The 72,089-nt window shown below is 45.9% G+C and overlaps 3 protein-coding genes across 3 annotated transcripts; 2 read left to right on the forward strand and 1 right to left on the reverse strand.

The window, feature by feature from the left end:
• The first annotated feature begins 41,054 nt into the window (after positions 1-41,054).
• LOC109745710 (GDP-fucose transporter 1) lies at positions 41,055-43,946 on the forward strand. Its single transcript, XM_045230908.2, has 2 exons — positions 41,055-41,291; positions 42,642-43,946. The coding sequence occupies exon 2, from the start codon at positions 42,656-42,658 to the stop codon at positions 43,682-43,684; it is 1,029 nt and encodes a 342-aa protein (XP_045086843.1). The 5' UTR covers positions 41,055-41,291; positions 42,642-42,655; the 3' UTR covers positions 43,685-43,946.
• Positions 43,947-45,321: 1,375 nt separating this feature from the next.
• On the forward strand, positions 45,322-49,696 carry LOC109745711 (cystathionine beta-lyase, chloroplastic). The gene is made up of 12 exons (XM_020304828.4): positions 45,322-46,220; positions 46,319-46,431; positions 47,219-47,289; positions 47,384-47,475; positions 47,572-47,659; positions 47,748-47,859; positions 47,966-48,062; positions 48,161-48,242; positions 48,585-48,702; positions 48,869-48,976; positions 49,086-49,188; positions 49,393-49,696. Exons 1-12 carry the CDS (start codon positions 45,974-45,976, stop codon positions 49,566-49,568), a joined length of 1,407 nt encoding a protein of 468 aa, XP_020160417.1. The 5' UTR covers positions 45,322-45,973; the 3' UTR covers positions 49,569-49,696.
• An 845-nt stretch (positions 49,697-50,541) lies between these two features.
• Positions 50,542-51,579, reverse strand: LOC109745709 (protein STRICTOSIDINE SYNTHASE-LIKE 10-like). Its single transcript, XM_020304825.4, has one exon. It carries the CDS (start codon positions 51,577-51,579, stop codon positions 50,542-50,544), a length of 1,038 nt encoding a protein of 345 aa, XP_020160414.1.
• Positions 51,580-72,089: the final 20,510 nt, after the last annotated feature.

Genomic DNA, 72,089 nt, shown 5'->3' on the forward strand with positions numbered 1-72,089 from the left:
TAATAACCATGATCGAAGAGAAGAGGTGCACGCACCCACGCACGTAGTGTACTATTAGCACTCTTTGCGTCTTTTGCGTCTTCCCCAACCACACACGTGACACGGTGGAGCTCATTTCTTTAAGATGATGCAGCCCACGTGATAATTTGACGCGTCTAGTAGTAGTTACTCACTTATAAATAATGGAGGGTCGGGAACCACGCATGAACGGTGTCGCGTCATTTATAAATAAAGTTTTTTCTTCAGTGGCACGTACGCAATATAAATAGGTTCATATGGAGAGAAAAGGAAACCGCTCCACTATATACATAGCCAGGACGAGCCTACACGGTTGCTTGCTGGGGTTGCTCTCTTCACACTCTCTCGCACAAAATGGTTGTGGCCACATCTCTAACATCCCGGCAGATCAGGTCCGCCGGGGGAAGGGTTGGATGCTTAGTGTAGATGCGGTCGCCGTCGCCGACAGCGAAAACCCACTGTCGGCACGTCCCGATCAGGGGTCCCCGCTGTTCTCTCTCACAAAGCCGGTGAGGTTGCCTTCATCCCTTGCTCACTGCCGCGATGTGGGCAGTTGCCGCCTCCCGCCGCCCTCCTCTAGGTTGAGCTACGTCCCGACATCCCTCAGGTACAACTTCCTTTACAGCCGGCTTGCACCACTGCTCCAGCTGCCCACATCACTCCATGTGGATATTTCTCTACTTCTTTGCCCCGCACATACCTCTACTAGCTTCTATGTATTGTATTTGTGATGAGTTTGTGTCTCATCAACTAGTCCCAGTAATGTTATTCTAATCACGCTTCTTCAATTTCTTTGCCACAGGGATGCTCATCTTGATTTTGGTGAAACTGCACAAAATTATCCGATGGTCAAAGGGTTGCAAACTTCATTTCTTGGGAAGCTCCAATGGTGCCAGCAAATTAAAGCCTTATTAGGGTTTACGGTTCAAGGGCTAGGGACTGCATGGATCGTTTTTTTCTTTAGCTGTCTCTGTTCCAAAATAAGTGTCAACTTTAGTAGTAGTACAACTTTGTACTAAAGTTTGCATAAAGTTGAGACACTTATTTTGGAACAGAGGGAGTACATATTGGATATGATCTGACAATCATTGAGATGCAATAGCATGCATGTTAGTCTCCTTTGTATTTGATGAAATGTTGCAACGGGCAACCTTGGACGCAAGATACATGAAATAGAAGCTGGAAGCTTCATAGCATTGTACAAATTTATCTCACTGAGAAATTACAGTACGTACTACACTAGTACTCCCTCCGGTCCTTTTTTTGTTTGCGTATTAGGTGCAGCCCGGATACCAAGGAGGGGATGTATTGCTTAAAATTGGACGAGTTTGCCCCTGTTTATCGTAGAGAAAGGCTGGGTTAGTTAATGCGTGCATGCAAACGATTGACTAGCTTGCTGCATGCCTAAATTCTCGCATACATACTTTTCTCCCTCTCCATCTCCCTGCATGCGCGTTGGAGAGATAGATAGGTTGTTGCCTTGCCTTGGGAAGATGCGAAAGGCATTGGAGGGAGAGATTGGAGTAATTGCGGGTACATGCATGCAGGGGCACTGCTGGAAAGACCGGCCAAAATATGCCAATGCGCAGAGCATTGCGAGAAAAACCGATTTTTCTTATACGCAAACAAAAGAGGACCGGAGGGAGTACTATGTAAAGAGTTAGGTGTCGCACGGTGTCCAGAAAATATGGTGATAGTATGAGGTGGGCCATGTAATCACCGAGCCTACGTGTTTTCACTGCTTTCGCACTCCTCCGTTGTAAGAATGAAGAAAATTGTAATCTAGTAGTACCTCCTTTCGCCGAAAGCGTGGGACATCCAGCAGTCGTACCACCTCAGTAATAATGACCAATGAGCCGTCAAATCACATAGACCTAGCAGTAAGTTGGATGGACGAAGCAACCATCACTCTTGAATCCGCTTCTCCCTTCAACGCAGGCGCCAGTGAGAGGTCGCGTCCGCTCTGCCCGGGCATGAATGCGGCACCGATTCTTTGGAGCAGCGCTGACCGTTTTGGGCGGGAAGCGCGCGCGGGCGATGGAGGGGCTTTGGGTGGGCCAGGCTGGTCAGGAGCGGGTGTGGCAGCTGTCCGCCTGTCCCGACCAGATGCCCGGGAACGAGAGGATGCACCGACTCTCGTGGCTAAATCGTACACTACACACCATCTCTCTCTAGGAGTAGGTCGATGTGTTACTCTCTCTAACACACACATGTTGTTAACCATGCACACACACACACACACAGGTTCATAGAATAGGAATATCGTGCAAGTGCGAAGCCACAGGAAGTGAGATACAAATGGAGTACGTACAAGAAGAGAAGAGGTGACGAATATTCCATCAAACCTGGACTGAGGAGTAGTACTCCCTCCGTCTAGGTGTTAAGTCATCTTACGAAAATCAGATATTCCCAAAATGTTTAGGCGTCGTCCATTAACTTCGCATCTCAATCCCCTCCTGGCCTCGTTGCTAGCAAGCGTTGTTACTTAGGGAGCGTTTGGATCTTTAGCAAGAACAGTTTATAGCCTAGCCGGGCAAGGTTAGGCATATGAAACTGTTAAAATATGTTAGCTTTTGTGGGCCCTCTAGCTTGGGTGGGCTAGAAAAACCTTGCTAGCTCAGGAGAGCCAGATCGGCTCGCTTCCGACGGCAAACTTCACGCACGAAAAAATCGGCGACCCACTCATGACAACGATTTTCACGGGGCAAGGATGGTAAGAAAAGGAACTAAACCGTTTGACCAGGCAAGGTTGGAAAAGCGAAAGTTGGCTAGCTGGGCTAGCCGAGCAATTTCCTTAGAGCATCTCCAATGTATGGAGGCAGTGCAGCCTCTAAGTTGGGCCCCACGTTAGTGCCTCTAAGCATGAATGAAAGTTCCGCAGTGTATAAAGATTTTAACATGCCTTCAAGGTGGAACCCACCATAAGCCTACAACAAATAAAAAATCCAAGTTACAACTTCTCATCCACATGCATGCAGGTCTCTTTCCTCCTCTCTTTCTTTTCTTCCATTTGTTTATTCACTTGGAGGTTGCCTCTAGTGTTGGAGGCGACGCTAAGCATAGAGGCGGACAAACAAAATCGTGCAATGTATTGAGGCAGACTAGAAATCCTTAGAGGTGGCCTTAGAGGCGCAAAAACATCACATTGTGGATGCCCTTACTAAGGCTAGGCATAGTGGGAGTAACTTAGGTAGTAACATAGCACATCCCAAGAAAAAATTGCTTATGTGGCATGGAGTTAATGAGGAAAGAGATGCTTGTGGTAACATAATACTATGTTACTGTAACATAACACACCCCGAGGTAAAATGAGTCTATATCTCAATTAATGAAGACTTGCATGTTACCATCCATATGTTACTACCCACTATGAAGGTAGTAACATAGACTAGTAACATATGCATGTTACTAGTCCAAGTTACTCACCACTATGACTAGCCTAAGCAATGTAACCAAACGCTCCTTACTCTGCCTTGTTATCTCCCCCGGAAACCCAATGCATGGAGTGCAACTACGCGTTGACCAGTCAAGAAATCAAAGTCGGGAGGAAGGACCGGTCAAGTTTCTCCTTATCCTCCGATCTGCTTGCACCTTGGACCCGCTGCACCTCCTAACATGACTTATTACACCTAGACAAAGGGAGTAGTATGAGATACGGTGGCACACTGACTTAGGTCGAATACAAGTGCCCAAAATTGTGTGCATGTTATAATAAGGATTCACTTAAAATAGTACGTGAGCGAACAGATGGATCAATTGGACAGTGTTCACGAGCAGTAGCGAGATGTGTGAGGTAAGATACACCACTGGCGCTTTTAATTTTTCTTATTAATTTGTTTGTTTCACCCTCTGACTGGTGAGACCCAACGTACTACGTGGAGAGAGGTAAGGTGACTAAGGCTGCATTATTTCTGTACTACCAACACTACTTTAAATCCCAAAAGACCTTACCACCAAAGCCACATGACATGATTATGATTTAAATCCCAATGACCCCCACGCAAAAAAAACACGGCATGCTTGTCACACGAATGCAGGAATGTATAAAAGGTTATTTTCCACTCGTTAAACATAACGTGAGGGTGGTGTAGCTGGTTAGCTTGTTCGCTCATCAAACTTGAGGTCTCGGGTTCGATAACCACACTTGAGCATAATTTTGTTTTTGTTCGACTTCTTTCTTCCACCCAATGACAGGTAGGCCCCGCATGCCAGAGAGAGAAAGTGATCTGGGGCGGTGCCAGGAGGATTCTTTGACTGGTCAAAATGGATGGATATGGAGCTATACGATCTCGTAGTGACCGTATAATCACCCCATCACGTATACGCTGCAGCCTCCACGCTTGTTTTCTAGGGTTTGCACTCTTCACACTCTCTCTCCACTATATATATACACGCTGGAGCCTCAGCGCTTGTAGTTGCTCCCTTCACACTCTCCCACCTTCTCCAGATCTAAACAAGACTTCGTTAGCCTCTCTCTCTCTCCCCTCACTGCTGGTCAAAGAGCCGGCAGGATCCGTCCGCCGGGAAGGGAAGGAGGCTTAACGGTGTCGCCGTCCGCGAGGGAGGGAATCCACTAACGGCGCAGCTGTTCTCTTTCACCCAGCGGCGGTGCGGAAGGGCCTCCGACCACTTCTTCCTTGCCGTCGTACATAGTGTGGGCAAAAAAACCTCCGGTCACCCACCGAACCACACCCCAAGAACCTTAAGGTATAATTTACTTATTCCACATGCATTGCTCTAGCTGCATGTGGGCTTTTTCCGCTTCTGCACTCGAATCTAGGTGTTGGATCAAATAGGAAAGTAGTGGGGAAAGTTGTATAGCATGAATCTAGGACGTGGTTCAAAGAGGAAAGGAATGGGGGAAAGTAGTGGGGAAAGTTGTATAGCATGAATCTAGGACGTGGTTCAAAAAGGAAAGGAAGGGGGAAAGTTGTGGGGAAAGTTGTATAGCATGAATCTAGGACGTGGTTCAAAGAGGAAAGGAAGGGGGAAAGTACTAGTACAGACTGGCTATCCAGCACCAACGTTGGTCGAAAAGGGAAAACAATGACAAACGCAGTACGCACATCTGTAACGAACTGATCTTTTTGTTTTGGGGGACAAGGCTATAGAGTTTGAGCAGGACTAGATTCGCTGCGCTCACATAGGGAAAGGTGTCTAAAGATAACAAAACTGGGACCAACACAAATATGCTCCTTGGTTGTTTGTTCTTTGTTGCAACAAACTGTGCATCACCCCTTCACACATCGGTAGATGCACATGGTGCTGGTGCGTCCACTGTCCCGTGCAACTCTTTAGCTGTTGTTAATCTAAGGCCATGTTTGGTTAAAAAGTCCTAGGACTTTTTTTAGTCCCAACTAAAAAGTCCCTAGTCCCTACCTGCTTGGTTCCAGGGATTAAACATGGACTAGAGGTTATTAAATGACATGCTAAAAGACCATGTTACCCCTAGTAATGAACTAATAGAGATAAGGTGCGATGCGGGGCAGGGGCAACTGTTGGAAATAGTCCCAAAAAAGACTCTCCCTCGGGGTCTTCTTTCTTTAGTCCCAAATGCCCACTTTTAGTCCCTAAAACTCCCTCCTGTTTGGTTTAGATGGGACTGAAAGGGACTTTTTTTAGTCCCTACACCAAAAAGTCCCTGTAAACAAACACCCTCTAATAATGCCGCTGGAAAATTGATGCAATGGCACAGTTAAAAGCAAATTACATGTTTAACGAATTTTATTGTTAATATAATCTCTCTGTTAATATGAATCAGTGCCACCGTTTGAGAAATGCTACTGCCTTGCTTTCTTTCCCATTTAGATAAGTTAGATGCTTCATTTTGTTGAATTCTGTGTCATCCACCATTATTGACCACTAGTTTTTTCCTTTGCATCTGTGTGTTAACAGGGTTATCTACTTCACCTTGTTGCTATTGTGACCTTTTGCTGCACTGCACAAAACACTTTTGTTTTAAGAGTGTTTTGTGCAGTTCAACCAAAATGTCACACCGACAACGTTGCTTGATTGCTTGATCTTAGTGGAACTGCACAAGAGGAGATCTTACTTCCTATCCGTGTTGGCAAATTTGGTTCAGATCTTCTTCTTATGAGTTGTTTGAATTCCGCGTCATGAGAGGTCAGTACTTGCCTTCTTTCACATGATTGTGCAGTGTGCTTTCATATGTTGTGCTACTTGTACGCTAATGTTGCTTGATTTTAGTGAACTGCACAAATGGAGACAAGACTTCCAATCTGTATGTGCACCGTAATATCCCAGTGAGGTAAGATAAGGATATTTCACAACTGTTGGCCTGTATTTTGCCACTTCCATCAGAAAATTAATGTCATTGTTTAGTGCTATACTTGTGCTCCTTAATTGACATGCCAGATCTTACATTGAAGGCGAAGCTTGTCTGTTATTGAACCAAGTGATGAAGGGGAAGAACAAGCGGAAGAAAAACAAAAATCAACTCCTAGTGCTGTAATGAAGCACTGGAACTGTGATGACACAAGTAATGATATAGTTTTGCATCTTAATTTATTGCTATGGCTGGAACGGGCAATTGTTTTGCCACTGATTTGATGCCACTCTTAATGTAATATGTAATTATCTCTACTTGTGCAAACATGGATCTTCTTTGAAGATACCATATATTTTAGTGGAACTGCACAAGAAGATGTTGGAAACATTAAACTAATCGAGGAGTATATAGTAAGCATGGCAACCACACTAGATAACAACAAATGGTTCCGGAGAAGTGCTTGATCTGTATGCTCTACACAATAAGCCTCCTGACAAGGGTTGGTACTCGCCCATGGATTACATCGGTATGATTGAGCTTTGTCATCTCTATTGGTGTTGTGCTACTGTTTAGATACTGTCATGAGAAAGTGGTATTGTCCTTGAGAAGTGCTTCATTTTTGCTGTTTTAAATATTTCCTTTCCTTTTTTTTTGAGCAAACAGGGATGCTAGCATTTAGTTGTCCTCTTGTCTTTGCACAACAGGATCATCCTCCTCTGAAGAAGAATATGGAGTACGTGAAGTGACTAGTTCCGATTATGCTAGGATGAAGAAGCCATGCCTATCTTTTCATTAGAAGGAGCAGTTGAAGGATGGTTAGATTACTCCCCACAAGACCAAACTAACTTCAGCTCAGAAGGACTGACAGATCTCCATCTTTTTTGTTGTGATGCGCAAGTACAATGTTGTTCTAGGATTCTTTCCGGTGAGTTCCATTTTTTGTAAGTGTGCTCTACATGGACCATGTAGGTGCCTGTTTAAACTGTCAATTCATAGTATAGTTTGCTTTATACTAATCACTTTTTTTGTATTTGTGCAAACAGGGGTGCTCAGCTTGATTTCAATGGGAACTGCACAAAATGTTCATGAATACATCAAATCATTCATTTCCACCACAAGAAAGGAGGTGCCGGTATGTTCAAGGCGTTGCAACATATAAAGGCGAAATCATACAAGCTACGCGCGAATTTGGTTGATTTTGGTGGAACTGCACAAAAAGAACAGCTGGTTTATTTAGCACGAGGTGCCATGTCAATGTCCGAACAGACGGCAAACCCTGCTCATTCCACAATCATAGGCATTTGATATTTTGGAATGGGAAAACCTTGTCAAAGTTTGCTCATTGATGTACGCAAAACAACATGCATTTGACATTTTGGAATGGGACAACCTTGTCAAATTTTGCTCATTGATGTTAGCAAGAAGACATGTGTTTGATATTTTCGAATGGGACGCCCTTTGCTGTCAGCAACATCGATCAATTTTTCTTTATTCTTTGGTTGTGAAGTAAATATTGGCTCTGACATGTGAATCGCTGAGATGCATAATCATCGATTGTTTTGAATGTTCTCTATGAATTGCCAGGCCTATGTGTTTGATTGCAATGTACAGGAATGCTAAAAAGCTGCTCAAACTCTTTGTACTCCCTCTATTCCTTTTTACTTCGCATATTAGATTTCTTTCAAGTCAGTTGATTTTACATTGTGAATGTTCATACTTTTTTCTATAAGATTGGTCAAAATAGAGATACTTTGACTGCAGACGAAACTTGTATGTAGACTAAAAAAGACCGGATGGAGTACATGTGAAACTGAAGGAAATATGCCCTAGAGGCAATAATAAAGTTATTATTTATTTCCTTATATCATGATAAATGTTTATTATTCATGCTAGAATTATATTAACCGAAAACTTGATACATGTGTGAATACATAAACAAACAGAGTGTCACTAGTATGCCTCTACTTGACTAGCTCGTTAATCAAAGATGGTTATGTTTCCTAGCCATAGACATGAGTTGTCATTTGATTAACGGGATCATATCATTAGGAGAATGATGTGATTGACTTGACCCATTTCGTTAGCTTAGCACACGATCGTTTAGTATGTTGCTATTGCTTTCTTCATGACTTATACATGTTCCTATGACTATGAGATTATGCAACTCCCGTTTACCGGAGGAACACTTTGTGTGCTACCAAATGTCACAACGTAACTGGGTGATTATAAAGGTGCTCTACAGGTGTCTCCGAAGGTACTTGTTGGGTTGGCATATTTCGAGATTAGGATTTGTCACTCCGATTGTCGGAGAGGTATCTCTGGGCCCACTCAGTAATACACATCACTATAAGCCTTGCAAGCATTGTGACTAATGAGTTAGTTGCGGGATGATGTATTACGGAACGAGTAAAGAGACTTGCCGGTAACGAGATTGAACTAGGTATCGAGATACCGACGATCGAATCTCGGGCAAGTAACATACCGATGACAAAGGGAACAACGTATGTTGTTATGCGGTCTGACCGATAAAGAACTTCGTAGAATATGTGGGAACCAATATGAGCATCCAGGTTCCGCTATTGGTTATTGACCGGAGAGGTGTCTCGGTCATGTCTACATAGTTCTCGAACCCGTAGGGTCCGCACGCTTAACGTTACGATGACAGTTTTATTATGAGTTTATAAGTTTTGATGTACCGAAGGAGTTCGGAGTCCCGGATGAGATCAGGGACTTGACGAGGAGTCTCGAAATGGTCGAGACGTAAAGATCGATATATTGGACGACTATATTCGGACATCGGAAAGGTTCCGAGTGATTCGGGTATTTTTCGGAGTACCGGAGAGTTACGGGAATTCGTATTGGGCCATAATGGGCCATACGGGAAAGGAGAGAAAGGCCCCAAAGGGTGGCCGCACCCCTCCCCATGGACTAGTCCGAATTGGACTAGGGAGGGGGGCGCCCCCTTCCTTCTTTCTCCTTCTCCTTTCCCTTTTCCTACTCCAACAAGGAAAGGAGGAGTCCTACTCCCGGTGGGAGTAGGACTCCCCCCTTGGCGCGCCCTCCTTCTAGGCCGGCCGCCTCCCCCCTTGCTCCTTTATATACGGGGGCAGGGGGGCACCCCATAGACACAATTGATCAACGATCTTTTAGCCGTGTGCGGTGCCCCCCTCCACCATATTACACCTCGATAATATCGTAGCGGTGCTTAGGCGAAGCCCTGCGTCGGTAGAACATCATCATCGTCACCACGCCGTCGTGCTGACGAAACTCTCCCTCAACACTCAGCTGGATCGGAGTTCGAGGGACGTCATCGAGCTGAACATGTGCTGAACTCGGAGGTGCCGTGCGTTCGGTACTTGATCGGTCGGATCGTGAAGACGTACGACTACATCAACCGCGTTGTGTTAACGCTTCCGCTTTCGGTCTACGAGGGTACGTGGACAACACTCTCCCCTCTCGTTGCTATGCATCACCATGATCTTGTGTGTGCGTAGGAAATTTTTTTAAATTACTACGTTCCCCAACAGTGGCATCTGAGCCTGGTTTTATGCGTTGATGTTATATGCACGAGTAGAACACAAGTGAGTTGTGGGCGATATAAGTCATACTGCTTACCAGCATGTCATATTTTGGTTCGGCGGTATTGTGAGATGAAGCGGCCCGGACCGACATTACGCGTAAGCTTACGCGAGACTGGTTTCACCGTTGCGAGCACTCGTTGCTTAAAGGTGACTGGCGGGTGTCTGTCTCTCTCACTTTAGTTGAACCGAGTGTGGCTACGCCCGGTCCTTGCGAAGGTTAAAACAGCACCAACTTGACAAACTATCGTTGTGGTTTTGATGCATAGGTAAGAACGGTTCTTGCTAAGCCCGTAGCAGCCACGTAAAACTTGCAACAACAAAGTAGAGGACGTCTAACTTGTTTTTGCAAGGCATGTTGTGATGTGATATGGTCAAGACATGATGCTATATTTTATTGTATGAGATGATCATGTTTTGTAACCGAGTTATCGGCAACTGGCAGGAGCCATATGGTTGTCGCTTTATTGTATGCAATGCAATCGCCATGTAATTGTTTTACTTTATCACTAAGCGGTAGCGATAGTCGTAAAAGCAATAGTTGGCGAGACGACAACGATGCTACGATGGAGATCAAGGTATCGCGCCGGTGACGATGGTGATCATGATGGTGCTTCGGAGAAGGAGATCACAAGCACAAGATGATGATGGCCATATCATATCACTTATATTGATTGCATGTGATGTTTATCTTTTATGCATCTTATCTTGCTTTGATTGACGGTAGCATTATAAGATGATCTCTCACTAAAATTTCAAGATAAAAGTGTTCTCCCTGAGTATGCACCGTTGCAAAAGTTCTTCGTGCTGAGACACCACGTGATGATCGGGTGTGATAGGCTCTACGTTCAAATACAACGGGTGCAAAACAGTTGCACACGCAGAATACTCAGATTAAACTTGACGAGCCTAGCATATGCAGATATGGCCTCGGAACACTGAGACCGAAAGGTCGAGCATGAATCATATAGTAGATATGATCAACATAGTGATGTTCACCATTGAAAACTACTCAATTTCACGTGATGATCGGTTATGGTTTAGTTGATTTGGATCACGTAATCACTTAGATGATTAGAGGGATGTCTATCTAAGTGGGAGTTCTTAAGTAATATGATTAATTGAACTTAAATTTATCATGAACTTAGTCCTGATAGTATTTTGCAAATTATGTTGTAGATCAATAGCTCGCGTTGTTGCTTCCCTGTGTTTATTTTTGATATGTTCCTAGAGAAAAATTATGTTGAAAGATGTTAGTAGCAAAGATGCGGATTGGATCCGTGATCTGAGGATTATCCTCATTGCTGCACAGAAAAATTATGTCCTTAATGCACCGCTAGGTGACAGACCTATTGCAGGAGCAGATGCACACGTTATGAACGTTTGACTAGCTCAATATGATGACTACTTGATAGTTTAGTGCACCATGCTTAACTGCTTAGAATCGGGACTTCAAAGACGTTTTGAACATCATGGACCATATGAGATGTTCCAAGAGTTGAAGTTAATATTTCAAGCAAATACCCGAGTTGAGAGATATGAAGTCTCCAACAAGTTCTATAGCTAAAAGATGGAGGAGAATAGCTCAAGCAGTGAGCATGTGCTTAGATTGTCTGGGTACTACAATCGCTTGAATCAAGTGGGAGTTAATCTTCCAGATAAAATAGTGATTAACAGAATTCTCTAGTCACCATCACCAAGTTAGTAGAACTTCGTGATGAACTATAGTATGCAAGGGATGACAAAAGTAATTCCCGAGTTTTTCATGATGATGAAATCAATGAAGGTAGAAATCAAGAAAAAGCATCAAGTGTTGATGGTTAACAAGACCACTAGTTTCAAGAAAAGGGCAAAGGGATAGAAGGGGAACTTCAAGAAGAACGGCAAGCAAGTTGCTGCTCAAGTGAAGAAGCCTAAGTCTGGTCCTAAGCCTGAGACTAAGTGCTTCTACTGCAAAGGGACTGGTCACTGGAAGCGGAACTACCCCAAGTATTTGGTGGATAAGAAGGATGGCAAAGTGAACAAAGGTATATTGGATATACATGTTATTGATGTGTACTTTACTAGTGTTTATAGCAACCCCTCAGCATTTGATACTGGTTCAGTTGCTAAGAGTAGTAACTCGAAACGGGAGCTGCAGAATAAACAGAGACTAGTAAAGGGCGAGGTGACGATGTGTTGGAAGTAGTTCCAAGATTGATATGATCATCATCGCACACTACCTATACTTTCGGGATTAGTGTTGAAACTAAATAAGTGTTATTTGGTGTTTGCGTTGAGCATGAATATGATTTGATCATGTTTGTTGCAATACGTTTATTCATTTAAATTACAGAATAATTGTTGTTCTGTTTGCATGAATAAAACCTTCTATGGTCATACACCCAATAAAATGGTTTGTTGGATCTCGATCGTAGTGATACACATATTCATAATAATGAAGCCAAAAGATGCAAAGTTAATAATGATAGTGCAACTTATTTGTGGCACTGCCGTTTAGGTCATATTGGTGTAAAGCGCATGAAGAAACTCGATACTGATGGGATTTTGGAATCACTTGATTATGAATCACTTGATGCTTGCGAACCGTGCCTCATGGGCAAGATGACTAAAATGCCGTTCTCCGGAACTATGGAGAGAGCAACAGATTTGTTGGAAATCATACATACAGATGTATGTGGTCCGATGAATATTGAGGCTCGTAGCAGGTATCATTATTTTCTGACCTTCATACATGATTTGAGCAGATATGGGTATATATACTTAATGAAACAAAAATCTGAAACATTTGAAAAGTTCATATAATTTCAGAGTGAAGTGGAAAATCATCGTAACAAGAAAATAAAGTTTCTACGATCTGATCGTGGAGAAGAGTATTTGAGTTACGAGTTTGGCCTTCAGTTAAAACAATGTGAAATAGTTTCACTACTCACGCCACCTGGAACACCACAGTGTAATGGTGTGTCCGAACATCGTAACCGTACTTTATTAGATATGGTGCGATATATGATGTCTCTTACCGATCTACCACTATCGTTTTGGGGTTATGCATTAGAGACAGCTGCATTCACGTTAAATAGGGTACCATCTAAATCCGTTGAGACGACATCTTATGAACTGTGGTTTGGCAAGAAACCAAAGTTGTCGTTTCTTAAAGTTTGGGGTTGCGATGCTTATGTGAAAAAGTTTCATCCTGATAAGCTCAAACCCAAATCGGAGAAATGTGTCTTCATAGGATACCGAAAGGAGACAGTTGGGTACACCTTCTATCACATATCCGAAGGCAAGACATTCATTGCTAAGAATGGATCCTTTCTAGAGAAGGAGTTTCTCTCGAAAGAAGTGAGTGGGAGGAAAGTAGAACTTGATGAGGTAATTGTACCTGCTCCCTTATTGGAAAGTAGTTCATCGCGGAAACCAGTTTCTGTGACGCCTATACCAATTAGTGAGGAAGTTAATGATGATGATCATGGAACTTCAGATCAAGTTATTACTGAACCCTGTAGGTCAACCAGAGTAAGATCCGCACCAAAGTGGTACGGTAATCCTGTTCTGGAGGTTATGTTACTAGACCATGACAAACCTACGAACTATGAAGAAGCGATGGTGAGCCCATATTCCGCAAAATGGCTTGAGGCCATGAAATCTGAGATGGGATCCATGTATGAGAACAAAGTATGGACTTTGATTGACTTGCCCAATGATCGGCGAGCCATTGAGATTAAATGGATCTTCAAGAGGAAGACGGACGCTGATAGTAGCGTTATTATCTACAAAGCTAGAATTGTCGCAAAAGGTTTTCGACAAGTTCAAGGTGTTGACTACGATGACAGTTTCCCACTCGTATCTATGCTTAAGTCTGTCCGAATCATGTTAGCAATTGCTGCATTTTATGAAATCTGGCAAATGGATAAACAAAATTGCATTCCTTAATGGATTTATTAAAGAAGAGTTGTATATGATGCAACCATAAGGTTTTGTCAATCCTAAAGGTGCTAACAAAATATGCAAGCTCTAGCGATCCATCTATGGACTGGTGCAAGCATCTCAGAGTTGGAATATACGCTTTGATAAGTTGATCAAAGCATATAGTTTTATACAGACTTGCGGTGAAGCCTGTATTTACAAGAAAGTGAGTGGGAGCACTACAGCATTTCTGATAAGTATATGTGAATAACATATTGTTGATCGAAAATAATGTAGAATTATTCTGCAAAGCATAAAGGAGTATTTGAAAGGAGTTTTTCAAAGAAAGGACATCGGTGAAGCTGCTTACATATTGAGCATCAAGATCTATAGAGATAGATCAAGACGCTTGATAAGTTTTTTCAATGAGTACATACCTTAACAAGATTTTGAAGTGGTTCAAAATGGAACAGTCAAAGAAAGGGTTTCTTGCCTGTGTTACAAGGTGTGAAATTGAGTAAGACTCAAAGCCCGACCACGGCAGAAGATAGAAAAAGAATGAAAGTCATTCCCTATGCCTCGGCCATAGGTTCTATAAAGTATGCCATGTTGTGTACCAGATCTATTGTATACCCTACACTGATTTTAGCAAGGGAGTACAATAGTGATCTAGGAGTAGATCACTGGACAGTGGTCAAAATTATCCTTAGGAATAAGGATGTGTTTCTCGATTATGGAAGTGACAAAAGGTTCGTCGTAATAGGTTACGTCGATGCAAGTTTTGACACTAATCTAGATGACTCTAAGTCTCGGTCTAGATACATATTGAAAGTGGGAGCAATTAGCTAGAGTAGCTCCGTGCAGAGCATTGTAGACATAGAAATTTGCAAAATACTTACGGATCTGAATGTGACAGACCCGTTGACTAAAATTATCTCACAAGCAAAACATGATCTCACCTTAGTACTCTTTGGGTGTTATCACATAGCGATGTGAACTAGATTACTGACTCTAGTAAACCCTTTAGGTGTTGGTCACATGACGATGTGAACTATGGTTGTTAATCACATGGTGATGTGAACTATTGATGTTAAATCACATGGTGATGTGAACTAGATTATTGAGTCTAGTGCAAGTGGGAGACTGAAGGAAATATGCCCTAGAGGCAATAATAAAGTTATTATTTATTTCCTTATATCATGATAAATGTTTATTATTCATGCTAGAATTGTATTAACCGGAAACTTGATACATGTGTGAATACATAAACAAACAGAGTGTCACTAGTATGCCTCTACTTGACTAGCTCGTTAATCAAAGATGGTTATGTTTCCTAGCCATAGACATGAGTTGTCATTTGACTAACGGGATCATATCATTAGGAGAATGATGTGATTGACTTGACCCATTCCGTTAGCTTAGCACACGATCGTTTAGTATGTTGCTATTGCTTTCTTCATGACTTATACACGTTCCTATGACTATGAGATTATGCAAATCCCGTTTACCGGAGGAACACTTTGTGTGCTACCAAATGTCACAACGTAACTGGGTGATTATAAAGGTGCTCTACAGGTGTCTCCGAAGGTACTTGTTGGGTTGGCATATTTCGAGATTAGGATTTGTCACTCCGATTGTCGGAGAGGTATCTCTGGGCCCACTCAGTAATACACATCACTATAAGCCTTGCAAGCATTGTGACTAATGAGTTAGTTGCGGGATGATGTATTACGGAACGAGTAAAGAGACTTGCCGGTAACGAGATTGAACTAGGTGTCGAGATACCGACGATCGAATCTCGGGCAAGTAACATACCGATGACAAAAGGAACAACGTATGTTGTTATGCGGTCTGACCGATAAAGATCTTCGTAGAATATGTGGGAACCAATATGAGCATCCAGGTTCCGCTATTGGTTATTGACCGGAGAGGTGTCTCGGTCATGTCTACATAGTTCTCGAACCCGTAGGGTCCGCACGCTTAACGTTACAATGACAGTTTTATTATGAGTTTATAAGTTTTGATGTACCGAAGGAGTTCGGAGTCCCGGATGAGATCAGGGACTTGACGAGGAGTCTCGAAATGGTCGAGATGTAAAGATCGATATATTGGACGACTATATTCGGACATCGGAAAGGTTCTGAGTGATCCGGGTATTTTTCGGAGTACCGGAGAGTTACGGGAATTCGTATTGGGCCTTAATGGGCCATACGGGAAAGGAGAGAAAGGCCCCAAAGGGTGGCCGCACCCTTCCCCATGGACTAGTCCGAATTGGACTAGGGGGGCGCCCCCTTCCTTCTTTCTCCTTCTCCTTTCCCTTTTCCTACTCCAACAAGGAAAGGAGGAGTCCTACTCCTGGTGGGAGTAGGACTCCCCCCTTGGCGCGCCCTCCTCCTAGGCCGGCCGCATCCCCCTTGCTCCTTTATATACGGGGGCAGGGGGGCACCCCATAGACACAATTGATCAACGATCTTTTAGCCGTGTGCGGTGCCCCCCTCCACCATATTACACCTCGATAATATCGTAGCGGTGCTTAGGCGAAGCCCTGCGTCGGTAGAACATCATCATCGTCACCACGCCGTCGTGCTGACGAAACTCTCCCTCAACACTCGGCTGGATCGGAGTTCGAGGGACGTCATCGAGCTGAACGTGTGCTGAACTCGGAGGTGCCGTGCGTTCGGTACTTGATCGGTCGGATCGTGAAGACGTACGACTACATCAACCGTGTTGTGTTAACGCTTCCGCTTTCGGTCTACGAGGGTACATGGACAACACTCTCCCCTCTCGTTGCTATGCATCAGCATGATCTTGCGTGTGCGTAGGAATTTTTTTGAAATTACTACGTTCCCCAACAGTGGCATCCGAGCCTGGTTTTATGCGTTGATGTTATATGCACGAGTAGAACACAAGTGAGTTGTGGGCGATATAAGTCATACTGCTTACCAGCATGTCATATTTTGGTTCGGCGGTATTGTGAGATGAAGCGGCCCGGACCGACATTACGCGTACGCTTACGCGAGACTGGTTTCACCGTTGCGAGCACTCGTTGCTTAAAGGTGACTGGCGGGTGTCTGTCTCTCTCACTTTAGTTGAACCGAGTGTGGCTACGCCTGGTCCTTGCGAAGGTTAAAATAGCACCAACTTGACAAACTATCGTTGTGGTTTTGATGCGTAGGTAAGAACGGTTCTTGCTAAGCCCGTAGCAGCCACGTAAAACTTGCAACAACAAAGTAGAGGACGTCTAACTTGTTTTTGCAGGGCATGTTGTGATGTGATATGGTCAAGACATGATGCTATATTTTATTTTATGAGATGATTATGTTTTGTAACCGAGTTATCGGCAACTGGCAGGAGCCATATGGTTGTCGCTTTATTGTATGCAATGCAATCGCCATGTAATTGTTTTACTTTATCACTAAGCGGTCGCGATAGTCATAAAAGCAATAGTTGGCGAGACGACAACGATGCTACGATGGAGATCAAGGTGTCGCGCCGGTGACGATGGTGATCATGACGGTGCTTCGGAAATGGAGATCACAAGCACAAGATGATGATGGCCATATCATATCACTTATATTGATTCCATGTGATGTTTATCTTTTATGCATCTTATCTTGCTTTGATCGACGGTAGCATTATAAGATGATCTCTCACTAAAATTTCAAGATAAAAGTGTTCTCCCTGAGTATGCACCGTTGCGAAAGTTCTTCGTGCTGAGACACCACGTGATGATCGGGTGTGATAGGCTCTACGTTCAAATACAACGGGTGCAAAACAGTTGCACACGCAGAATACTCAGGTTAAACTTGACGAGCCTAGCATATGCAGATATGGCCTCGGAACACTGAGACCGAAAGGTCGAGCGTGAATCATATAGTAGATATGATCAACATAGTGATGTTCACCATTGAAAACTACTCCATTTCACGTGATGATCGGTTATGGTTTAGTTGATTTGGATCACGTAATCACTTAGATGATTAGAGGGATGTCTATCTAAGTGGGAGTTCTTAAGTAATATGATTAATTGAACTTAAATTTATCATGAAATTAGTCCTGGTAGTATTTTGCAAATTATGTTGTAGATCAATAGCTCGCGTTGTTGCTTCCCTGTGTTTATTTTTGATATGTTCCTAGAGAAAAATTATGTTGAAAGATGTTAGTAGCAAAGATGTGGATTGGATCCGTGATCTGAGGATTATCCTCATTGATGCACAGAAAAATTATGTCCTTAATGCACCGCTAGGTGACAGACCTATTGCAGGAGCAGATGCAGACGTTATGAACATTTGACAAGCTCAATATGATGACTACTTGATAGTTTAGTGCACCATGCTTAACGGCTTAAAATCGGGACTTCAAAGACGTTTTGAACGTCATGGACCATATGAGATGTTCCAAGAGTTGAAGTTAATATTTCAAGCAAATACCCGAGTTGAGAGATATGAAGTCTCCAACAAGTTCTATAGCTAAAAGATGGAGGAGAATAGCTCAAGCGGTGAGCATGTGCTCAGATTGTCTGGGTACTACAATCGCTTGAATCAAGTGGGAGTTAATCTTCCAGATAAAATAGTGATTAACAGAATTCTCTAGTCACCATCACCAAGTTAGTAGAACTTCGTGATGAACTAAAGTATGCAAGGGATGACAAAAGTAATTCCCGAGTTTTTCATGATGATGAAATCGATGAAGGTAGAAATCAAGAAAAAGCATCAAGTGTTGATGGTTAACAAGACCACTAGTTTCAAGAAAAGGGCAAAGGGATAGAAGGGGAACTTCAAGAAGAACGGCAAGCAAGTTGCTGCTCAAGTGAAGAAGCCTAAGTCTGGTCCTAAGCCTGAGACTAAGTGCTTCTACTGCAAAGGGACTGGTCACTGGAAGCGGAACTACCCCAAGTATTTGGTGGATAAGAAGGATGGCAAAGTGAACAAAGGTATATTGGATATACATGTTATTGATGTGTACTTTACTAGTGTTTATAGCAACCCCTCAGCATTTGATACTGGTTCAGTTGCTAAGAGTAGTAACTCGAAACGGGAGCTGCAGAATAAACAGAGACTAGTAAAGGGCGAGGTGACGATGTGTTGGAAGTAGTTCCAAGATTGATATGATCATCATCGCACACTACCTATACTTTCGGGATTAGTGTTGAAACTAAATAAGTGTTATTTGGTGTTTGCGTTGAGCATGAATATGATTTGATCATGTTTGTTGCAATACGTTTATTCATTTAAATTACAGAATAATTGTTGTTCTGTTTGCATGAATAAAACCTTCTATGGTCATACACCCAATAAAATGGTTTGTTGGATCTCGATCGTAGTGATACACATATTCATAATAATGAAGCCAAAAGATGCAAAGTTAATAATGATAGTGCAACTTATTTGTGGCACTGTCGTTTAGGTCATATTGGTGTAAAGCGCATGAAGAAACTCCATACTGATGGGATTTTGCAATCACTTGATGCTTGCGAACCGTGCCTCATGGGCAAGATGACTAAAATGCCGTTCTCCGGAACTATGGAGAGAGAAACAGATTTGTTGGAAATCATACATACAGATGTATGTGGTCCGATGAATATTGAGGCTCGTAGCAGGTATCATTATTTTCTGACCTTCATAGATGATTTGAGCAGATATGGGTATATATACTTAATGAAACAGAAGTCTGAAACATTTGAAAAGTTCATATAATTTCAGAGTGAAGTGGAAAATCATCGTAACAAGAAAATAAAGTTTCTACGATCTGATCGTGGAGAAGAGTATTTGAGTTACGAGTTTGGCCTTTAGTTAAAACAATGTGAAATAGTTTCACTACTCACGCCACCTGGAACACCACAGTGTAATGGTGTGTCCGAACATCGTAACCGTACTTTATTAGATATGGTGCGATATATGATGTCTCTTACCGATCTACCACTATCGTTTTGGGGTTATGCATTAGAGACAGCTGCATTCACGTTAAATAGGGTACCATCTAAATCCGTTGAGATGACATCTTATGAACTGTGGTTTGGCAAGAAACCAAAGTTGTCGTTTCTTAAAGTTTGGGGTTGCGATGCTTATGTGAAAAAGTTTCATCCTGATAAGCTCAAACCCAAATTGGAGAAATGTGTCTTCATAGGATACCCAAAGGAGACAGTTGGGTACACCTTCTATCACATATCCGAAGGCAAGACATTCGTTGCTAAGAATGGATCCTTTCTAGAGAAGGAGTTTCTCTCGAAAGAAGTGAGTGGGAGGAAAGTAGAACTTGATGAGGTAATTATACCTGCTCCCTTATTGGAAAGTAGTTCATCGCAGAAACCAGTTTCTGTGACGCCTATACCAATTAGTGAGGAAGTTAATGATGATGATCATGGAACTTCAGATCAAGTTATTACTGAACCTCGTAGGTCAACCAGAGTAAGATCCGCACCAAAGTGGTACGGTAATCCTGTTCTGGAGGTTATGTTACTAGACCATGACAAACCTACAAACTATGAAGAAGCGATGGTGAGCCCAGATTCCGCAAAATGGCTTGAGGCCATGAAATCTGAGATGGGATCCATGTATGAGAACAAAGTATGGACTTTGAATGACTTGCCCAATGATCGGCGAGCCATTGAGATTAAATGGATCTTCAAGAGGAAGACGGACACTGATAGTAGCGTTACTATCTACAAAGCTAGAATTGTCGCAAAAGGTTTTCGACAAGTTCAAGGTGTTGACTACGATGAGAATTTCTCACTCGTATCTATGCTTAAGTCTGTCCGAATCATGTTAGCAATTGCTGCATTTTATGAAATCTAGCAAATGGATAAACAAAATTGCATTCCTTAATGGATTTATTAAAGAAGAGTTGTATATGATGCAACCATAAGGTTTTGTCAATCCTAAAGGTCCTAACAAAATATGCAAGCTCTAGCGATCCATCTATGGACTGGTGCAAGCATCTCGGAGTTGGAATATACGCTTTGATAAGTTGATCAAAGCATATAGTTTTATACAGACTTGCGGTGAAGCCTGTATTTACAAGAAAGTGAGTGGGAGCACTACAGCATTTCTGATAAGTATATGTGAATAACATATTGTTGATCGGAAATAATGTAGAATTATTCTGCAAAGCATAAAGGAGTATTTGAAAGGAGTTTTTCAAAGAAAGGACATCGGTGAAGCTGCTTACATATTGAGCATCAAGATCTATAGAGATAGATCAAGACGCTTGATAAGTTTTTTCAATGAGTACATACCTTAACAAGATTTTGAAGTGGTTCAAAATGGAACAGTCAAAGAAAGGGTTTCTTGCCTGTGTTACAAGGTGTGAAATTGAGTAAGACTCAAAGCCCGACCACGGCAGAAGATAGAAAAAGAATGAAAGACATTCCCTATGCCTCGGCCATAGGTTCTATAAAGTATGCCATGTTGTGTACCAGATCTATTGTATACCCTACACTGATTTGAGCAAGGGAGTACAATAGTGATCTAGGAGTAGATCACTGGACAACGGTCAAAATTATCCTTAGGAATAAGGATGTGTTTCTCGATTATGGAAGTGACAAAAGGTTCGTCGTGATAGGTTACGTCGATGCAAGTTTTGACACTAATCTAGATGACTCTAAGTCTCGGTTTAGATACATATTGAAAGTGGGAGCAATTAGCTAGAGTAGCTCCGTGCAGAGCATTGTAGACATAGAAATTTGCAAAATACTTACGGATCTGAATGTGACAGACCCGTTGACTAAAATTATCTCACAAGCAAAACATGATCACACCTTAGTACTCTTTGGGTGTTAATCACATAGCGATCTGAACTAGATTACTGACTCTAGTAAACCCTTTAGGTGTTGGTCACATGAAGATGTGAACTATGGGTGTTAATCACATGGTGATGTGAACTATTGATGTTAAATCACATGGCGATGTGAACTAGATTATTGACTCTAGTGCAAGTTGGAGATTGAAGAAAATATGCCCTAGAGGCAATAATAAAGTTATTATTTATTTCCTTATATCATGATAAATGTTTATTATTCATGCTAGAATTGTATTAACCGGAAACTTGATACATGTGTGAATACATAAACAAACAGAGTGTCACTAGTATGCCTCTACTTGACTAGCTCGTTAATCAAAGATGGTTATGTTTCCCAGCCATAGACATGAGTTGTCATTTGACTAACGGGATCATATCATTAGGAGAATGATGTGATTGACTTGACCCATTCCGTTGGCTTAGCACACGGTCGTTTAGTATGTTGCTATTGCTTTCTTCATGACTTATACATGTTCCTATGACTATGAGATTATGCAACTCCCATTTACCGGAGGAACACTTTGTGTGCTGCCAAATGTCACAACGTAACTGGGTGATTATAAAGGTGCTCTATAGGTGTCTCCGAAGGTACTTGTTGGGTTGGCATATTTCGAGATTAGGATTTGTCACTCCGATTGTCGGAGAGGTATCTCTGGGCCCACTCAGTAATACACATCACTATAAGCCTTGCAAGCATTGTGACTAATGAGTTAGTTGCGGGATGATGTATTACGGAACGAGTAAAGAGACTTGCCGGTAACGAGATTGAACTAGGTATCGAGATACCGACGATCGAATCTCGGGCAAGTAACATACCGATGACAAAGGGAACAACGTATGTTGTTATGCGGTCTGACCGATAAAGATCTTCATAGAATATGTGGGAACCAATATGAGCATCCAGGTTCCGCTATTGGTTATTGACCGGAGAGGTGTCTCGGTCATGTCTACATAGTTCTCGAACCCGTAGGGTCCGCACGCTTAACGTTACGATGACAGTTTTATTATGAGTTTATAAGTTTTGATGTACCGAAGGAGTTCGGAGTCCCGGATGAGATCAGGGACTTGACGAGGAGTCTCGAAATGGTCGAGACGTAAAGATCGATATATTGGATGACTATATTCGGACATCGGAAAGGTTCCGAGTGATTCGGGTATTTTTTGGAGTACCGGAGAGTTACGGGAATTCGTATTGGGCCTTAATGGGCCATACGGGAAAGGAGAGAAAGGCCCCAAAGGGTCGCCGCACCCCTCCCCATGGACTAGTCCGAATTGGACTAGGGAGGGGGGGCACCCCCTTCCTTCTTTCTCCTTCTCCTTTCCCTTTTCCTACTCCAACAAGGAAAGGAGGAGTCCTACTCCTGGTGGGAGTAGGACTCCCCCTTGGTGCGCCCTCCTCCTAGGCCGGCCGCCTCCCCCCTTGCTCCTTTATATACGGGGCCAGGGGGCACCCCATAGACACAATTGATCAATGATCTTTTAGCCGTGTGCGGTGCCCCCCTCCACCATATTACACCTCAATAATATCGTAGCGGTGCTTAGGCGAAGCCCTGCGTCGGTAGAACATCATCATCGTCACCACGCCGTCGTGCTGACGAAACTCTCCCTCAACACTTGGCTGGATCGGAGTTCGAGGGACGTCATCGAGCTGAACGTGTGCTGAACTCGGAGGTGCCGTGCGTTCGGTACTTGATCGGTCGGATCGTGAAGACGTACGACTACATCAACCGCGTTGTGTTAACGCTTCCGCTTTCAGTCTACGAGGGTACGTGGACAACACTCTCCCCTCTCGTTGCTATGCATCACCATGATCTTGCGTGTGCGTAGGAAATTTTTTGAAATTACTACGTTCCCCAACAGAAACTGCTGCAAACGAGGTGATCACCCTGGGAATAATGCTAGTACGTATTGTTTTGCATGTTCATCCAATGCCAGTGATACAAGAATTCGAACTAATCGAACTAAATTCATTCATACATGGTCGGATTTCATAAAAACATGTCGGATTTCATTACATTTCATACATTTTTCAACTAAAAAAGGGGTGCGCTGGAGGTATAATTAATTAACCGAAGCAACCCACCTGTGTCCGGCTGAGCCGAACAGAAGCTTCTTCTCCAGTGGACTGAGCTTCGGTGACTTAACAGCAACTGCAGTTGTGTAACTGACATGTGGCCCAAATGCCTGTTGGGCCCATGTCTCAGTGACCCAACTGCACCAGTAGTTAAGTAACTGAAGCAACGTCCTTCTCCAACATAGCTCTCCGACTCCACGTCGCCGCCAAGAAGCTAATCGGCCGTCAATGGTTAACCCGCCTAGCTTGGCCTCAACTGGAGGGTAGCAGCGGTGGCCTTACTTGGACCCGAGCGACGGCGACCTACTGTGTTCTACTCTTCCTCGTTTTCTGTGTGGCGCGGCCTCCTTGGCAGCGGGGCGGGGCCTCGACGGAGCCCGCGATGTCCTCTATCTCGTTGCCGGCGGGGCGGCGCCTCGGCAGAGCAGGGGAAATCCTTCCCCTCGTTGCCGGCAGGGTGGGGCCTCGGCTGAGCCGGCGATGTCCTCTGCCTCGTTGTTGGCGGGGCTGGGCCTCGGCGGAGTAGGGCCTCGCCGAAGCTGGCGAGGTCCTCCGCCTCGGTGCCGGCGGGGCGGGGCCTCGGCGGAGCCGGCGGTGTCCTCTGCCTCGTTTTGGCGCCGCGGGGCCTCGGCGGAGCAGGGTCTCGCAGAAGCCGGCGAGGTCCTCCGCCTCGGTGCCGGCGGGGCGGGGCCTCGGCGGAGCCGGCGGTGTCCTCTGCCTCGTTTTGGCGCCGCGGGGCCTCGGCGGAGCAGGGCCTCGTCGACGCCAGCGGAACGGGGACTCGTCGGAGCCGGCATTTTCCTCTGCCTCGTCCTCGGTCTCGCCAAACAGCGCCTCGCCCGCTTCATCGCCCTCTTTGTAGGCGGCCGCAGCCTCCGCCACCCGCATGCGGTACCGCCAGCGCTCAAGGCGGCCCTCGCGGGTGGAGTGGTACGAGTCAAGCAGTGCCTCCTGCTCCGCCCGCTTTGCGGCGATCTGCTCCTCCGCCTGTAGGTGCTCCTGGAGGAGATGGTGGTTGTAGGCGGCGTTGGCCAGCACCTCCCAGAACTGCTCCTGACGCTTCCGCCTCACCGTGTCCATGTACTAGGCACGGGCCTCGCCGATGGTCATGGTGCAATATACCAGCGAGGATGGCGTGGAGGAGGGGGTTGGCGCCGGATCGTCGACTACCATGTTCTCCATTGGGACGTCGTCGTCCTCCGGCTGCCTGCCGGCCAGCCAGTCGGCAAGAATGGCTGCCATCTCCTTGTGGTTCGTCGTCTGCCCGTCCCGAAGAGCGCTGGAGCGCGAAGAAGCCATGGTGGGTAGTAGTGGTGTGGACAGGAGAAAGGGAACGGAGGCGGGTGACTGCGGCTATGGCCGGCGCATCAGTTTATATAGCACTGGTGGGCAGTGGAGGGATGGACGTGTGGCGCCGGAGTAGCCGCCTCGGCAACCGCGTATCATTAATGTGGGCGGTAGACGGATGGACGGACGGAACTTGTGTCGTTTGAAGGCGGAGCAATCGCCTGCACCGGGAAGCAGGGCGGGCGGCGCTGACCGTTTCAGGCGGAAAGCGCGCGCGGGCGAGGGAGGCAGTCTGGGTGGGCCAGGGCAGTCAGACTCGTGCTTGGCAGCGGGTTGGTCCAGCGGCCGGACATGCTGGCTCGCCAGTGAGCTTGCCGAGCTGAGCGACGACAATCAGACAATGGACGTAGCTTCCGACCAGGAGCCGGCACCACTGTCCAAGCCGGTTCATGCCGTGTTCACCATAGAGCAGGTGCGGCCGCACTTCGATGCCCTAATGGCGGAAGAGCTACCAGCGCAGGAGGACCTGTGCTGCAACCTCCGCCTCCTCAACGAGCACCGGTGAACAAGCGAACGACAATGCCGTCGCGGACATGTGGCCCTATGATCCTGGCTTCCCGAATGAGCAGTGGGCATTGTATCAGACCATCCGTAGGGCCCGCGAGGCCCTCTCCGTCGTCCTTCGAGTTGTTGCGCTCATCGTGGCGCCGCCGTCTCGCGTTGTCAACATGGTCAACGGACATAAGGAATGAGGAGATGACTTTACTTGGAGAGGATGATAGTGGGGACCTACCAGGGCCATAGCCACACGTACGCAAGTGCCTCTTATTACATACAACTATAATTTCTTTTTGCTTCCTCCTGGTTTCCTGACATCACGGTCCCACACCATTGTCAACCTATGTAGTCAATAAATAATTTTTTTTGCTTCCTCCTGGTTTCCTGACATCACGGTCCCACACCATTGTCAACCTATGTCTGTACCCCTATATAGTGTGCGAATAACTTTGAAATTTGGTTGTTGGATGAAGCCAATCCGACGGTACAGAGATGGCAAATCCGAGCACTACTGGCCGTTGGATATCATATATATTCCATCAGATTCTGCCACATGTATAATCTAGAAGACTCCAGGGTGGAACTTAAGCATAATGTACAAACCTCAAAACTTCTCCTTTGTTCTAAAATCTTCCATATCTTAATTGCCCAAATTTTCTTTTCTAAATGAATTGTCACTTTTTGTTTTTACTTTATGCTTTACAATGCACAATTCCATGAATCTTAAAATAGATCTTTTATAAAACTAATTGGTTTTGAATGAGATGAACTATAAGAATTAAACGAACATCTACATCATTCATATATGACTCAAAGCTTACATGCTATAGTGTGGTACTTATTCATAATTTGGTTACCAAATCTCATGCGTGCAATGCACGTGTACCTTACTAGTAGTCAATAAACGAGAGAATTGCACAAGGAGTGGCCGACAACTGGGACCAAGCAGCTCGAGCAGTATTTGTGTTTTTGAGGTGTGAGCACTGCAGAGTTTTTCTTGAGCGATGTTTTCGTTGTTGTTCAGAGGAGAGCAGGGTATTAACTGGGCGGGCTGTGGCCCATCTAGCCCAGGCTAGATATCTAGCACAGATATTATTATTTTTTCAAGCTAAAAATGGCTAGCCCAGCTATACTTTTTTTTAAGGAATATCCAGGCAAGGTCAACTTGTTATTCTCCGCCCCGCTGGGCAGCAGATCTTTCCTAGGAGGGATGCATTAGGCTTAACAAAAAAAATGGGCTTTAAGAAATAATAAATGAAATGTAATTATAAAAACTGGGCAGTAACTATAAAAAATGCACCAAACACGTAATTAGTTTATAAAATATTATTTTTGGATTTTGAAAATTTTAATTTCATTAATTGTTGCGCGCGCAATGTTTCGTTGGATTTTTACGTAATACAAATTTATATTGAAATTGTATTTAATCTGACTAGAAAATTTAGGATAAAAATATTTCGGATCCCATCAAAATGTGGGAAATTTTATTGAATTCTGTTTTGAACGGTTGGTTGAAATTATTAATCGTTGTCCTAGCTAGAAAATGGGTTGTACTTTTAACAAACTGTAAATGAGCTGTAGTAAATTCCATTAGAATTCAAAAATGGGTTGTATATTCTTACCAATCGCAAATGGGCTATAAGTTCTCTGCCACACACTTGTGGGCCCACTAAGTTGACGTGTCTCCTAAAAAAGTAAGTTGACGCGTATGCAAGGCTTTGTCAACTTATAGTCAACACACGGTTCTAGCAGCAGTGGCCGTTGGATGTCCATCCAACGGATGTCGTGCTTCTTCTTCAATTTCGGATATTCTAGCTTCAGCCGCCCAAAAAATGATTCCTCCCCCTGACATCTGGGGCGCACTGTTTCGGAGGCTGACCTGTGGGCCTACTAAGTTGACGCGTACCAAGGGCTTTGTAAACTTAGTCAATATAAACGATTCTAGCTGTAGTGACCGTACGATGTCCATCCAACGGTCGTCGTGCTTCTTCAACCTCTGGTCTTCTTGCTCCAGCCGCCCAAACCAGCGTCGGTCGTGCCGCGTGCTCTTGCCTCCCGGGGCCGGTTGTGATACCGTGGAGGCCTCACCGCCCCCTACTACTCCCACCGCTGGGCAGGCCCTGTGGCGACGGCAGCCTCACACCGAAGCCGAACCAGTGAACCCTCGTACTCCTCTCCGCGTGGGCATCCACTGTCGTGTCTTCCCCGGCTCTGCGTCGTCCCCTTCCTAGGCTTCGCCGTCGTCCACCGCCCTGGTGCTCTCGGTGCGGCGTGGTCAACGTGGTCGAGGAACGACTTCCATCGGAAGAGTACTGTATGTGGAGAGGCTGACAGCTGGGTCCACGGCCACAGCAAGGAAGTGCCTCCTTATTACGCGGAAAATGATGATTCCTCCACCTAACAGCAGGGACCCACCAGATGAGCCACCGTATTTCGCGAACAAATGTTTCCCCCTGACTGCTGGGACCCACCAGCTACATATTCGCACGCAAGGAAGTGCGTCCATATTACGGGCAAAAAAATGATTCGCCCCCTGACTGCTGGGACCCACCAGCTACATCTTCGCATGCAAGGAAGTGCCTGACAGTCGGGACCCACCTGGTCGAAGCGTACGTAGCGTTGTCATTCTGGTCGCGAACGTGTATGTACATACTGGTCGATCGGTCTGCCTACAGGCTGCAACGATGAACCGTGGCCGTGTAAGGAAGGTCACGTGTCGTAGTAGAGGCGTGTTGGGGAACACGCAAGATCTATCTAGGAGAAGCATAGCAACGAGCGGGGAGAGTGTGTCCACGTACCCTCGTAGACCGTAAGCGGAAGCGTTATGACAACGCGGTTGATGTAGTCTTACGTATTCACGATCCGACCGATCCTAGCACCGAAGGTACGGCACCTCCGCGATCTGCACACGTTCAGCTCGGTGACGTCCCACGAACTCTAGATCCAGCTGAGGTCGAGGGAGAGTTTCATCAGCACGACAGCGTGATGACGGTGTTGATGAAGTTACCCACGCAGGGCTTCGCCTAAGCAACGATATGACCGAGGTGGAAATCTGTGGAGGGGGCACCGCACATGGTTAAGACAACTGGTGTTATTGGGGTGCCCCCTGGCCACGTATATAAAGGAGGGAGGAAGAGGAGGCCGGCCTAGGAGGGGCGCGCCTATAGGGGCAGTCCAACTAGGATTCCCAATCCTAGTTGGAGTCCCCTTCCTTTTCCAAGAGGGGAGAGAGGGAAGGAGTAGGAGAGGGAGAAGGAAAGAGAGGGGGGCGCTGCCCCCTCCCTAGTCCAATTCGGACTTGCCATGGGGGGAGGGGGGCGCGCGGCCACCCCTTGAGGCCCTTCTATCCTTTCCCGTATGGCCCATTAAGGCCCACTACTTCCCCCGGCAAATTCTCGTAACTCTCTGGTACTCCAAAAAATACCCGAATCACTCGGAACCTTTCCGATGTCCGAATATAGCCTTCCAATATATCGATCTTTACGTCTCGACCATTTCGAGACTCCTCGTATTGTCCGAGATCTCATCCGGGACTCCGAACAACCTTCGGTACATCAAATCACATAACTCATAATACAAATCGTCATCGAACGTTAAGCGTGCGGACCCTACGGGTTCAAGAACTATGTAGACATGACCGAGATACATCTCCGGTCAATAACCAATAGCGGAACCTGGATGCTCATATTGGCTCCTACATATTCTACGAAGATCTTTATCGGTCAAACCGCATAACAACATACCCTGTTCCCTTTGTCATCGGTATGTTACTTGCCCAAGATTCGATCGTCGGTATCATCATACCTAGTTCAATCTTGTTACCGGCAAGTCTCTTTACTCGTTCCGTAATGCATCATCCCGCAAATAACTAATTAGTCACATTACTTGTAAGGCTTATAGTGATGTGCATTACCGAGAGGGCCCAGAGATACCTCTCCGATACACGGAGTGACAAATCCTAATCTCGATCTATGCCAACCCAACAAACACCTTTGGAGACACCTATAGAGCATCTTTATAATCACTCAGTTACGTTGTGATGTTTGATACCACACAAGGTGTTCCTCCGGTATTCGGGGGTTGCATAATCTCATAGTTAGAGGAACATGTATAAGTCATGAAGAAAGCAACAACAATAAAACTCAACGATCATAATGCTAAGCTAACGGATGGGTCTTGTCCATCACATCATTCTCTAATGATGTGATCCGGTTCGTCAAATGACAACACATGTCTATGGTCAGGAAACATAACCATCTTTGATCAACGAGCTAGCCAAGTAGAGGCATACTAGGGACACTCTGTTTTGTCTATGTATTCACACATGTACTAAGTTTCCGGTTAATACAATTCTAGCATGAATAATAAACATTTATCATGATATAAGGAAATATAAATAACAACTTTATTATTGCCTCTAGCGCATATTTCCTTCAGTCTCCCACTTGCACTAGAGTCAATAATCTAGTTCACATCGCCATGTGATTTAAGACCAATAGTTCACATCTTTATGTGATTAACACCCATAGTTCACATCGCCATGTGACCAACACTCAAAAGGTTTACTAGAGTCAATAATCTAGTTCACATCGCTATGTGATTAACACCCAAGAGTAATAAGGTATGATCATGTTTTGCCTGTGAGAGAAATTTTTAGTCTACGGGTCTGCAACATTCAGATCCGTATGTATTTTGCAAATTTCTATGTCTACAATACTCTGCACGGAGCTACTCTAGCTAATTGCTCGCACTTTCAATATGTATCTAGATCGAGACTTAGAGTCATCCAGATCGGTGTCAAAGCTTGCATCGACGTAACTCTTTACGACAAACTCTTTGTCAACTCCATAACCGAGAAACATTTCCTTATTCCACTAAGGATAATTTTGACCGATGTCCTGTGATCCATTCATGGATCACTATTGTACCCTCTTGCCAAACTCATGGCGAGGTACACAATAGGTCTGGTACACAACATAGCATACTTTATAGAACCTATGACTGAGGCATAGGGAATGACTTTTCATTCTCTTTCTATTTTCTGCCGTGGTCGGGTTTTGAGTCTTACTCAACTTCACACCTTGCAACACAGGCAAGAACTCCTTCTTTGACTGTTCCACTTTGAACTACTTCAAAATCTTGTCAAGGTATGTACTCATTGAAAAATCTTATTAAGCGTCTTGATCTATCTCTACAGATCTTGATGCTCAATGTGTAAGCAGCTTCACCGAGGTCTTTCTTTGAAAAACTCCTTCCAAACACTCCTTTATGCTTTCCAGAAAATTCTACATCATTTCTGATCAACAGCATGTCACTCACATATACTTATCAGAAAGGCTGTAGTGCTCCCACTCACTTTCTTGTAAATACAGGCTTCACTGCAAGTCTATATAAAACTATATGCTTTGATTACACTATCAAAACGTATATTCCAATTCCGAGATGCTTGTACCAGTCCATAGATGGATCGCTAGAGCTTTGCACACTTTGTTAGCACCTTTAGGATCGACAAAACCTTCTGGTTGCATCACATACAACTCTTCTTTAAGAAATCCATTAAGGAATGCAGGTTTGACATCCATTTGCCAAATTTCATAAAATGCGGCAATTGCTAACATGATTCAGACAGACTTTTAAGCATCGATACAAGTGAGAAAATCTCATCGTAGTCAACACCTTGAACTTGTCGAAAACATTTTTGCGACAATTCAAGTTTTGTAGATAGTAACACTACTATCAGCGTCCGTCTTCCTACTGAAGATCCATTTATTCTCAATGGCTTGCCGATCATCGGGCAAGTCAACCAAAGTCCATACTTTGTTCTCATACATGGATCCCATCTCAGATTTCATGGCCTCAAGCCATTTTGCGGAATCTGGGCTCATCATCGCTTCCTCATGGTTCGTAGGTTCATCATGGTCTAGTAACATGACTTCCAGAAAGGATTACTGTACCACTCTGGTGCGGATCGTACTCTGATTGACCTATGAGGTTCAGTAGTAACTTGATCTAAAGTTTCATGATCATCATCATTAGCTTCCTCACTGACTGGTGTAGGAATCACTGGAACTGATTCTGTGATGTACTACTTTCCAATTCGGGAGAAGGTACAATTACCTCATCAAGTTCTACATTCCTCCCACTCACTTCTTTCGAGAGAAACTTATTCTCTAGAAAGGATCCATTCTTAGCAACGAATATCTTGCCTTCGGATCTGTGATAGAAGGTGTACCCAACAGTTTCCTTTGGGTATCCTATGAAGACGCATTTCTCCGATTTGGGTTTGAGCTTATCAGGTTGAAACTTTTTCACATAAGCATCACATCCACAATCTTTAAGAAACGACAGGTTAGGTTTCTTGCCAAACCACAGTTCAGACGGTGTCGTCTCAACGGATTTAGATGGTGCCCTGTTTAACGTGAATGCATCTGTCTCTAATGCATAACCCCAAAACGATAGTGGTAAATCGGTAAGAGACATCATAGATCGCACCATATCTAATAAAGTGCGGTTACGACGTTCGGACACACCATTACGCTGTGGTGTTCCAGGTGGCGTGAGTTGCGAAACTATTCCACATTGTTTCAAATGAAGACCAAACTAGTAACTCAAATATTCACCTCCACGATCAAATCGTAGAAACTTTATTTTCTTGCTACGATGATTTTCCACTTCACTATGAAATTCTTTGAACTTTTCAAATGTTTCAGACTTATGCTTCATTAAGAAGATATAACCATATCTGCTCAAATCATCTGTGAAGGTAAGAAAATAACGATACCCGCCACGAACCTCAATACTCATTGGACCACATACATCGGTATGTATTATTTCCAATAAGTCAGTGGCTCGTTCCATTGTTCCGGAGAACGGAGTCTTAGTCATCTTGCCCACAAGGCATGGTTCGCAAGCATCAAGTGATTCCAACATCCCATCAGCATGGAGTTTCTTCATGCGCTTTACACCAATATGACCTAAACGGCAGTGCCACAAATATGTTGCACTATCATTATCAACTTTGCATCTTTTGGCATCAATATTATGAATATGTGTATTACTACGATCGAGATTCAATAAACCATTCACCTTGGGTGTATGACCACAGAAGGTTTTATTCATGTAAACAGAATAACAATTATTCTTTGACTTAAATGAATAACCGTATTGCAATAAACATGATCCAATCATATTATGCTCAACGCAAACACCAAATAACATTTATTTTAGGTTCAACACTAATCCCGAAGGTAAAGGGAGTGTGCGATGGTGATCTTATCAACCTTGGAATCACTTCCAACACACATCGTCACCTTGCCCTCAACTAGTCTTTGTTCATTCTACAACTCCCGTTTTCGTGTTACTACTCTTAGCAACTGAACCAGTATCAAATACTGAGGGGTTGCTATAAACACTAGTAAAGTACACATAAATAACATGTATATCAAATATACCTTTGTTCACTTTGCCATCCTTCTTATCCGCCAAGTATCTAAAGCAGTTCCACTTCCAGTGACCATTTCCATTGTAGTAGAAGCACTCAGTCTCAGGCTTAGGTCCAGACTTGGGCTTCTTCACTTGAGCAGCAACTTGCTTGCCGTTCTTCTTGAAGTTCCCCTTCTATCCCTTTGCCCTTTTCTTGAAACTAGTGGTCTTGTTAACTATCAACACTTGATGCTCTTTCTTGATTTCTACCTTCGTCGATTTCAGTATCGTGAAGAGCTCGGGAATTACATTCGTCATCCCTTGCATATTATAGTTCATCACGAAGTTCCAGTAACTTGGTGATAGTGACTAGAGAACTCTGTCAATCACTATCTTATCTGGAAGATTAACTCCCACTTGATTCAAGCAATTGTAGTACTCAGACATTCTGAGCACATGCTCACTAGCTGAGCTATTCTCCTCCATCTTGTAGGCAAAGTACTTTGTCAGAGGTCTCATACCTCTCGACTCAGGCATGAGTCTGAAATACCAATTTCAGCTCTTGGAACATCTTATATGCTCCGTGGCTTTCAAAACATTTTTGAAGTCCCGGTTCTAAGCCGTAAAGCATGGTGCACTAAACTATCAAGTAGTCATCATACCGAGCTTTTGTCAAAACGTTCATAATGTCTGCATCTGCTCCTGCAATAGATCTGTCACCTAGCGGTGCATCAAGGACATAATTCTTCTATGCAGCAATGAGGATAATCCTCAGATCACGGACCAAGTCCGCATCATTGCTACTATCATCTTTCAATTTATTTTTCTCTAGGAACATATCAAAAATAAACGGGGAGCTACATCACGAGATATTGATCTACAACATAGATATGCTAATACTACCAGGACTAAGTTCATGATAAATTAAAGTTCAATTAATCATATTACTTAAGAACTCCCACTTAGATAGACATCCCTCTGGTCATCTAAATGATCACGTGATCCAAATCAACTAAACCATGTCCGATCATCATGTGAGATGGAGTAGTTTTCAATGGTGAACATCACTATGTTGATCATGTCTTCTATATGATTCACGCTCGACCTTTCGGTCTCCAGTGTTCCGAGGCCATATCTGCATATGCTAGGCTCCTCAAGTTTAACCCGAGTATTCTGCGTGTGCAAAACTGGCTTGCACCCGTTGTATGTGAACGTAGAGCTTATCACACCCGATCATCACGTGGTGTCTTGGCACGACGAACTGTCACAACGGTGCATACTCAGGGAGAACACTTATACCTTGAAATTTAGTGAGAGATCATCTTATAATACTACCGCCGAACTAAGCAAAATAAGATGCATAAAGGATAAACATCACATGCAATCAATATAAGTGATATGATATGGCCATCATCATCTTGTGCCTTTGATCCCCATCTCCAAAGCACCGTCATGATCACCATCGTCACTGGCTTGACACCTTGATCTCCATCGAAGCATCGTCATCGTCTCGCCAACTATTGCTTCTACGACTATTGCTACCGCTTAGTGATAAAGTAAAGCAATTACATGGTGATTGCATTTCATACAATAAAGCGACAACCATATGGCTCCTGCCAGTTGCCGATAACTCTGTTACAAAACATGATCATCTCATACAACAATTTATATCATCACGTCTTGACCATATCACATCACAACATGCCCTGCAAAAACAAGTTAGACGTCCTCTACTTTGTTGTTGCAAGTTTTACGTGGCTGTTACGGGCTTAGCAAGAACCGTTCTTACCTACGCATCAAAAACCACAACGATTTTTCGTCAAGTGTGCTGTTTTAACCTTCAACAAGGACCAGGCGTAGTCACACTCGATTCAACTAAAGTTGGAGAAACAGACACCCACTAGCCACCTATGTGCGAAGCACGTCGGTAGAACCAGTGTCGCGTAAGCGTACGCATAATGTCGGTCTGAGCCGCTTCATCCAACAATACCGCCAAATCAAAGTATGACATGCTGGTAAGCAGTATGACTATTATCGCCCACAACTCTTTGTGTTCTACTCGTGCATATAACATCTACGCATAGACCTGGCTCGGATGCCACTGTTGGGGAACGTAGTATTTCAAAAAAATTCCTACGATCACGCAAGGTCTATCTAGGAGAAGCATAGCAACGAGCGGGAAGAGTGTGTTCACGTACCCTCGTAGACCGAAAGCGGAAACGTTATGACAACGCGGTTGATGTAGTCGTACATCTTCATGACCCGACCGATCCTAGCACCGAAGGTACGGCACCTCCGCGATCTGCACACGCTCAGCTCGGTGACATCCCACGAACTCTAAATCCAGCCAAGGTCGAGGGAGAGTTTCGTCAGCACGACGGCGTGATGACGGTGTTGATGAAGTTACCGACGCAGGGCTTCGCCTAAGCAACGATATGACCGAGGTGGAAATCTGTGGAGGGGGCACCGCACATGGTTAAGACAACTGGTGTTATTGGGGTGCCCCCTGGCCACGTATATAAAGGAGGGAGGAAGAGGAGGCCGGCCTAGGAGGGGCGCGCCTATAGGGGCAGTCCAACTAGGATTGCCTATCCTAGTTGGAGTCCCCTTCCTTTTCCAAGAGGGGAGAGAGGGAAGGAGTAGGAGAGGAAGAAGGAAAGAGAGGGGGCGCTGACCCCTCCCTAGTCCAATTCGGACTTGCCATGGGGGTGCACGCGGCCACCCCTTGAGGCCCTTCTCTCCTTTCCCGTATGGCCCATTAAGGCCCACTACTTCCCCCGGCGAATTCCCGTAACTCTCCGGTACTCCGAAAAATACCTGAATCACTCGGAACCTTTCCGATGTCCGAATATAGCCTTCCAATATATATTTACGTTTCGACCATTTCGAGACTCCTCGTCTTGTCCGTGATCCCATCCGGGACTCCGAACAACCTTCGGTACATCAAATCACATAACTCATAATACAAATCATCATCGAACGTTGAGCGTGCGGACCCTACGGGTTCGAGAACTATGTAGACATGACCGAGACACATCTTCGGTCAATAACCAATAGCGAAACTTGGATGCTCATATTGGCTCCTACATATTCTACGAAGATCTTTATCGGTCAAACCGCATAACAACATATGTTGTTCCCTTTGTCATCGGTATGTTACTTGCCCGAGATTCGATCATCGGTATCGTCATACCTAGTTCAATCTCATTACCGACAAGTCTCTTTACTCATTCCGTAATGCATCATCCCGCAATTAACTCATTAGTCACATTGCTTGCAAGGCTTATAGTGATGGGCATTATCGAGAGGGCCCAGAGATACCTCTCCGATACACGGAGTGACAAATCCTAATCTCGATCTATGCCAACCCAATAAACACCTTCGGAGACACCTGTAGAGCATCTTTATAGTCACCCAGTTACGCTGTGACGTTTGATAGAACACAAGGTGTTCCTCCGGTATTCGGGAGTTGCATAATCTCATAGTCAGAGGAACATATATAAGTCATGAAGAAAGCAATAGCAATAAAACTCAACGATCATAATGCTAAGCTAACGGATGGGTCTTGTTCATCACATCATTCTCTAATGATGTGATCCCGTTCATCAAATGACAACACATGTCTATGGTCAGGAAACATAACCATCTTTGATCAACGAGCTAGTCAAGTAGAGGCATACTAGGGACACTCTGTTTTGTCTATGTATTCACACATGTACTAAGTTTCCGGTTAATACAATTCTAGCATGAATAATAAACATTTATCATGATATAAGCAAATATAAATAACAACTTTATTATTGCCTCTAGGGCATATTTCCTTCAAGACGCGCACGTGTCGTAGTAGAGGCGCACACGTAGCATGTACACGTACGTACAACCAGGATGCAAGAAAGAAAATACGGCCACGTACGTACATACGGGCGGGGTCTCGAACGCCTACTCGCGCATACGTATGGCTGGGTCGGAACGGAGAAACTGCGTCGTCGTCATGTTCATGGAGAGGCAACGGAATGTGTCGTGTTCATCGGGAGGCAACAAAATACGCCGTGTTCATCGGGAGCCAACCGGCTTGGACGGAACAACCGATCGAAACGAGGCCTGGCGTACCGCAGAACGGTGGAGACGGTCTTGTGTTCGACCGGCCACGGTCGAAACAGGATCCTGTTCATCGGGAGGGGTCTGGCGTACCGCAAAACGGAGGAAAAGAACTTCTCTTGGACCTCCTACGGTCGAAACGGGGTCCTGTTGATCGGGAGGGGTGTGACATACCACAAAACGAAGGAAACGGACTTGTGTTGGAGCGCTACGGTCGAAACGGGGGTCATGTTCATTGGGAGGGGTGTGGCGTACCGCAAAACGAGACTCCACGGGATACTGTTCATCTCCACCATCGACCTCCTCCAGCCTCCATGGGCTACTGTTCGTCCACCGTCGACCTCCTCCAGCCTCCACCTATGACTGTTCATCCACATGTGACTGTTCATCCACGGGCTCCTGTTCATCCAGCCTCCACTGCTCCTCCACGGGCTACTGTTCAACCAGCCCTCTGCACGGGGTCCTGTTCAACCACCCCTCCACGGGCTACTGTTCATCCAGCCCTCCACCGGCTACTTTTCAACCAGCCTTCCACGGGGTCCTGTTCATCCACCCCCCAACCGGCTCAATCGATCGGGGTCCTGTTCATTCATTTTTCTCTTGCAATTTTGCAAAAGAACCGCAAACCCCTGCAGGTTATCTATGCAGCACAGACGATGATATAGACTGAAGAGACACAAATCAACCAATAGGTTCAACAACAATCTCGACGCGTATACTGTCTTAATGCAAGATTGGAAGGGGAGAACACAAAACACAAATTGCCATTGGAGCATGGGTCATACCTATTTCAGACTTCACTCAGCAAAGCAGAACAACAATATTTGAAGATCTCAAAGTCAAAAGAGACCTAGTACCTCAGTAGATCTGTCCATTGCCAAGCAAGGGAAACCTATCATCAAATTGGAGTAGCTTACTGAAAATGACTTTTGCCCCGCTTTATATATAAAGCACCGATCCAGTTACAACCAACCTCATACAATTCCACACCAACACACACAGGGCAAGATACAAGAATGTTGAGAACAGCTACACCACCCCACACAAACTCCAACCATCTACAGGAAGGAAGAGAGAGCGCCGCTTGAAGTTGCCGGAGGCCTCAATCATGAACGAATCACGGCGAAAAGTCGAAGCTATGCACGATGAACTGATTACTCCAAGGTGGAGCCTTCAACAAGGTCATGGCACCTAAGTACCGCCACCGCCCAATCAAGGGATCGAGGTTTCCCCCGGAGCAAGACGGAGGAGGAAGAGGAACCACGGCGACGCCTTCAAGAAGGATACGATGCCCGTAGGCACCGCCGCCGCCGACCTGGCAAAGCCAGAAAGGGTTTTCACCCGGCAAGCCCTCTTCACCTCCGAGACGGAGTGCCGCAATCACGCCGCAGAACCACCGCCACCGACCGTCGTACCCAAGCTACCACGCGCGCCCGCACGACCATGGTAATCGACCAACATCCGAGCCGCGAGCTCCGCCCACGAGCATCGCGCCTCCCACCACCGAGGTCGTCGCCCCGGCAACCGAGACCACCCCTCAACCGCCGCCGCCACACACCGAATTCGTCAATCGGCGAGGGGACAACAAATACCCCTCTTTCCGCCCCAAACAAGCTCCTTTGGAAGGAGCGGCCGGCAGCCAGATCTGGGCAGGGAAAACGCCGGCGGGCAGCCATGCTGCAGCCACCCGAGACGCCCGATCTTGCACCTCCAAATCCTGGCGACGGCGAGTCCGGGAGGCACCCCTACCCCCCTAATGCCGCCCATGTCACCTACCGGCCAGCCGAGCCAAACCAGAGCACAAGAGGAGCCGCCACCAGCAACCGATTCATGCGCCACGACAGCCGTAGAGGAGGGGTCGAGCATACCACTATCGTGCCGTCACCTCCGCCAACCCGCGCCGGAGAAGAGGCAGCCGCCCGCGACCTGTGCCGACCGTAGCCCTTGCCGTCGGATGAGATGGATGGCTGACCGCTGCCGCCGCCCCAGGCACACACCGCCACCGTGTCGCCCGTCGCGTCGTTGCTGCAGACGAACCGCCATGGTGCCCGGCGTCAGCGCCACGCCCCGGCCCCGGGTGTTGACCCACACCAACCCCACTGCATGGGAGGACGAGGATGCCCCGCCGGCGCCAGTGCCGACCGGCCTTTGCCCGGCCAGACCCCTGGCGGCGGCGAGGGAGAAGGAGGGGAGGGGAGACCGGCGGCACGATCTAGGGTTCCCTCCCTGTCGCCACGCGAGGGCGACGCGGGAAGGGAGGAAGGAGAAGAGTATCAATGGAGTGGCTTCAACCACCATGGTTTTGAAACTCATTTTCGGAATGTGTTGTCCGTACCGCGGGGGAGCCGGATCCTCTAACATTCAGAAGGAAGGTCACGGTGCCACAGTGCTAGTCTAGTGTAAAATAAAGAAGGAAAGTTAGGAATTGTTAGTAGGTAGTTAGCGGGTTGTTTATTGTTGGCATTTAGTGTAGATATAAACAATTCAAAATTAATTTTATTTCACCATCAATTTGTTTATATGTAATTACTATAAATGTACACAATAGATCATCAATTTATAAATTAATTTAAGTTATTTTAACCTTAATCATATGGATAGAAAGAAGGGAAGTTAGGGTACTGTAGTTTCCCTAACATTCCTTATCAATGTTAGAGCATCTCCAGCCGTTGGCCCCCCAGGAGGGGCTAAAAATCGCCCCTGGGGGCGCACCAGCGCTAAACCGCGCGCTGGGGGCGTGATGCCCCCAGTCGCGGCGCCCACGTTTTTTTAAAAAACTTAAATACGGCGCAAACACGGCTCAAATTTAACGCAAACATCGGCGAGTTCGTTCAAATTTAAACATATACAAAAAAACTACTAGGGGCTGCTCCTCTCCATCGCCGCTCCTCGCCGTCTCCCTCACCGCTCCTCGCCGCCCGCCGTTGCAGTTCTACATGCCGAGGAGGCTGTAGAACCGCGTGTAGTCGCCGCCGCCGCCGTCGTCGTCGTCGTCGCCGCCGTCCCTGCTGCATCCCTTCCCTGGTTGGCGCGGCGGGTTGGACGGTCCGGGGGCGTCCTCGTGGTCGTCGCTGTCGAGGATCACGACGCCGTGCTCGTCCTCGCGCCCACGTTTGCGGGCTTCTATCTCCTCCAGGGCCCGGCGCTGCCGGACCATCTCGTCGCGGTAGTAGTCGTCCCGCGCCCACTGTAGGGCCTCCTCGTCGGAGAAGCCGCGCCAGGCTATCTCCTCGTACTCCGGGGGGAGGCCGGGCTCCGGCTTGGGCTCGACGAGGACGAAGCGGCCGGAGGGGGGGTGGAGTCGCCGATGCGGACGCCGGAGCTGCGGGTGCGCGCGCTGACAGGCGTGTCCTGGGGTCCGGCTTGACGGGGCGGAGGCAGGGAGAGCCGGACGAGCGGCCGGACGAGGAGGAGGACGCCCCGCGCCGCTCCATGCGCCTCGGCGTCTAGGAGCTCCCACGGCGGCGTGAGAAGGACGGGGGAGAGGGGTACTCGAGGCGCGGCCGGGCACGACCCACCACCGGCGCCGACCCTCGGAGTTGAGCCTGCCGGAGGGCACGACGCCGTTCGTCGCCTCGGGCTGACCGGCGCGGCAGCGCGCGCAGCTTTGGCATTGATTCGCCGCGGGAAACGAGGCGATGAGGACGACGAAGCGGCGAGAAGAGAGTCGAGTCGCTGGCAAGGGGGGCCCGCGGCTCTTCATGCCAAAAACGATTCGCCCGGCGCCCCCGAGCGCCTCCCAGCGCGCCGGGTTCGGGTTGGGTCCGCCGGCGCCAATTTCGGCCCGAGCCGACAAAAATTGGGCCCTTGGAGCGCGACTGGGCCTTATTTTTCGCCGGCGGCCGAAAAATCGCCTGGGAGGCCTTGTTGGGGCGCGGCTGAAGATGCTCTTAAAGGATCCGGTTCCGCGGGTGTGCTGAATTGCACTCCATACTTAACAAGAACATGTTTTAGTCAATAAAGTTCCTGGGTGAAAGAAAAATTACCACCCCCCCCCCCCCCCCCCCCCCCCGGTCCGCGACCCCGGCCGCCCGCCCCTCGCCGCCGTGCCCCTGCCCCCGCCCCACTCCGTCCGTGGGCCCGGAAGGCGACGCCGGCGGCCAAGCCCCGGCGCCCGCACCTCTCCGCCGTGGCCCCGATCCGCCTCGCTCCGCCCGCCCTCCCTGGTTCCCTGCCACCGCCCCCCTCCACCCTCGACCCCGCCTCCGCCGAGAGCAGGCCATCCCGTCAGCGGCCGAGAACGGCGCCAGCGGAGCGTCTCAAGGTGAGTCTTCTCCACTATTTACGCCCCCCCCCCCCCCCCCCCCCCCCCCCCAACCCCACCCCTTCCTCGGTTACTTGTCTGATTTATTTTTGTTCCCCATTTCGGTAAAACCCTAGAAACTAGCACCTGAGGTTCATGTACATTCGGAATCTTAGTTTTATCAGATAACCCGAACTTGCCGAGTAAACTGTCCATCTGGGCGTCTGTTTCTTGTTGGTATGTCTTTTATCATATTTGGTTTTGCATCTTAAATATGTAGTGTGGAGCTTGTTTAGTGACATATAAAGGAAAATTGATTCATGATGAGCATGTGTTAGCATTTCCGATTCGTATTTTAACATGAAATTCAAATAACTGTTGATTCATAAATTTATATAGCCCTTAATTTTGTCTGTCCTCTATGCAGCAAACCCATTTTCCAGGTCAAGAAGCAAACACATACTTGCTTTATTATTCACTTATGTGCGGTCGTGCAAACTCTCTTATCACATTTGATTCTCTTATCATATTGGTTCCGTCACTTGACGTAGAATTACCGAACAACCTGTTGCTAGAAATTAGTAGAATCTCACATATTGTATGTAGAGCATGTATGCTGAGTGTATTTTTAGAAGATCCGTCAATATATCTTTCATGCCGGTCAAAGCGAAAAGGATTCAGATATTTCAAGAAATATATGAATGAGGCAAATCATTTTTAAATTAACACCCTTCATGCTTATGCAAAAGCTTTATCACTCATTAGCTTTTGACTTCTCAAAACTGTATTGGCAGATAAATTATTGTTTCAGAGATAGGCAATCGATTATCATACTTTTAATCTCACTCCAGATCATAGTATTTATTATGTCTGATAATAGCCATGGTCACCATGTGTCACCTATCTGGGCAAAGGAAATTGATGTCAGTTATTTTTGGCTTAAACTACTACAAGTACATGTTAATAACTTGTTTGGAGTTCTTTCTTAACCTTAATGGCTTCATTTGAGATCCCTGTTTACCTTCATTGAGATGTTCACCTGTAGATTGTAGGAGGTGTTCCATTTTTGTCATATATTCTCATTAGCCTGATTGCAGAATTGTTCTTGTATTACTTGATTTTCTATTGGATAGAATATTTGGACTATGCCTCACCACCTAGAAATTAATCATGGACGTGCCTAGGGAAATAATTATAGATAAGTCACACGAATCATGAATGGTTTCATTTCTGCACATGCATTCAGATAGTCTTTGCACTTGTTTTCCAGAGCAGTTTTTCTGTTAGTCCCCTACCAGCATTGTGCATCACATCATGCTTCACATTTATTAGTTGTAGACTCCCTTTTCTTACATTGTATCTACCATGCAGATAAATCTTTCCTCATGGCAAAGCCGGCCTATGCGACAAGCAGCCTCGTTTTAGGATATGCTTTATGCTCAAGCTTGCTTGCGATCATTAACAAGTACGCCATCACCAAGTTCAGCTACCCTGGCCTCCTCACTGCCCTACAATACTTGACATCCGTGGTTGGAGTTTGGAGCCTTGGGAAGCTCGGTTTCCTCTACCATGAGCCCTTCAACTTCCAGATTGCCAAAAAGTATGCGCCTGCTGCTCTTGTCTTCTACCTCGCCATATTCACCAACACCCACCTCCTGAAGCATGCCAATGTCGATACATTTATAGTGTTCAGATCCTTGACCCCTCTGCTGGTTGCTCTCGCTGACACCACCTTCCGGAAGCAGCCATGTCCTTCAAAGCTCACATTCTTGTCCCTGGTGATTATCTTGGGAGGCGCAGTTGGCTATGTGATGACAGATTCAGGGTTCACCCTCACAGCATACTCGTGGGCAGTTGCTTATCTGATCACCATAACTACTGAAATGGTGTACATAAAGCACATGGTGACTAACCTGGGTCTCAGCACATGGGGCTTTGTGATCTACAACAATCTTCTTTCACTGCTAATGGCCCCCGTGTTTGGGGTTCTGACGGGGGAGCACCTGTCGGTCTTCAGAGCCATTGAATCAAGGGGCCAAGGCTGGTTCGAACTTGACGCGTTTGTTGCTGTGTCGCTGTCCTGCGTGTTCGGGGTGCTCATTAGCTTCTTTGGTTTTGCGGCAAGGAAAGCGGTCTCTGCCACAGCGTTTACAGTGACGGGGGTCGTCAACAAGTTCCTGACAGTTGCAATCAATGTTATGATCTGGGACAAGCACGCAAATGCATTTGGTTTGGTTTGCTTGCTCTTCACTCTGGCAGGTGGAATACTCTATCAGCAGTCTGTCAAAAGTAAAGGAAGTACTCCAGCGCATCGTGAGGCTGTAGCTAACAAAGGCCGTGGTGATGATGATGAAGCTGAGTTTGATCCGGAGAAGCAAAGCTTAGTTTCGTCTCCAAAGGACTCAGATGCCTGATACATGTTGTTTAGCAGGTACTCAGTTTTGTCCTTTCGTCTAGAACAAACACCGAGTCTTCAAAACTTGTTATAACTGTGCAATACAGACAATTCAGGATGTATTTTGTTGTTGAAGAATGGCACGCACTCACATCACAAGTTACATGTACACTAGGAGTATTTTTGTTCCCATCGTCTTATTCCCGGTTGTTTATGCAACTACTATTGTGTTGTTTACTAGAATCACCTGCCCTTTTCATGAACATGTAGTCGTTTAGTGATGTCTAGTGTCGCTCCTCATATAGAGGAGCCTCTGTTGTCTGCAGCAGCAACAACTCTGTACACCGCATATTATTGGTAGATAAATCACCTCAACAGTTTACAGCAGTATCGGTTAATCATTTGCAGCGCAAACCTCAGCCTTAAAGCCCGAGGTGATTTTTCCGGCGATGTAGAATTGCTGAGTACTCTCTTTTACAATGGTATATATTGCTTTTATGCTTGTCAGCTTCATGCATTGGTACTTTAGTCGCATAGTACGTCTCTTTGATGGAGTGACGGTGTACATAATTTTGAACATTTTATATATTTAGCTGCAGACCTGCAGTGAAGTGAGTTTCCTGGCTCTTAATACTATCTGGACAGTAGTCCAAATGAATACATCATGACGACTAAGTTTACATGTGGGCTCCACTGCTCAGTTTCAATGGCAATGGGCGATGTTTGTAATCTCAGGCTCACAAATGATCGTGTGTCGATGGTTAGGATAGTTTTTGTGCCCCCTAGCCCGCTAGGATTATACATTCAGCAGAGATGATTGACGTTTCGGTGTGTTATTAATGTGGATTATACATTCAGCAGAGATGATGTTCTCGTCGATAACAAGGCGCTTGTGACTTTGTCAGTCTTGAATTAGTAGGTGATGCGTGAGTATGGTGTGAGTGACGAGTCTTTTGCGTCTGTGTTGTGCCTTGGTGTTTCTCAAAAAGATGATCGTGTGCTTCTTCGGGTTTTTTCTTTTGGATTGTTCCAAGCAATAGAGTTAATTACACTTTCTATCCCCTAGTTGTAACAAAGTGACAATTTTTAGAAACAAACATATTTAAAGTATCCTTACATCTTACCTCTTATAGCAAGTACAATAGAGTGACGTAGGTGGACTATAAGAGATGCCACATCAGGTTTATGTCTAGGTGGATGAGCATCTCTCCTCCAACAAGTTTGAAAGTATCCTTTAGTCCTGGAAAATCATTTATTTATTGCAAGATCCTTTTGGGATCAACAAGTTTGAAAGTAGAGCAGTGTCTCTAGAATCTCTAAGAATCTTTTGTAGCACCCAATAATCTTTAATAGTGGATATCTAGTTTACCATTATGGTACATATTTTCCTCCTAGCCACTAGAGGTTGTATCATATCGTAATTGTATATATCGCAGTGAGTATAAGACTTATGACCAAAGACTCAAATATAATACTCCTAGTTTCGTCATAACATGTTGAGCTTTTGGTCATAAGACCTAGTGGTTTGTTAATCTAATATTCCTCCAAATTAATTGACGCAGCTTTAATACAACTTTATATACTTTGCACCCTCCCATCGACTGAAATCTGGGAACACGATACAAAATGTAGGAAAACTTGCATGGCTGCGAAAGCAGGGTTTATCACCCCTGAGCGGAGGCACATAATTTGTGCCTTGTTAGCAGGTCGCAACGGGGATGCACATATAAAGAATAATGATATGGAAACGAAGTGTTATGTTAATTACTCCCTCCAATCACAGATATAAGATGTTTTAGAGATGTAAACCTATTTTGATTTTCAATAAAGCTAGCCATGATGTCCTTCCTAAAAAAAGGATATTTTAACGTAGACTACATACAGACTGAAATAAGCGAACAAACACACTAAGACGTGTCTATATTGATTCATATGTAGTTCATATTAAAATATTCAAAATATCGTATATTTGTGAACGGAGAGGGTATACAATTAAACATGAGCAAATTGGTCAGCAGGTGGTATCAAAAAGGTTTTTTTTTAGGGAAGTTCCCCAAAACCGTTTTTTTTTTTTTTTTTTTTTTTTGCATTCTCACCAAAACCGATCGTGCACGGTACGCGCACCCGCGCAGCCCATTTTACCCGTGAGCCAACTGAAAAGCCGATCCAATGAATCTAGACGCGATACCCAAATCCTCAAAAGCATCAATGATCCGTCCCACTGACCACAATACCCCACCCGTCAGCCCTCCCGACCCGGTGCCACTTCGCTATCAAACCAGCTCCCGCTTCCCCACTCTGTCCAACCATGGCCGCCGCCGCCGCCACCCGCCTCTTCCTCCTCCACTCCAGCCCGCCCTCCTCCCTCCCGTGCCCAAACCCTAGCCCCAGCTCCGCCCATACGCCCCGCCCCGCCTACCCGCGCCTCGCGCTCGCCCACCGCATGGCGGCGGCCCCGGCGGCGATCGCCGGGCCCTCCGGCGACTCCGAGCGCGACCTGAGCGCGTCCGCGGTCTCGTTGGAGGCGCTTGGGGCCGTCGAGTCCTCGGGCGACGGTGGGTTTGAGCGGGTTTAGCTTGGATTTGTACGTATAAGATAAGATGGGGCCTTGTGCTCTCTGGTGGAATTAGTGTGTAATGTTTTGTGATTCTAGGTTTGGAGAGGAAGGAGCCGAGCGTGGCCACGATACTGACCAGCTTCGAGAACTCGTTCGACAAGTATGGGGCTCTCAGCACGCCGCTGTACCAGACGGCCACCTTCAAGCAGGTAACTAGGGTTGCCAACAGATGGTGGCATCTGGCAACTGTGTAGAAGTAAATTCCATCAATGCTTTCTCAATGTGCTTTATTGCTGTTTGAGAGCACATTGTTACTCCCTCAGTAAAGAAATATAAGAGCATGATCTAAACGCTCTTATATTTCTTTACGGAGGAGTACTGGTTTTTTTTTTTGCGTATACGGAGGAGTACTAGTTATGATGATGATATTTCATATTAGGAGGTGCTGGTGGTACCAAGCCTAAACGGTTGGCAGTTTAGCGGTTTGGTGCATTTCTATCGTTTGGAATTGAGTTCTCAAGCATGTCTGGAACCTTTTGGTTGGTTGCAATTGTTTGATTGTTAATCATTTTGTAAGACAAATCTCAATCGCCTGGAAGTCTGAAGAATTCTAGTAGACCAGACCAGAGGAGACATTGTGCTTAAATGTTACCCATCATGTATACCGGGTTGCTGAAATTTTAGTTGGCAAACCGAATTACCTAGTTGTAGTAATTCATCGTATCTTATCTTGATTTTGTTAATTACATCTTTTTCTTGTTTGTCCCTCGAAACAATGCTACGGTCTAACTACTGAATGAACTTGACACATTTTTCCTTATCATCATATTTTTATTTATATAGGAATTGTAGTATGAAAATATCACTACTGTTAAATTGTCTTGGAACAGTTGTTATTCGGTTTGACTGAAGAACTATAGTGTATACCTAGTTTAGTCTGGCCCATAGTTTGCACCCTTGTTTCCTAGTAGCTTACCCCTAAATGTTACTTTCCAGCCTTCAGCAACCGTTAATGGAGCTTATGATTATACTAGAAGTGGCAACCCTACTCGTGATGTTCTCCAGAGGTCACTCTCAGTCTACTGCTTATTTTTATTTACTGTATGCGGTGTAAATATATCCATTGTTCAGTGGTATTGATAAATTTTATCACACATTCAGCCTTATGGCTAAGCTCGAGAAGGCAGACCAAGCATTCTGCTTCACTAGTGGGATGGCATCACTGGCTGCAGTAACACACCTCCTTCAGGCTGGTAAGTGGCTGACATTTACTTTCTTACGATCGTATTTCAGGCCTATTATCGTTGTATGCACTTAATGAATTCATTGGTCAAACGCACAATTCTTAGGACAAGAAATAGTTGCTGGAGAGGACATATATGGTGGCTCTGATCGTCTGCTCTCACAAGTTGTCCCAAGAAATGGAATTGTAGTAAAGTTAGTTCTTCCTTTTTTTAGTGGAACCATTCTCTTGCTGTTTTTCTCTCGCTCACTTACAAGTATCATATGCATTGTGACATGATAGACGGGTCGATACAACTAAAATTAACGACGTGACTGCTGCAATCGGACCCTTGACTAGACTAGTTTGGCTTGAAAGTCCCACCAATCCTCGTCAACAAATTACTGATATAAAGGTAATGGTGTTGATGTATGTATTTCAGTCCAGTGTTTTTTGATTAATCCAGATACACACTCTTAGGTAACATTCTTACCCTCTCCAGTGTTTTTTGTACTTCACAGAAAATCTCAGAGATAGCTCATTCTCATGGTGCACTTGTTTTGGTGGACAACAGTATCATGTCTCCAGTGCTATCCTGGCCTATAGAACTTGGAGCAGGTATAGAATCATTTAATCACTTAAATAAAAACAACACCATATCATCTCATGCATATTATTTTAGTCTAATTCACGACAATCTATTGTCTTATGTGTAGATATTGTGATGCACTCAGCTACCAAATTTATAGCTGGACACAGTGATCTTATGGCTGGAATTCTTGCTGTAAAGGGTGAAAGGTCTGTTCTTGGGTCATCTTTGTCATCACTAATAACCATGCTGACTCTTTTGAATTATAAATATTTTTCATCCTTGAATGTTTGTATAATATAATCATAGTTACGTGTCTGTGTCCCTGGTAAACGCTACTTCTTGCTACCATTTTTTTCCAAATAAACTCTATTACCTGTTCCCTGTTAATTACTGTGTGACATGAATGCTTCTGAGCTGCTGGCTTAAACACTAACAGGCTGTTTCTCTGTTTCTTACTGAATATGGCTACTAAATGCTCCTTCAAATTTATAGAGTTAGTTGAAATAGCTATGATCTCTCAAATTAATACTTGTTCCAACTGCTAACAGCTTGGCTAAGGAGATTGCATTTCTACAAAACGCTGAAGGTTCTGGTTTGGCACCTTTTGATTGTTGGCTTTGCTTGAGAGGGATCAAAACCATGGCCTTACGGGTGGAAAAGCAACAGGTGGAACTTTGTTGTGATAAAATAACTTGTTTGCTGTACTACATATTGGTTTTTGAAATTTTTTGAGGGTTCATAAAATGCTGCTAGCAACTTCGTATAGTTCTGATTCATTTCATTTGTTATGGACATTTTCTTAGGACGCTGATGTTGACTTTATTATTGGTAGGATAATGCCCAGAAGATTGCTGAATTCTTAGCTTCTCATCCAAGGGTCAAGCAAGTGAATTATGCTGGACTTCCTGATCATCCTGGCCGATCTTTACACTACTCTCAGGTGCTTACCGGTTTTCATGTTGGCTGCATTAAGCAGCTTTAGTGATTCTCCAGCCTTCAGGTCTTCCAGAACACTTTCTAATATGTTCTTGCATTTGCTTCCTGTGCAGGCAAAGGGAGCGGGCTCTGTCCTCAGTTTCCAAACTGGTTCATTGTCTCTCTCAAAGCATGTTGTTGAGACAACCAAGTACTTCAACGTAACAGTTAGCTTCGGTAAGCATTCTTTTGTACCTGCTCCACGCCTCCACCCTCCTTCCAGGAATCACCTTACTACTGTATCAATTTTATCATCCAACATACTCCAGTTAGAAAACCTCTACAAAGCTGATCCATTATCATACTAGTGTCTTCGAGGTAGTTTCAGAGCCTTGTGCAGTTTTGCTCATTCTTGCTCACTGAATCTACATGCCGATGCAGGAAGTGTGAAGTCACTCATAAGCTTGCCCTGCTTCATGTCGCACGCGAGCATCCCTTCCTCGGTGCGAGAGGAGCGTGGGTTGACTGATGATCTAGTACGGATATCGGTGGGTATTGAGGATGTGGATGACCTCATAGCTGATCTTGATTACGCGCTCAGGTCCGGTCCAGCATAGATCATACAAAATCTGGACTATGGCGCTTCGGGTTCTAGTTAATCAAGTTGTAGATGTGATATGCATTGGTGATTCATTTGTTAAGCTGCAACAGTAATAATAAACTTCTGCACGAGTATTTTCTGAAATGACGAGCCCACGGTTGTATGTGTTGTTCCTCATAGGCTTCAACAGAAAAACCCTGAGGCCAACTGACAAGTAGCAACATTCATAAACTTCACAACATCGATACTTGGTTCTGCCCATGTTCATTTTTCTTGGCTGCCATTGTGACGGCTTTGTAGCTCAAGTAGGAAGGAGTGACATGGCCGTTGGTTGATGGGGAGAAAAGGAGTTGGTTCGTCGGATCGATCCGTGTAGGCGCTTGTGTATTTTGTATATGGTGTTTTTCGTCTGTGCAGGTGAGTCTGTGTATACATCTGGAGACTGGATTATTCATGGTCATTGGTGTGGCGGTGAAGAATAATGTGACGATTCTTTTGTAGTGTATCTAAGAACTGTGATGTTCTTGTGCAACATGTTTTGTCTTGTGTTCTCTGTGAACTGACTTGACTGACTTTTCTTGATCTGAATGAAATCGTGTACGAAGTTGATTTCTCTCACCAAATCCTTTTCCTTTTGTATAAGATTGGATTGTTTTCGTTTTTGTGAGTATTAACTTGTAACCTCTCTAGATCGTCTTATTTGTGTGAGCAATTTATCACTACAATGCTAGTGCCTTTTGTGTCTTCGGTTCTTTGCAACTTGCAACTGTACTTTCCTATATAGTGCTTAAACAAAGATAATTTGATACGTTATACTAAAAAATACATCATCATTGTCCAACAGAAATCTCCACTTAACAACAGAAAGCTTGACTTACCAAAATAGATTTTACAACTAAAATACGACAAAACAATAAAATAATAACATTAATAAAGAGAGTAAGTTCTACAAAAATCCTTAATTCACATATATCTACTAATTGATCTATCTATTTGCGTGTGACGACGGACACATAGTGAAGCTCGACGGATCCCATGAACAATCTGCCACCTTTCCTCTCCACGACCTCGGTCGGCCTCACGCTCTTGGGTCCCCGCATCTCCTCGATTATTTTTCCGTCCGCATCGATCCTCAGTGCTAGCAGGTGGCTATCAACGCCGAAGGGGAGCTCAGCTTTCTCACGGTGTAGTGCCACCCAATATCCTCCTTTTTTGTCGGGCCTCACATTGTCTGGATAGCCTGGGAGGTCGGCGAATAGCTCCATGGTGCCCGCCTTGGAGCCCTTGATCCAGTATCGTAGCAGCTTACACGGCCCAGTCGATGAGATGATAAGATGTGTTCGATCAGCGCTGATGGCGAGGCCATTGGGGTAAGTGATGTCGGCCTGGAGCACGACGGCCTTTCCTGTCCGAGGGTCATACCTCAGTAGCCGACCCGTCGAGTCTCCGGTTCTTGTGACCATCTCATGTTGCGACCTATTGAAGTTCATGGAGCTGTCTGTGAAGTAGACCTCGCCGGTTACCTGGTCGATGTCCACCCCGTTGGTGAAGCGGAGAGGTACGCCATCAACCTCCGTGACAAGCACAGTGGCCTCCCCGCCGCCCGGCGCGACCCGCATGAGTCCCTTGTAGGCGTCGGCCACGTAGAGGTACCCGGACTTGAGGTGGAACCGCAGACCGAGCGGCCGGCCGCAGTGGCCCTCGGTGGCAGTCTCCGGGCGAAGGAGAGACGCCGTGCACGCCTCGCTGCTGTAGTCGGGGTTGTAGGTGTACGTCGACCAGCCGAGCGCGTCGCCGTTCCACTTAAGCACGCGGCCGTCGGACACGCCGCTGTACGGGCCGTTGCCTTTGGCGTCGAAGGCGACACTCTCCGGGCCGCGCAGCAGTCCGTGTCGCAGCGGCAGGTGGCGCGTCCGCGTGGCGTCGATGCTGGGGACGGCGGCGGCGGCGCTGCTAGGCAAGAAGAGCACGAGCAGCACGGCTAGCGCGATCGTCGCCGCGGCGAGATCCCTCCTGCCGCTCGCCATCTTGACTTGCCCTCGTTGGCGATGATGTTTCTGATCGATTGGTGTTGCCTCGATGGATTGATTGATGCCCTGGTTCCTTTGGTGCCTCTCTTCTTATAGCGATGGAGTGTCCGAGTGCCTGCATTAGTCGGCCTTCCTTCTCCGTGTCAACCACTGACGGCGGGAGCCCGAGTTCATATTCTTGTCGTCCAGCAATTCCGATTCTTTGACCAATTTGAATTGTATTCCCTTTTTCTTTTATATTTCCTCCGTTTCTAAATATAAGTCTTTTTAGAGGGCTTATATTTATCTCTAAAAAAACTAATATTTAGAAACGGAGGGAGTTATCTTTTCATTTTTAAATGTTTTTATTTTCCTTGTGTTCACAGTTACTTTTTGTACTGTGAACTTATTTTTAGAAAATGTCAATTTCATGATTAACATTTGTTTAAAACTTATGTTGTTTTGATGTCTACTTTTTTTCATACACACTGTACTTTTTTTGCACACATCAGGAACATTTGTTATATACATGCTCAATATTTTGGAAATATATGATTACCATTTTCTAAAACATACTTGAGCAACATCAGCAGCCGGCTTGATATGTCATTCGACATGGGCGTGAAATCAACAATAACTTTGTAGTCGGAGAAACCAGTGATCTTTGAGTCCTTCACACCCCGACTGAAAATGTCTCGGCTGCGACGAGATTGCCAGAGCCGGTCCAATAACCTAGAGACGGAGTCATAGCTGAAGAAATTCGACAGGTCTCAAACTACCTGAAAGCTGCAGTCGCGCAGAACATGCTGATTTCTCAGTCTTGTGACCGGCTGGCTTCGATAGGTCTCAAACTACCTGAAGGCTGCAGTCGCGCAGAACACGCTGATTTCTCAGTCTTGTGACCGGCTGGCTTCGATAGGTCTCAAACTACCTGAAGGCCGCAGTCGCAGAACACGCTGATTTCTCAGTCTTGTGACCGGCTGGCTTCGATAGGTCTCAAACTACCTGAAGGCTGCAGTCGCAGAACACGCTGATTTCTCAGTCTTGTGACCGGCTGGCTTCGATAGGTCTCAAACTACCTGAAGGCTGCAGTCGCGCAGAACACGCTGATTTCTCAGTCTTGTGACCGGTTGGCTTCTCGTAGCCGGGTTCCTGGTGGAACCCAGAGCCGGATGCTAACCATGGCTTCATCGCATCCTCAACAATTGGACGGTCACAATGCTGACAGTCGGGAGGTGGCTTGGCGTGAGCCATTGCCGCGTCGCCGAGATGACCCTCCTCAGTCGCGTGATGATCCTTCACCATGGCGCCGAGTGGATTCTCCTTGGCACCGTGATGACGTCACGCCGCAGGGGCATAGAGATGCTCCCCGCGGTCGAGACGGTTACTTTCCACGAAGAAAGAGGAATCCTTCTCGTCGATGTGATGATTCTCCATGTCATCATGATGATTACCCCCGACGTCATGATGATTTGCCTCGCAATCGGGGGTGGTTGTCCCCGCCGGCAGGATGACCACCCACACAGAGGAGGGGATGACCAACCTCGTAGATATAATGACGTCGTGGGATTCACCCAGGAGATGGGTTGATTCTCCGCACCAACGAGATGACCCGCATTATGATGCATGTGGAACCTTGGTACAAAACCATGTAGATCACGCACGAGCCGCGAGGAATGAAGTGGAGCATGACAGGCTGAGTGGATCGGGATCTTCAGGCCCATTATGCTTCAGTAAGCAATTCCGTACAACCCCTGTCCCCGACCGATTCTGGATGGGTTGGGAAACATGAAATGTGATGGAAACACAAAGCCCGAAACTTGGCTTTCTGACTATCTAGTGGTCGTGCGTATTGGACGGGGCAAAGAGAACGTCGCTATGTGGAACCCTCTCTATACCTACAAGGATCAAATTGGGGATGTCTTAACAATATGCTGGAGAACAACATTTATACCTACAGAGAGCTGGAGGATGTGTTTTTCAAGAATTTTGAGGGCACATACAAACGCCCCGAAGTTACCAGGAACTAATGCCATGTGTGCAAGAGCCCAATGAAACCACTCACGACTACATTTAGAGATGGACCCAACTTCTAATGCCGTGGAGGGCATGACAGATGACAGAGCAATCCTGATTTTCCAACAGGGTGTGAGGTGTGAACACCTCCAAATCAAGCATGGACAAACTGAGATTACCCCCATGCTCTAGTTGATGGACATATCCAATCGGTGTGGGATGGAAAGAGGATGACAGACTCCACAGAGCAGAACCATGAAGCCAATCAGCTACTCAGAAGGGGTAAAATAATCAAAACCGCAAGAACAGCAAGAATATTTTTAACCAATTTGAATTTATTCCCCTTTTATTTTATTTAGAGTTATTTCATGTTTAAAATATTTTATTTATTTTATTTTTATTTTTGCTTCTGTTTCACAATTAAATATTCTACTATGAAATTATGTTAAAAAATGCTCATTTAATTCTTTTTTCAACAAATTATACAAAAAAATTTGATTGTAAAGAAATAAAAAATAAAATTAGAAACTTTATCATTTTTTCTGATACTTTTTTTGTAAGGAGTGACATCAACATTTTAATCACAATAACATATTCCATGGATAGCATAGGGTTAATCTTATACTTTCCCTTTTCGATGAACCATCAGAGAAGAGTGATGTTGGAAACCTCTTCCTACTTTCCCTTGTAGAACAACACTGGTTGAGCATGCCGTTGTACACACATACACAGATGAATCAATGAAGTTTCTACAATTTTATGGGACTTCCAAATAATTCAACACTTTGGAAATGACATTTCAAGTTTTTGTGTTTAGAAACCGAGAACAAATTTAGAAAACCTTATACTATGCACTTGTAATGATTTTTATGAACTTTAGCATGAAATTCTAAAAAATCGATACACACTTTTCATGAACTTTAAAATAATCAGAATAACAATTCAAAAATTCCATAAAGACTTTTTCAAACTCACAAACGTTTTCCGAGACTTGAACAAAAAATATCAACACTTTGGGAATGAAATTCAAGTTTTTTATGAACTGTCAAACAAATGTTTATGAGCTTTCAGAAATAGTGAACATGTTTGGACAGACTTATATCATGATCTTCTAATAAAATTTATGAACTTCCAAAATTTAGGAATGAACTTCCGAAAAGTCAATACAGGCTACTCACGATCTTTAAAATAATTTAAATAATCGTTCAAAAATTTCTCACAGACCTCCAAAAAAATTATGCAGCATAATCGTGTTGTCGTCCATTGACAACTTTCTGAGGCTTTGTATTTTAGCACCGTGGTGGGCCACGAAAATCCTTGTTTACTTACAAGTATGTTTGACATGGCACATCGCATCAACAGAAATCTGGGCTTTTAGCTATAATCTGCATTACCTTAATCAATCCATTGTCAGAATATTCATATGTTTTATTGACAGAAGCGTGTTTCTTTTTACCACTATTTGATGTTTTTTTGAAACACATTTGAGGTTTTTCATTGCATTCTTAAACCAACACGAAGGATCCCTTTGAAAGAGAGACCTCCTGCTTGACGCTCGTGAGTGTCAAGTAGATGAGCCTCCATGCAGGTATATGCGTAATAGGCCCCAGCTCATTCTGTCGATACGCTGCCACGCTCTATCGACCAGTTTTCTTTTGTTAGTTTGGTTTTTCAATCGGTTTTCTTCCAAAAAGCCGTCTGTTTTGATCTTTTTTAGGACTTTCAATATATAAGAATCTAGTAAAATGAAAAAAACTACTTAAAAAGACTTCATGATTTATGAATAAAGGGTTCAGTATGTGTCTAAAATACTTTAGTCTATATTTAAAAAGTTCACCATATAATATGGCTTGAGCCCGAGTCCATATTCTTGCTGTCCAACAATTCCGATTTTTTTTGACCAATTTGAATTGTATTCCCTTTTTATTTTAGACTCCCTCCGTTTCTAAATATAAGTTTTTTTAAAGATTTCAATACGGACTACATGTATTGAAATCTCTAGAAAAACTTATATTTAAAAACGGAGGGAGTAGTCTTTTCATTTTTAAATGTTTTCATATTTTTCCTTGTGTTTCACAGTTACTTTTTGTACCATGAACCTGTTTTAGAAAATGGTCATGCAATTTTCTCTAACAAATTATACAAAATGGGTTTGATTGTAAAGAAAAAAGAAATAAAAATAACAAACTTTATCATCTTTGTTGACAATTTTTTGTTCAAAAATGCTAAACCTACCTACGTAATGAGTTAAGTAATACTACATTTATTTCCTTCCTGTTTATTCTGTTGTTTTACCCATATTTTCGTTTCTCTAACGGTTTTTATAGTTTTTTATTTTCTTTCTTTATTCTTTGTTTTTTTGTTATTCCACTGATTTATTGCTTTTCTTTCGTTCTTCCTTTTTTTCCGTTTCTATTTTTTGTTTACCTCTTTTGGTTTCTATTGGTTTTCTTTGTTGTCCTTTGTACATTTTTGGTACACATTAGGAACATTGTTTATGTCTTAATTTTTTTAAATACATGATTAACATTTATCTAAAACTTATGTTGTTTTAATGTCTACTTTTTCCGTGCACAATATACCTTTTTTGCATACAGGAACATTTGTTATATAATGCTCAATATTTTGGAAACATATGATTACCATTTTCTAAAACATACTCGAGGTGGTCCAATAACCTAGAGACGGAGTCATAGCTGAAGGAATTTGACAGGTCTCAAACTACCTAAAGGCTGTAGTGACGCAGAACACACCCATTTCTCAGTCTTGTGACCGGCTGGCTTCTTGTAGCCAGGTTCCTGGTGGAACTGAGAGCCAAGTGCCAACAGTGGCTTCATCGCATCCTCAACAGTCCAACGATCACAGGGTCGACAGTCGGGAGGTGGCTTGGCGTGAGCCATTGCCGCGTTGCCGAGAGGACCCTCCTCGGCGGCGTGATGATCCTTCACTATGGCGTCGACTGGATTCTCCTTGGCACCGCGATGATGTCTCGCCGCGGGGGCATAGAGATGCCCCCTGCGGTCGGGACGATTACTTGCCACGAAAAAAGGAATCCTTCTCATCGACGTGATGATTCGACATGTCGTCATGATGATTCTCCATGTCGTCATGATGATTGCCCCCGACGTCGTGATGATTTGCCTCGTAGTCGGTACGGTTCTCCCCGGCGGCGGGATGACCACCCACACAGAGGGGATGTGTCAGGACCCCGATCCTAAGTCACACCGATCTAGCATGTAACACATCATATCACTTTGCGGCCTCACGCACGGTATTCCCACGGGTGCCGTCTTACCTGGCCCGGGACCGTTTGCGCCTTTTGGCTCACGTATATGATAGTGTCGCTAGCATCCATATGACAGAGAACCCGGGCCGATATGACTAGTCGTGAACCCAAAGTGGCACTAACTTACGGGGACAAGCATACATGAAACAACATCGAACATGTCGGTCATCAGCGTGTGAATCCGGGCTGTAGTGTAACGCCCCGGTAGTTAAGCTACAGTAACCACACACTAATGGTGGCATGTCATCGCAATTAAATTTCTCAACCTCACTTTGATCCAAACCGAATTCAAATTCAAATTTAAAAGAAAGTCAAATTATTATTTCTGCAAACGGTAAAACAAAAAACGTTCGCTGGGTTGCAATAATTCACTAACTAATTTTCATAAATAATCCAATATTATCTGGAATATTAAGTTGCCCCTAACCTATTTAAAGCGTGCCCAAAACAGCCTTTTTAATCCATTTGTATTTAAGCAAAATTCAAATGAGTTTAGTTAAGCTCCAAACTTTTTGTGGCTTTCACAAATATTACGTAGTAATTGTATGGCAAGTTTCATATATAACAAAAATCATTTGATGGCCCGACCTAATACAAAATAGGATCTGAAAATGCAAAGAAAAGAAAAGAAAGCGAAACGGGCCTAAACTAAGGTGCCACTGGGCCATAAGTGGCCAGACCGCCCAGCCCACCAAAACCTTCCCCTAGCTCCCGCTACAGGAACAGAGGATGTGCGTGGCGCACATCCACGACGGCCATGGCCGTGGATGCCCTGCACGTCGCCTCCCTGTGCTTATAACTACGTCGACCGAAACCCTAGCCCCCACCTCGTCCAGCCCCTCCTGGATCCCCCTTCGCCCCGCTCCTCATCTGCTCGTTTTCGAGCTCGAAAGCTCTACGGTCACCATTGTCTCACCCTTGTTACCGCGGCTACCGTCCTCGCCGTCCCTCAGGAGCACGTCCAGGAGGTCCGCCAAGGTCGCCTTCATCCGTTCCGGGCATCGATTCGAGCCGAGGCGCTGCGTAGCCGTCTTCATCTTCATCTTCTCTGCACGGCCGCCACCACCTCGCCGTCGTTGCCGCTGCTCCGAGACTCCCCCGACCTCCTAACCTCGTCCACAAGACCCGGCGTGAGCTCCTCCCTCGGATCCCTTTTTTTTCCGTTCGATTTGGACGCCGTAGGCCGCCTTCACCGTAGTGCCCGATCTCGGGCGTACACGTAGGTATGTGCGTGCGTGCTAAGCGCTGCTGCTCTACCTTGCACTGCTACTGCTACCTCTAGCCGTTGCTACTGCCGTTTCTTGTTGCCGCTAGCTGCTACCCACTACTGCTACTCTACGGCTCCTGCTAGTGGCCGTTGCCGTTGCCCTAGGCTGCTGCTGCCGCACGAGCTGTTCTTGACCGCACGCCCGCCTACGCCTCTGACCGCGCGTCGCCGAACCCCCTGCTCCTCGTGCCGCCGCCGCCTTGCTGCTAGAGCGCGCGCCCGCGCCGTTTCGTGCCCCCCCGCGCCTCCCCCGCCGCCTACCGCTGCTCGCCTGCCGGCGTTCTCTGCCGCCGTCGCCCCCAACCGCCCCGCCTCCATCACCGAGCCGCCGCGGCCGCCTCTGCTTCGCCTCCGCCGCTCCGCGACCGGCTCCCCCGGGGCTCGGCCTCTGCCCCGCGGTGCCGCGCCCCGCACCTGGCCATGCCCGCAGCCACCTGGCTCGCCGCCGTCCTGCGCCCCGCCGGGGACCGCCCTTGCCCCGCGGCCATCCCCTGTGCCCGGGCGGGCTTTGCCCCGCACACGCCCGCTACACTGCCCCCTGTTTTGGCCCCCGGGCCACTGACCCAGGGGCCCCACGCCCCTTTTTCAAAAAAATAAAATAAATGAATAATATTATAAAAATTAATTATTTAATTAGTTAATTAATTAATTAACTTAATTAAAAAAGTTAACTAAACTAATTACTTAGTTAGCCTAACTAATCTGTAATTAGTTAGATGACTCAATGACAGGGGCCCCACCACCTGTTGACCAGTCAAACCTTGACTGGTCAACTGGGTCCCCCTTGGCCCATCTGTCATCCCCTGGGTACACTTCTGTGTACCCTGTGCTGGGTGCGCATAGCATTTTTCCATTTAATTTCGAATTAATAATAATTTCAGAATATTGCTAAAACTTTAGAAAATCATATAAAATAAACCGTAACTTGGATTAAAATAATTTATACATGAAAGTTGCTCAGAACAACGAGACGAATCCGGATACGCAGCCCGTTCGTCCGACACACATCCCTAACATATCGAACTCGCAACTTTCCCCCTCCGTTTCATCTGTCCGAAAATGCGAAACATCGGGAATACTTTCCCGGTTGTTCCCCCCTTCGTCGGTATCACCTACTACCGCGTTAGGGCACACCTAGCACCGCGTATTGTCATGTCACGCTTTGTGTTGCTTTGATTGCTTTGTTATTTATTGTGTTCCCCCTCCGTTACTTCTTTCCGGTAGACCCCGAGACTACCGGCGACCCCCAGTTCGACTACGGAGTTGACGACCCCTCCTACTTGCCAGAGCAACCAGGCAAGCCCCCCCCTTGATCACCAGATATCGCCTATTCTTCTCTATACTGATTGCATTAGAGTAGTGTAGCATGTTTCTGCTTTCCGTTAATCCTATCCTGATGCATAGCCTGTCATTGTTGCTACAGTTGTTACCCTTACCTGCTATCCTACTACTTAGTATAGGATGCTAGTGTTCCATTAGTGGCCCTACACTCTTGTCCGTCTGCCATGCTATACTACTGGGCCGTGATCACTTCGGGAGGTGATCACGGGTATATACTATATACATTATATACATGAACATGTGGTGACTAAAGTCGGGTCGGCTCGAGGAGTACCCGCAAGTGATTCCGATGAGGGGGCTGAAAGGACAGGTGGCTCCACCCTGGTAGAGGTGGGCCTGGGTTCCTGACGGCCCCCGACTGTTACTTTGTGGCGGAACGACAGGGCAGGTTGAGACCACCTAGGAAAGAGGTGGGCCTGGCCCTGGTCGGCGTTCGCAGATACTTAACACGCTTAACGAGATCTTGGTATTTGATCTGAGTCTGGCCATTTGGTCTATACGCACTAACCAGCTACGCGGGAACAGTTATGGGCACTCGACGTCGTGGTATCAGCCGAAGCTCTTCTTGACGTCAGCGACGGAGCGGCGCGCGCCGGATTGGACTGGAACGCCCACTAGGCTAGGTCTGCTTCCGGCCGCCCTCGCAACATGCAGGTGTGCATAGGGTGATGGGCCCAGACCCCTGCGCGCATAGGTTTAGACCGGCGTGTTGACCTCTCGGTTGAGCCTAGGTGGGGCTGCGACGCGTTGATCTTACGAGGCCGGGCATGACCCAGAAAAGTGTGTCCGGCCAAATGGGATCGAGCGTGTTGGGTTATGTGGTGCACCCCTGCAGGGAAGTTTATCTATTCGAATAGCCGTGTCCCTCGGTAAAAGGACGACCCGGAGTTGTACCTTGACCTTATGACAACTAGAACTGGATACTTAATAAAACACACCCTTCCAAGTGCCAGATACAACCCGGTGATCACTCTCTAACAGGGCGACGAGGAGGGGATCGCCGGGTAGGATTATGCTATGCGATGCTACTTGGAGGACTTCAATCTACTCTCTTCTACATGCTGCAAGATGGAGGCTGCCAGAAGCGTAGTCTTCGACATGATTAGCTATCCCCCTCTCATTCTGGCATTCTGCAGTTCAGTCCACCGATATGGCCCTTTACACATATACCCATGCATATGTAGTGTAGCTCCTTGCTTGCGAGTACTTTGGATGAGTACTCACGGTTGCTTTTCTCCCTCTTTTCCCCTTTCTATACCTGATTGTCGCAACCAGATGCTGGAGTCCAGGAGCTAGAGATCCCGAGGATGATTCTACGTGGAGTTCGGCTTCGAGGAGTAGTTAGGAGGTCCCAGGCAGGAGGCCTTGCCTTTTCGATCGTTGCTACTTTTGAGCCTTCTTAAGGCAAACTTGTTTAACTTATGTCTGTACTCAGATATTGTTGCTTCCGCTGACTCGTCTATGATCGAGCACTTGTATTCGAGCCCTCAAGGCCCCTGGCTTGTATTATGATGCTTGTATGACTTATTTATGTTATAGAGTTGTGTTGTGATATCTTCCCGTGAGTCCCTGATCTTGATCGTACACATTTGCGTGCATGATTTGTTTGCGGTCAAATCGGGGGCGTCACAAGTTGGTATCAGAGCCAACTGCCTGTAGGAATCCCCCTTTCCAACTCCTTGGCCGAAGTTGAGTCTAGTCAGTGAAAACTGTTTTACTAACATGGCTGTGTGGCTTACGAGCCCACATCGCCATTGGGTGGTATTAGGATCCTTTACTCCTTGTCTATACTCTGGGACTCTGAACTCTCTCCTATTCGGGTTAAATGATTTTGCTAAAAGGACTAACTGTAGGTTCTCGTAAATACTTTCTCCCGGAGAGCCCTTTGTCACAGATGGTCGCCGACTGCACCAGAAGATGTTGAAGATACTCTTCGATCATTCCCGAGACCCTTGTGCCCTCTGCCTTTTCAATTCCCTACTACCGATATATCCATATGGATAACAACATACACTTGTTGTTCATACAATTACTCTGAGTTTCTCTTGTTATTACCAGATACATCGAATTGCTCTCCGGCTTTTTAAGAATCCCTTGTACCACTGCCTTGTAGTTCCTTGCCGCAGAAATACCCATACGGATAATTACTCGCACCTACCGAGTATCGACTCATCCCCAGTTGATTCATGTATTTCACAATAGTCTTCAAAATACTATTCGATCTTCCGAAAATCCTCAGGAGCCTATTGCTCTTGAAATTCTTGCCTTCCAGCATTATGGTTAATTCCGTATTTCTGGTAATCTCCATTGACATTCTTTGTCACTATCATTCTAAGTCCCTTGATTCAATATATTGCGAATGCTCGCAATCCTCAATCAGATCCTAGAATTCATCCTTTCAGCTCAGACGTCATTTTAAACATGAGCTGGTATCGACCAATTGAATTGCCATCGATCGTACCCCTAAGGCTATTCAACTTATCCATCCTTAATCAGAGCGTTTGCTTCTGATCCCTTGATTTGGAAATCATAATTCCTTTGCATTTGAGCTTTGAGTTAGCCAGTTGTTTATATAATCCGATCCCCTTGCATTCTTTCTTCCTCTAGTTGAGTACCGATGCTCACATCTGATCCCTTGTGGACCACCAAATCCTTTGTTAGATTATTATCCGACAATGCCCTCATATTTAATCACCTTGTGAGTTATTTCCCTGATACATAATGCCTTTAGTAAACTGTATCCTCTCGTTTTGACACCCATGCTCTACTATCGAGCTTGAGTTATTTACCCCTGAAGCTTGTGGTATATGTTTCCACGATGCCCCGATGGGTTGAACCTATGCCTTTCATAATATGTGTGAACTCGAAAGTTTTCATGAGTCATACTCTTCTGGTATTTTGCCAGATAATTTTTTTTCAACACTGCAACTTCATCAAACGCGAGAAGTGAATGAAAGGTTATGCATTGAAGAAGTGGGAGTCGACCTTGAACTTTGCGTTCATGCCCATGGGCACGATGTAGATCTTATAATTAAAAGCTTCTCTTAAATTAATTATTCCCTGGGTATAAGTTCATCTTATATCTGGGATCTGGCCTTTTCAATCGTGGTTCTGACCATGTTCTCCTTTTAAATACCATTTCTCGTGCAAGTTTAAGCACTTGTCCTCTGCAGAGCAATACCCCCGTCCAACCTCTACTTTGGTCTGTCGTCGAGTATTACCCCCCCTGGTATCTCGAGAATGCCAAGGAACTACTTAACTTCTTATGAGTTCTTCATCAACTAATATTCTCGCCGATTCCATTTTTCCAACGGGTTCTGAGTTGTTAGAACCCCTCAAGGACACCGATAAGTGAATCAATTCCACACTCCGATTCAATAACTCTAAGTAATTTTTGTTGCTTACAAGTTTAATAATCCTTCAAGTCATTCCTAGCCTGCTCGGCTATGTCATTATCGTGCCGATTTTAACTGTGCTACCTGGACCTTCCCAGCGCACAAATTTCGACAGTGAGCTAACCTTGCGTCGATCTTCCTCGTCATATCACTTCCCCTTGAATAGCAAACTTGATTTCGAGATTGTGTCCTACCCGTGGTTCCAATAACCTTTCGCTTTCATCATTCCTTAGACTTGATGTCATCGTTGATCAATTACATCTTCTTGGAAACCTCTCGACAAATTTGTCGTGATCATTGTCAACAATTTGACTTCTTCGAAGTTGTGTGTCGAAATTCAGGATGAGAAATACCATCCTTGCCCCTCGATGAATTGTGTTATCATCGACAACATTCTTGCCTCCCCTCAACACAAACTTGTTCATATTTTGTGTTGTATCTTGATTTCCCTGCTATCCAACCTATGTTATGTTCTACCGTGGAGTATTACCATCTTTGATGTCAAGAATGTCGTGAGCATTACTCCACCTCTTAAGAATTCTTGGTACAGTGATACTTCTCACCATCACCATTCTTTCTTGGTCCCCGTGTGGTTTCTAAACGAAATACTGACAAATGGTCTGTGATGTGTAAATTCTAAACTTCTAGCAACCCTATTGCTTTGAAGTTATTGGTCTATAGTTTCATTCTACGTCTATGGCTTAATGAATCATCATTCGAACATTGATCGTGCTACCTAGCCCATGTTTCGGGTGCACATTTCAACCAATGTTTAACTGTGTATGTTTTCCTCGAGCATACATCATTAAGTCATTCGATCTAGTTAGTGTTATCTCCTTGTTCACATAGTTGTGGAAATCCATCTTTTGGAAATCTCAATGGATTGTCGCTGAGTCAATCAGTCACCTCCTCACCTCTCCTTGATTTAATGATGAACCCTTGTTCGGAACTCGCTTCCATAGTTCATCTCCCGAGAATCTTCGATATCGTTCCGACAATTTGTGTTGCACCTTTCTTCTCAGGCATCCTGAGTCTGAGTTATCCTGACACCAATCAGATCTGAATCTCGGTCAGATATGATGGTTGGAACATATTTCCAAGAGTTATAACATTGGTCTTTATATGGCCCGGTAAGGTGATGTCATGCCTAGCACACCTGGCCGGAGGACCTATTGTTATAGTTTCCTTTTTGGCAAGGTTAGTCATTCTTCCGTGAGGAAATTGTAAGACTTATTCTATAAGTTGTTCCTGATGGATCCTTTTTGTTCCCAAAGTCTGATCTTCACCTGTTGACCATGTCAATGCTATCTCGAAGCATGTCTATGGTACTCCGATTTTCAACAGGAACATTGGAAGCCCAATGCTAGATGTTTCCTGCTCAATTATCCAAACACCGCTGTATGGGTAATGTCATGAAAATTCTCTCCCGTACCTAAAGAGTTTTCTACATTATATCCTGTCATGGATATCATGCTCTGCTTGTCCTTGGGAAGGATATACCCTTGAAATATGTGTTTAAACACATTTTCCTTTCCATTGTTCTGTTTAATCTGATAATCATATTTTCCTTTCCATTGTTTGGTTTAACCTTTCTGGTGATCTATATGATCTAAGCAGTAATATTCTCCTGCTTATGTAAACACCTCGGTGTACAATTCTGTTAGTAAGACCCTGTTACTATTGTCGATGATATTTCGGTAACCACCGATGGACGAGAACTTTGCCTATTGGTCCGCCTCGTTTCGACGAGCAGGAAAATGGTTCTCTTCGTCCCTCGCCCTTGGTACCGATGTTGTTGCCGACATAAAAGACAGGCTATCCTCTGACATGCCTTGCTTACATGATCACGCAAGACGTCTCCGCCCTTCCTACTTTTAACCCACATGGTGGGCCCATAACCCACAGTTCCACAGGATCGAAACCTGACTCTCCTGTACACCCTGTTGACAAAGTTATTCCTCGTGCTTGACTTTGTATGTAACTCACGGGCCACCTGCCTATTGATCTATTCTGGTATAAGACGCAATACTTATTCCCGATTTCTTTGAGCCCCTTTCACGCCCTGTTTCAGGCATCGAACGATTGCCTGCCTGCTCGAAACTTCCCATGATATCTCCTTACTTTGCTCTCGATATCATCTTAAGTTTCAATTCGAGAGATACTTATGCTTCTTCCCCTGAGTTAACCGTCTGATGCTCGATCTTGTTAGAATCCTTCCTTATAAAGTTTTCCCTTCTTACCCTTTCGTAAGTATGGTGAAGATGTTGAAGAAAGGACGACAACTTCATCATGATGACCTGAAGCAGAGAAATGAAGACATCAACGTAATGGATCGACCTCTTCGAGAAGATCAACCAAGACCGTGAAGAATCGTTAGAGATTGCGTAACCTAGCCTCCCCCCTTACACCACCCCTTCAATCTCGGGACGAGATTTCTTGTAGTGGAGGAGATTTGTAACGCCCCGGTAGTTAAGCTACAGTAACCACACACTAATGGTGGCATGTCATCGCAATTAAATTTCTCAACCTCACTTTGATCCAAACCGAATTCAAATTCAAATTTAAAAGAAAGTCAAATTATTATTTCCGCAAACGGTAAAACAAAAAACGTTCGCTGGGTTGCAATAATTCACTAACTAATTTTCATAAATAATCCAATATTATCTGGAATATTAAGTTGCCCCTAACCTATTTAAAGCAGTGCCCAAAACAGCCTTTTTAATCCATTTGTATTTAAGCAAAATTCAAATGAGTTTAGTTAAGCTCCAAACTTTTTGTGGCTTTCACAAATATTACGTAGTAATTGTATGGCAAGTTTCATATATAACAAAAATCATTTGATGGCCCAACCTAATACAAAATAGGATCTGAAAATGCAAAGAAAAGAAAAGAAAGCGAAACGGGCCTAAACTAAGGTGCCACTGGGCCATAAGTGGCCAGACCGCCCAGCCCACCAAAACCTTCCCCTAGCTCCCGCTACAGGAACAGAGGATGTGCGTGGCGCACATCCACGACGGCCATGGCCGTGGATGCCCTCCACGTCGCCTCCCTGTGCTTATAACTACGTCGACCGAAACCCTAGCCCCCACCTCGTCCAGCCCCTCCTGGATCCCCCTTCGCCCCGCTCCTCATCTGCTCGTTTTCGAGCTCGAAAGCTCTACGGTCACCATTGTCTCACCCTTGTTACCGCGGCTACCGTCCTCGCCGTCCCTCAGGAGCACGTCCAGGAGGTCCGCCAAGGTCGCCTTCATCCGTTCCGGGCATCGATTCGAGCCGAGGCGCTGCGTAGCCGTCTTCATCTTCATCTTCTCTGCACGGCCGCCACCACCTCGCCGTCGTTGCCGCTGCTCCGAGACTCCCCCGACCTCCTAACCTCGTCCACAAGACCCGGCGTGAGCTCCTCCCTCGGATCCCTTTTTTTTCCGTTCGATTTGGACGTCGTAGGCCGCCTTCACCGTAGTGCCCGATCTCGGGCGTACACGTAGGTATGTGCGTGCGTGCTATGCGCTGCTGCTCTACCTTGCACTGCTACTGCTACCTCTAGCCGTTGCTACTGCTGTTTCTTGTTGCCGCTAGCTGCTACCCACTACTGCTACTCTACGGCTCCTGCTAGTGGCCGTTGTCGTTGCCCTAGGCTGCTGCTGCCGCACGAGCTGTTCTTGACCGCACGCCCGCCTACGCCTCTGACCGCGCGTCGCAGAACCCCTGCTCCTCGTGCCGCCGCCCCCTGCTGCTAGAGCGCGCGCCCGCGCCGTTTCGTGCCCCCCCGCGCCTCCCCCGCCGCCTACCGCTGCTCGCCTGCCGGCGTTCTCCGCCGCCGTCGCCCCCAACCGCCCCGCCTCCATCACCGAGCCGCCGCGGCCGCCTCTGCTTCGCCTCCGCCGCTCCGCGACCGGCTCCCCCGGGGCTCGGCCTCTGCCCCGCGGTGCCGCGCCCCGCACCTGGCCATGCCCGCAGCCACCTGGCTCGCCGCCGTCCTGCGCCCCGCCGGGGACCGCCCTTGCCCCGCGGCCATCCCCTGTGCCCGGGCGGGCTTTGCCCCGCACACGCCCGCTACACTGCCCCCTGTTTTGGCCCCCGGGCCACTGACCCAGGGGCCCCACGCCCCTTTTTCAAAAAAATAAAATAAATGAATAATATTATAAAAATTAATTATTTAATTAGTTAATTAATTAATTAACTTAATTAAAATAGTTAACTAAACTAATTACTTAGTTAGCCTAACTAATCTGTAATTAGTTAGATGACTCAATGACAGGGGCCCCACCACCTGTTGACCAGTCAAACCTTGACTGGTCAACTGGGTCCCCCTTGGCCCATCTGTCATCCCCTGGGTACACTTCTGTGTACCCTGTGCTGGGTGCGCATAGCATTTTTCCAATTAATTTCGAATTAATAATAATTTCAGAATATTGCTAAAACTTTAGAAAATCATATAAAATAAACCGTAACTCGGATTAAAATAATTTATACATGAAAGTTGCTCAGAACAACGAGACGAATCCGGATACGCAGCCCGTTCGTCCGACACACATCCCTAACATATCGAACTCGCAACTTTCCCCCTCCGTTTCATCTGTCCGAAAATGCGAAACATCGGGAATACTTTCCCGGTTGTTCCCCCCTTCGTCGGTATCACCTACTACCGCGTTAGGGCACACCTAGCACCGCGTATTGTCATGTCACGCTTTGTGTTGCTTTGATTGCTCTGTTATTTATTGTGTTCCCCCTCCGTTACTTTTTTTCGGCAGACCCCGAGACTACCGGCGACCCCCAGTTCGACTACGGAGTTGACGACCCCTCCTACTTGCCAGAGCAACCAGGCAAGCCCCCCCTTGATCACCAGATATCGCCTATTCTTCTCTATACTGATTGCATTAGAGTAGTGTAGCATGTTACTGCTTTCCGTTAATCCTATCCTGATGCATAGCCTGTCATTGTTGCTACAGTTGTTACCCTTACCTGCTATCCTACTGCTTAGTATAGGATGCTAGTGTTCCATTAGTGGCCCTACACTCTTGTCCGTCTGCCATGCTATACTACTGGGCCGTGATCACTTCGGGAGGTGATCACGGGTATATACTATATACATTATATACATGACACATGTGGTGACTAAAGTCGGGTCGGCTCGAGGAGTACCCGCAAGTGATTCTGATGAGGGGGCTGAAAGGACAGGTGGCTCCACCCCGGTAGAGGTGGGCCTGGGTTCCTGACGGCCCCCGACTGTTACTTTGTGGCGGAACGACAGGGCAGGTTGAGACCACCTAGGAGAGAGGTGGGCCTGGCCCTGGTCGGCGTTCGTAGATACTTAACACGCTTAACGAGATCTTGGTATTTGATCTGAGTCTGGCCATTTGGTCTATACGCACTAACCAGCTACGCGGGAACAGTTATGGGCACTCGACGTCGTGGTATCAGCCGAAGCTCTTCTTGACGTCAGCGACGGAGCGGCGCGCGCCGGATTGGACTGGAACACCCACTAGGCTAGGTCTGCTTCCGGCCGCCCTCGCAACGTGCAGGTGTGCATAGGGCGATGGGCCCAGACCCCTGCGCGCATAGGTTTAGACCGGCGTGTTGACCTCTCGGTTGAGCCTAGGTGGGGCTGCGACGCGTTGATCTTACGAGGCCGGGCATGACCCAGAAAAGTGTGTCCGGCCAAATGGGATCGAGCGTGTTGGGTTATGTGGTGCACCCCTGCAGGGAAGTTTATCTATTCGAATAGCCGTGTCCCTCGGTAAAAGGACGACCCGGAGTTGTACCTTGACCTTATGACAACTAGAACTGGATACTGAATAAAACACACCCTTCCAAGTGCCAGATACAACCCGGTGATCGCTCTCTAACAGGGCAACGAGGAGGGGATCGCCGGGTAGGATTATGCTATGCGATGCTACTTGGAGGACTTCAATCTACTCTCTTCTACATGCTGCAAGATGGAGGCTGCCAGAAGCGTAGTCTTCGACATGATTAGCTATCCCCCTCTCATTCTGGCATTCTGCAGTTCAGTCCACCGATATGGCCCTTTACACATATACCCATGCATATGTAGTGTAGCTCCTTGCTTGCGAGTACTTTGGATGAGTACTCACGGTTGCTTTTCTCCCTCTTTTCCCCTTTCTATACCTGATTGTCGCAACCAGATGCTGGAGTCCAGGAGCTAGAGATCCCGAGGATGATTCTACGTGGAGTTCGGCTTCGAGGAGTAGTTAGGAGGTCCCAGGCAGGAGGCCTTGCCTTTTCGATCGTTGCTACTTTTGAGCCTTCTTAAGGCAAACTTGTTTAACTTATGTCTGTACTCAGATATTGTTGCTTCCGCTGACTCGTCTATGATCGAGCACTTGTATTCGAGCCCTCGAGGCCCCTAGCTTGTATTATGATGCTTGTATGACTTATTTATGTTATAGAGTTGTGTTGTGATATCTTCCCGTGAGTCCCTGATCTTGATCGTACACATTTGCGTGCATGATTTGTCTACGGTCAAATCGGGGGCGTCACATGTAGCAACTGGGATAACAGGACTCCGGGAACCCGGGCTGTAGCAGGCTAGCAGGACTCCGGAAGTCACCGCATGACAGTTCCCCGAAGGGACAGACACAAGAACGAAGTGAATCACATGCCGGCCAGTCTAAGTGTTCCGGAGCAGTAGTACTGGGCTAGCAGGACTCCGGTAAACCGGGCTGTAGCAGACTACCAAGGCTCAGTGGAAGCACCAGACTACATTTCCCCATAAGAGAGGCTACTAAGGATAAACAACTAGGTTGTCGGATCCCACACATACCAAGCATTTCAATCATACACACAATATGCTCCATATGTGCAAATACAACATGGCACCACAACAAGACTCTATGACTCAGAGTATTTATTCATTAGGCTCCAAGGAGCCAAGTGTTACAAACATGGGTCTCATGACCCAACATACAGAGCATACAAGCAACAAGCACATGCGGAAGCTTAACTTGTCTGAGTACAGACAACTACAAATGAAAAAGGCTGAGAAGCCTGACTATCTACAAGATCTTGCTGAGGTAACAAGCTAAACGTCGAAGTCCACGCAGAACTAATAGCGAGACTGAAGTCTCTCTGCAAAACATAAAATAGGCAAACGTGAGTACAAATGTACCCAGCAAGACTTACATCAGAACTATCTACATATGCATCTGTATCAATAAAGGGGTGGTGGAGTTTAACTGCAGCAAGCCAGCTTTGACTCAGTGCCTAACCTGAACTACGACTGCAAGTAACTCTTTTGAGGTGGCGCACACGAGTCCACATATTCACCATTCAATACATGTGACGCCCCCGATTTGACCGTACACTAATCATGCACGCAAATGTGTACGACCAAGATCAGGGACTCACGGGAAGATATCACAACACAACTCTAAAACATAAATAAGTCATACAAGCATCATAATACAAGCCAGGGGCCTCGAGGGCTCGAATACAAGTGCTCGATCACAGTAGCGTCAGTGGAAGCAACAATATCTGAGTACAGACATAAGTTAAACAAGTTTGCCTTAAGAAGGCTAGCACAAACTGGGATACAGATCGAACGAGGCGCAGGCCTCCTGCCTGGGATCCTCCTAACTACTCCTGATCGTCGTCAGCGGGCTGCACGTAGTAGTAGGCACCTCCAGTGTCGTAAGTGTCGTCGTCGACGGTGGCGTCTGACTCCTGGGCTCCAACATCTGGTTGCGACAACCAGATAGAAAGGAAAGGGGGAAAAGAGGGAGAGAAGCAACCGTGAGTACTCATCCAAAGTACTCGCAAGCAAGGAGCTATACTACATATGCATGGGTATATGTGTAAAGCGGCATATCAGTGGACTGAACTGCAGAATGCCAGAATAAAAGGGGAATAGCTAGTCCTGTCGACGACTACGCTTCTGGTCATCTCCATCTTGCAGCATGTAGAAGAGAGTAGATTGAAGTCCTCCAAGTAGTATCGCATAGCATAATCCTACCCGGCGATCCCCTCCTCGTCGCCCTGTTAGAGAGCGATCACCGGGTTGTATCTGGCACTTGGAAGGGTGTATTTTATTCAGTATCCAGTTCTAGTTGTCATAAGGTCAAGGTACAACTCCGGGTCGTCCTTTTACCGAGGGACACGGCTATTCGAATAGATGAACTTCCCTGCAGGGGTGCACCACATAACCCAACACGCTCGATCCCATTTGGCCAGACACACTTTTCTGGGTCATGCCCGGCCTCGTAAGATCAACGCGTCGCAGCCCCACCTAAGCACAACAGAGCGGTCAGCACGCCGGTCTAACCCTATGCGCGCAGGGGTCTGGGCCCATCGCCCTATGCACACCTGCACGTTGCGTACGCGGCCGGAAGCAGACCTAGCCTAGTGGCGTTCCAGTCCAATCCGGCGCGCGCCACTCAGTCGCTGACGTCACGAAGGCTTCGGCTGATACCACGACGCCGGGATACCCATAACTACTCCCGCGTAGATGGTTAGTGCGTATAGACCAAATGGCCAGACTCAGATCAAATACCAAGATCTCGTTAAGCGTGTTAAGTATCCGCGAACGCCGACCAGGGCCAGGCCCACCTCTCACCTAGGTGGTCTCAACCTGCCCTGTCGCTCCGCCACAAAGATCCACTTGCGGGTACTCCTACGAGCCGACCCGACTTTAGTCATCACATGTGTCATGTATGTAGTATATAAGTATATACCCGTGATCACCGCCCTGGTGATCACAGCCCGATAGTATAGCACAGCAGACGGACAAGAATGTAGGGCCACTGATGGAAAACTAGCATCCTATACTAAGCATGTAGGATTGCAGGTAAAGGTAACAACAGTAGTAGCAAGGATAGGCTATGCATCAGGATAGGATATCGGAAAACAGTAACATGCTACACTACTCTAATGCAAGCAGTATAGAGAAGAATAGGCGATATCTGGTGATCAAGGGGGGGGGGCTTGCCTGGTTGCTCTGGCAAGTAGGAGGGGTCGTCGACTCCGTAGTCGAACTGGGCAGCAACAGTGTCGGTCTCGTAGTCTACCGGAGAGAAGAGGGGGAAGAAACAGTAAATACAATGCAAACATAAGCATGACGATGCGTGACATGACAATGAGCGGTGCTAGGGGTGTCCTAACGCGACAGTAGGTGGTACTGGTGAAGGGGGGGAACATCCGGGAGGTATGCCGGATGTTTCGCGTTTTCGGACAGACGGACCGGAGGGGGAAAGTTGCTAGTTCGATAGGT

The sequence above is a fragment of the Aegilops tauschii genome, chromosome 7 (assembly GCF_002575655.3).
Source record: "Aegilops tauschii subsp. strangulata cultivar AL8/78 chromosome 7, Aet v6.0, whole genome shotgun sequence".
Lineage (NCBI taxonomy): Eukaryota > Viridiplantae > Streptophyta > Magnoliopsida > Poales > Poaceae > Aegilops > Aegilops tauschii.

Excerpts from the sequence above, each read along its gene's own strand:
- LOC109745711 (XM_020304828.4), top strand. The coding sequence starts at position 45,974 with ATGGCCGCCGCCGCCGCCACCCGCCTCTTCCTCCTCCACTCCAGCCCG. Across the intron at positions 46,432-47,218 it reads AGACGGCCACCTTCAAGCAG|CCTTCAGCAACCGTTAATGG; the intron begins GTAACTAGGGTT and ends GTTACTTTCCAG. Across the intron at positions 47,860-47,965 it reads AACAAATTACTGATATAAAG|AAAATCTCAGAGATAGCTCA; the intron begins GTAATGGTGTTG and ends TGTACTTCACAG.
- LOC109745709 (XM_020304825.4), bottom strand. The coding sequence starts at position 51,579 with ATGGCGAGCGGCAGGAGGGATCTCGCCGCGGCGACGATCGCGCTAGCC.
- LOC109745710 (XM_045230908.2), top strand. The coding sequence starts at position 42,656 with ATGGCAAAGCCGGCCTATGCGACAAGCAGCCTCGTTTTAGGATATGCT.